The following is a 72,089-nucleotide window of genomic DNA, read 5'->3' on the forward strand; positions in this document are numbered from 1 at the left end:
GAAAAACCATAGCCTTGACTAGATGGACCTTTGTAGGCCAAGTAATGTCTTTGCTTCTGAATATGCTATCTAGGTTGGTCATAACTTATGAGTATCACTTATTCAGTAGGAAATCCTTATACTACATATTCCGCATGTTAAGAACAAATGTACAATAAATCACCGTTTTTTATTAAAAAAAGGAAAAGATATAGCCTTATTGCTCCCTGATTGGGACTGTCCAGAGAAGGTGGAGGGGGGCCTCCCAGAGCCCCCCAACACAGGGGCTTGCCTGTTGGGGCTGAGTAAATGGTGGGTCCTGAACACTACCCTCCCCTACCCAAAGTACACCCTGGGGGGCTGGGCTCTGGGAGAGGTGGGAAGGGGGCAGGTCTGTTGGAAAGAGCACTAGGCCAGGCGGGAGTCAGGAGCCGGATTTCATGACTGGCTCCCTGTGCAAACCCCCAGCACACAGAACAAGGCCCTCCAAGTAACGGGTGCTCAATCCTGTATTTGTTGAACGAACAGATGAATGAACCCATGGCTGCGTGACATGGTCCCCGCTCTCAGGGGGTTTCCAACCTGAAGGACAGACCCATGAATGTTACTGCAGAGCAGGGTGTGCTCTGTCCAATCTAGGGGCAGTGCTCAGGGGCTGCAGGAGTCAGTCAAGGAAAGCGCCCCGTGAGCTGGGATACATTCCAAGAAGGGAGCTTGATGGTTCTAAAGGATAAAGGCGATTCCGGGAGGCAGAGAAGAGGGCTGAGCGCAGAGCACTAGGAGGCCTGCACACCCAGAGTCTCAGAGGCACCACCAGTAAAGCATTGGAATGGCACATGAGAAGGAGGTTTGACACTGCACAGATCTCCGCATTTTGGAACGTACTCTGCTCCAGTAAGGCTCTGCCCACCATTCTCCCAAAGGGCAAGGTTATCTGTAAAGTGGGCAGGAGCCCAGCTCTGCAGCCCTGGTTTTCTCAACTCCAGCCCCATACAATGAGCTGGCTGAGTAGAGAGAACTGTAGGTTCAGGGCCCACAGATGTCCTCCATCCAACAATCCCACCCCTCAGGGAGCTGCAGGCTGAAGCTGAACCCAGGCCTGGCCTGCACCTTGCCCTCCTCCTCCTCCTTGACTGGCTGCCCAAACTGTTACCACGGGGTTCACACACACCCTACCCACCCTACCCTGGACAAATCCCACTGTGAACCTCTCCCTGCCCTGCCCTGGCCAAGCACTGGCAGAGGAAAGCCAGAGAAAACCAGACTGGCAGGCAGCCAGGCCTCAACAGCAATTCGGGGAGGAGAGGGTGACCAGGGAGTCATTTGGGTTCTCTGGAGCTAGAAAGTGGGCGCGGCGGCTGCGACGGCGCAGAAGCGCGGCGGCTGCGACGGCGCAGAAGCGCGGCGGCTGCGACGGCGCAGAAGCGCGGCGGCTGCGACGGCGCAGAAGCGCGGCGGCTGCGACGGCGCAGAAGCGCGGCGGCTGCGACGGCGCAGAAGCGCGGCGGCTGCGACGGCGCAGAAGCGCGGCGGCTGCGACGGCGCAGAAGCGCGGCGGCTGCGACGGCGCAGAAGCGCGGCGGCTGCGACGGCGCAGAAGCGCGGCGGCTGCGACGGCGCAGAAGCGCGGCGGCTGCGACGGCGCAGAAGCGCGGCGGCTGCGACGGCGCAGAAGCGCGGCGGCTGCGACGGCGCAGAAGCGCGGCGGCTGCGACGGCGCAGAAGCGCGGCGGCTGCGACGGCGCAGAAGCGCGGCGGCTGCGACGGCGCAGAAGCGCGGCCGGGGAGCCCAAGGTCAGAGACGTCGGCAGAGAGGAGCCCGAGAGGAGCTACCCCAGGTCCAAAGTCAGAGGCAGCGGTCAAGAGGAGCTACCCCACGTCCAAGGTAAGGAGCAGCGGCTGCGCTTTGCTGGAGCAGCCGTGAAGAGATACCCCACGTCCAAGGTAAGAGAAACCCAAGTAAGATGGTGGGTGTTGCCAGACAGCATCAGAGGGCAAACACACTGAAACCACAATCACAGACAACTGGCCAATCTGATCACACGGACCACAGCCTTGTCTAACTCAATGAAACTAAGCCATGCCCTGTGGGGCCACCCGAGACTAAAGGGTCATGGTGGAGAGGTCTGACAGAATGTGGTCCACTGGAGAAGGGAATGGCAAACCACTTCAGTATTCTTGCCTTGAGAACCCCATGAACAGTATGAAAAGGCAAAATGATAGGATACTGAAAAAGGAACTCCTCAGGTCGGTAGGTGCCCGATATGCTACTGGAGATCAGTGGAGAAATAACTCCAGAAAGAATGAAGGGATGGAACCAAAGCAAAAACAACACTCAGTTGTGGATGTGACTGGTGATAGAGCAAGGTCTGATGCTGTAAAGAGCAATATTGCATAGGAACCTGGAATGTCAGGTCCATGAATCAAGGCAAATTGGAAGTGGTCAAACAGGAGATGGCAAGAGTGAATGGCAACATTCTAGGAATCAGCGAACTGAAATGGACTGGAATGGGTGAATTTAACTCAGATGATCATTATATCTAATATTGTGGGCAGGAATCCCTTAGAAGAAATGGAATAGCCCTCACAGTCAACAAAAGAGTCCGAAATGCAGTACTTGGATGCTATCTCAAAAATGACAGAATGATCTCTGTTCGTTTCCAAGGCAAACCATTCAATATCACGGTAATCCAAGTCTATGCCCCGACCAGTAACACTGAAGAAGCTGAAGTTGAACAGTTCTATGAAGACCTACAAGACCATCTAGAACAACACCCAAAAAAGATGTCCTTTTCATTATAGGGGACTGGAATGCAAAAGTAGGAAGTCAAGAAACACCTGGAGTAATAGGCAAATTTGGCTTTGGAATACAGAATGAAGCAGGGCAAAGGCTAGTAGATGTCTGCCAAGAGAACGCACTGGTCATAGCAAACACCCTCTTCCAACAACACAAGACTCTACACATGGGCATCACCAGATGGTCAACATTGAAATCAAATTGATTATATTCTTTATAGCCGAAAATGGAGAAGCTCTATAGAGTCAGCAAAAACAAGACCCGGAGCTGACTGTGGCTCAGATCATGAACTCCTTATGGCCAAAATCTGAGTGAAATTGAAGAAAGTGGAGAAACCCACTAGACCATTCAGGTATGACCTAAATCAAATCCCTTATGACTATATAGTGGAAGTAAGAAATAGATTTAAGGGACTAGATCTGGTAGACAGTGCCTGATGAACTATGGACAGAGGTTTGTGACATTGTACAGGAGACAGGAATCAAGACCATCCTCAAGGAAAAGAAATGCAAAAAAGCAAAATGGCTGTCTGAGGAGGCCTTACAAATAGCTGTGAAAAGAAGTGAAAAGCAAAGTAGAAAAGGAGAGATATACCCATTTGAATGCAGAGTTCCAAAGAATAGCAAGGAGAGATAAGAAAGCCTTCCTCAGTGATCAATGCAAAAAAATAGAGGAAAACAACAGAATGGGAAAGACTAGAGATCTCTTCAAGAAAATTAGAGATACCAAGGGAACATTTCATGCAAACATTTCATGCAAAGGACAGAAATGGTAGGGACCTAGCAGAAGAGAAGATATTAAGAAGAGATGGCAAGAATACACAGAAGAACTGTACAAAAAAGATCTTCATGACCCATACAATCACGATGGTGTGATCACTCACCTAGAGCCAGACATCCTGGGATGTGAATTCAAGTGGGCCTTAGGAAGCATCACTATGAACAAAGCCAGTGGAGGTGATGGAATTCCAGTTGAGCTATTTCAAATCCTGAAAGATGATGCTGTGAAAGTGCTGCACTCAATATGCCAGCAAATTTGGAAAACTCAGCAGTGGCCACAGGACTGGTAAAAATCAGTTTTCATTCTATTCCCAAAGAAAGTGAAAAGTGAAGTTGCTCAGTCATGTCCGACTCTTTGCGACCTCATGGACTTAGCCTACCAGGCTCCTCTGTCCATGGGGTTTTCCAGGCAAGAGTTCTGGAGTGGTTTTCCATTTCCTTCTCCAAGGGATCTTCCCACCCCAGGGATTGATCCCAAGTCTCCTGCACTGTAGGCAGATGCTTTACCATCTGAGCCACCAGGGAAGAGCCCAAGATTCCCAAAGAAAGGCAATGCCAAAGAATGCTCAAACTGCTGCACAGTTGCACTCATCTCACACGCTACTAAAGTAATGCTTAAAATTCTCCAAGCCAGGCTTCAGCAATACGTGAACAGTGAACTTCCAGATGTTCAAGTTGGTTTTAGAAAAGGCAGAGGAACAAAAGATCAAATTGCCAACATCTGATAGATCATCGAAAAGGCAAAAGAGTTCCAGAAAAACATCTATTTCTGCTTTATTGACTGTACCAAAGCCTTTGACTGTGTGGATCACAAAAAACTGTGGAAAATTCTGAAAGAGATGGGAATACCAGACCACCTGACCTGCCTCTTGAGAAACCTGTATGCAAGTCAGTAAGCAACAGTTAGAACTGGACATGGAACAACAGACTGGTTCCAAATAGGTAAAGGAGTACATCAGGGCTATATATTGTCACCCTGCTTATTTAACTTATATGCAGAATACATCATGAGAAATGCTGGGCTGGAGGAAGCACAAGCTGGAATCAAGATCGCTGGAAGAAATATCAATAACCTCCGATATGCAGATGACACCACCCTTATGGCAGAAAGTGAAGAACTAAAGGTCCTTTTGATGAAAGTGAAAGAGGAGAGTGAAAAAGTTGGCTTAAAGCTCAACATTCAGAAAACTAAGATCATGGCATCCGGTCCCATCACTTCATGGAAAATAGATGGGGAAACAGTGTAAACACTGCCTGACTTTATTTTTCTGGGCTCCAAAATCACTGAAGATGGTGATTGCAGCCATGAAATTAAAAGACACTTTCTCCTTGGAAGGAAAGTTATGACCAACGTACACAGCATATTGAAAAGCAGAGACATTACTTTGTCAACAAAGGTCCATCTAGTCAAGGCTATGGTTTTTCCTGTGGTCATGTATGGATGTGAGACTTGAACTATAAAGAAAGCTGAGTGCTGAAGAATTGATGCTTTGGAACTGTGGTGTTGGAGAAGACTCTTGAGAGTCCCTTGGACTGCAAGGAGATCCAACCAGTCCATCATAAAGGAAATCAGTCCTGGGTTTTCTTTTGAAGGACTGGTGTTGAAACTGAAACTCCAATACTTTGGCCACCTGATGGGAAGAGCTGACTCATTTGAAAAGATCCTGATGCTGGGAAAGATTGAGAGCAGGAGGAGAAGGGGATGACAGAGGCTGGATTGCATCACTGATTCAATGGACATGGGTTTGGGTGAACTCCGGGAGTTGGTGATGGACATGGAGGCCTGGCATGCTGCGTTTCATGGGGTTGCAAAGAGTCAGACATGACTGAGCCACTGAAGTGAGTGAATGAGTGGAGCTAGAAAGCCGTGGAAGGGAGCTGGTCTCTGTGGGGACCCCAGGGCCATGTGCCTCATCCAATGACCCTGTGAGAGCTAAGAGAATTTCATCAGCTATAACAGTCCTTTTGGGGGATTCCCTGGTGGCTCAGATGGTAAAGAATCTGCCTGCAATGCAGGAGACCTGGGTTGGATCCCTAGGTAGGGAAGATCCCCTGGAAGAGGGCATGGCAACACACTCCTGTATTCTTGCTGGAGAATCGCTATGGACAGAGGAGCCCTGCAGTCTACAGTCCGTGGGATCGCAAAGAGTCAGACATGACTGAGAGACTAAGCTCAGTACAGCACATAATAATCCTTTACCTCTTTACAGCCCATGTTTACACAATGTATCTACTCTAACAGAGGCAGCAACAGCAGTGGAAACTCACTCTGCCTGAGGAGCCGGGTCTGGCCCGCTGCTCTGCCCCAAAGACTCACAGGGGCAGACATGGCCTGAGCAGCTCCAGACTCTGTTGCCCTTGGGGGATTGGATTTCAGGCCAAGCTTCAGAGGCTCTGAAGTTGTGGGAAAGGAATGCGATAATAATGATGATGATGGAGACCAAGATAAGTACGTTCCTGACATTCCTAGGGCTTTTCTCCTGTGCTGAGCACTAACCTGTGTTTGAGGACCTTGCAACAACCCTATAAGGAGACACAACCATCTCACATGTGAGGAAACTGAGGGTCAGTGAGGTTAAGCAACTTCAGTTCAGTTCAGTTGCTCAGTCGTGTCCGACTCTTTGTGACCCCATGAATCGCAGCATGCCAGGCCTCCCTGTCTATCACCAACTCCCGGAGTTCACTCAAACTCACGTCCATTGAGTCGGTGATGCCATCCAGCCATCTCATCCTCTGTCGTCCCCTTTTCCTCCTGCCCCCAGTCCCTCCCAGTATCAGAGTCTTTTCCAATGAGTCAAATCTTCGCATGAGGTGGCCAAAGTACTGGAGTTTCAGCTTTAGCATCATTGCTTCCAAAGAAATCCCAGGGCTGATCTCCTTTAGAATGGACTGGTTGGATCTCCTTGTAGTCAACTAGTAGCAAATTTAAGTTAGTAATCCTTAGATCCAGGATTGGAGACCGGGAATAACCATTCCAGAGGTTGATTTCATAGACACTGCCCTAAACTGGCAGGAATAGCTCACTGCCATCCATGAATAACCATCCAGAAGCAACATGAGCCCCTTTGCCATCCTATTTAATCTGGACCTCTTTCCAGACTTCATGAACGTGAGCCCCCTGCTGGCCGGTCAAGGGTAACACGAGCCCCACAATAATCATCGACTGCCACCTAGTGGCGCCGTGAGGAATGTCACATTTCTTTTCTTTGATTTCATCAGATGTGATGCTTCAAAAACCAAAATGTTAAAAACTTGCTTTTTGCTTCTCCCTGCTTCAACATCTCTAAGAATAACTGCAGGCAGATGTTATTCCTATTTTATGAATGATAAGATGCAGACCCAAGGGAGTTAAGTAGCTTCTTGAAGATCACATGATGAGGATTCAGTTCAGTTCAATACAGTCGCTCAGTCGTGTCCGACTCTTTGCGACCCCATGAATTGCAGCACGCCAGGCCTCTCTGTCCATCACCAACTCCCCGAGTTCACTCAAACTCACGTCCATCGAGTCAGTGATGCCATCCAGCTATCTAATCTGTCGTCCCCTTTTCCTCCTGCCCCCAATCCCTCCCAGCATCAGAGTCTTTTCCAATGAGTCAGCTCTTCACATGAGGTGGCCAAAGTACTGGAGTTTCAGCTTTAGCATCATTCCTTCTAAAGAACACCCAGGACTAGTCTCCTTTAGAATGGACTGGTTGGACCTCCTTGTAGTCAACTAGTAGCAAATTTAAGTTAGTAATCCTTAGATCCAGGATTGGAGACCGGGAATAACCATTCCAGAGGTTGATTTCATAGACACTGCCCTAAACTGGCAGGAATAGCTCACTGCCATCCATGAATAACCATCCAGAAGCAACATGAGCCCCTTTGCCATCCTATTTAATCTGGACCTCTTTCCAGACTTCATGGATGTGAGCCCTCTGCTGGCCGGTCAAGGGTAACACGAGCCTCACAATAATTATCGACTGCCACCTAGTGGCGCCATGAGGAATGTCACATTTCTTTTCTTTGACTTCATCAGATGTGATACTTCAAAAACCAAAATGTTAAAAACTTGCTTTTTGCTTCTCCCTGCTTCGACATCCCTAAGAATAACAGCAGGCAGATGTTGTTCCTATTTTATGAATGATAAGGTACAGACCCAAGGGAGTTAAGTAGCTTCTTGAAGATCACATGATGAGGATTCAGTTCAGTTCAATACAGTCGCTCAGTCGTGTCTGACTCTTTGCGACCCCATGAATTGCAGCACGCCAGGCCTCCCTGTCCATCACCAACTCCCAGAGTTCACTCAGACTCACTTCAATGGAGTCAGGGATGCCATCCAGCCATCTCATCCTCTGTCGTCCCCTTTTCCTCCTGCCCCTAATCCCTCCCAGCATCAGAGTCTTTTCCAATGAGTCAACTCTTCGCATGAGATGGCCAAAATACTAGAGTTTTAGCTTTAGCATCATTCCTTCCAAATACAGAAGTAGAGGGTCAGAATCATTTATCTAAAGTGTGACCTTGAGTAAGACATTTTATTATTTATTTTGGTGGACACCAAAAAACCCCCTCTGCTACAATAACAGTTTTTCTTGGCTTTATTTAATAAAAAGTTCCTCCTTTACCCATTAAGTTCCCATGCTAGTTCTACTATATTTCAGTTTGGTATTTGAGTGAATCTTTCTGGGCTGTCCTTTGCAATCCACTGATCAATCTGTCTCTCTCTAGGTCTGTACCATATAGTCTTAACTGCTACAGCTTTATACTTAAGTACAGGTCCCCCACCTTAAGCTTCTTTTTCCTAAGCATATTATCTATTTTTTATGTTTCTTTTTAAATTTAAAAATCAGTTTATCAAGCTTCACATAATTCTATTGAGATTTTTATTGGAGTTGCATTGAATATGTAGTAGAGAAAATAAAGAGAATTCATATCTTTATAATATTAGATTTTCCTGTGCATGAACATGAACAGTATTTACTTGGATAATCTTTAATGTCATTCAAAATTGGTTTTTTTTTGTTTGTTTCTACATAGAGGGTTGTATATGCTTTGCTTTAGATTTATTCCTAATAAAATTTTTGATGTTATAAATGGTTCTTTTTAAAAGTTATGTTTTTTCCATTTAATTAATTTATTATTAGTTTTTAATTTATTTATTTTAGTTGGAGGCTAATTACAATATTGTAGTGGTTTTTGCCATACATTGATATGAATCAGCCATGGGTTTACATGTGTTCCCCATCCTGAACCCCACTCCCACCTCCCTCCCCATCCCATAAAAGTTATGTTTTAAATATTTTTCTACTAATATAAAAATAATCATTTTATAATAAAAGGCTCCTTATAACCATAAAGACTAATATAACTACATTATCTTTTGTTATTGTTTACCTGGTGAATCTTTTTCCATTTCTTTTAATCTCTTTATATCCTTAGGTTTTAAATTAATATCTCATAAACAGCATATTATTGGATCTCATAGATTGCATTGATGACGTAAGACAGCATGTGAAGAAGTAGGGGGCGCTGCTGTTTACTCAGGACCGAAGATCCCAAGACAAGATAGATTCTGCTCTCACCACAGTACATATCCATCCACCATACAAGGAACATAGCCATGCTTAGGGGTGGGCCACAGAGGTAAGATGGGGACAGAGCCACATGGCCACAGAGAGCTTGCCAGGCTGAGGCTGGATGCGCACACATGCGTGTGCACGCACACACACACACACACAAGCTCTGGCTCTGGGCACCCAGAAGCGAGGGAGCTGTGCAGATTACAGCTGCCCCGCTCTGAAAACAGCCACCAGCAGAAACAGACACTCAGGACACACGACAGTAATGAGTCCCGGGCTTGAGTGACAGGGTAGCCAGAAGAGGAGGACCTCAGAGAGGCAGCACTTGAGGCTGACAGGGGCCAGAGTGCAGAAGAAGGTGGCCCAGATGACAAGGTGGAGCTCTAGGAGCACAATTTTCATCCAAGACTTCATGGGTAAAGGCTCGGAGAGGTTATGGGAAAGGAGGAGGCCATTGGGAGAGGACAGTGCAGGAGAAGCCCACTGCATCTGACCCTCGACCACTATGACGATGAGCTAGTCAGCAGAGCCCAGGCCCAGGCCCCCTGGAAAGCCATCAGAAGGGGTCCTCGTTTTAGAGATCCCCTGGGGCTAGAGTGGAAGCCATCAGAGAACTCCTCTAGGGCCAGAGTACTCAGGCAGCCCAGAGTGGTTGGATTCACAGTCAGGGACCTTTTTTAGAACACACACAAAAATGAGCAAATGCATTGGAATCTTCTTGTCACTGATTGAAAACGATCAGATCAAACAGGAAAAATCAACCAGAGTAGCACTGAGTTAATCCAGGCCTACTAACTACACACACACGTGTCTCCATAATATAACAAACACTAGGACAACAGAATGGGAAAGACTAGAGATCTCATCAAGAAAATCAGGGATACCAAGGGAACATTTCATGAAAAGATGGGCACAATAAAGGACAGAAAGGGTATGGACCTAACAGAAGCAGAAGATATTAAGAAGAGGTGTCAAGAATACACAGAAGAAAAAAAAAAAAAAAGAAGAATACACAGAAGAACTTCTGTGAGAAGTTCAAAAAAGATCTTCACGACCCAGATAATCACGATGGTGTGATCACTCACCTAGAGCCAGACATCCTGGAATGTGAAGTCAAGTGGGCCTTAGGAGGCATCACTATGAACAAAGCTAGTGGAGGTGATGGAACTCCAGTTGAGCTATTTCAAACCCTAAAAGATGATGCTATGAAAGTGCTGTACTCAATATGCCAGCAAATTTGGAAAACTCAGCAGTGGCCACTGCACTGGTAAAGGTCAGTTTTCATTCCAATCCCCAAGAAAGACAATGCCAAAGAATGTTCAAACTACTGCAAAACTGCCCTCACCTCACACACTAGAAAAGTAATGCTCAAAATTCTCCAAGCCAGGCTTCAACAGTATGTGAACCACAAAATTCCAGATGTTCAAGCTGGATTTAGAAAAGGCAGAGGAACCAGAGATCAAATTGCCAACATCTGCTGCATCATAGAAAAAGCAAGAGAGTCCCAGAAAAACATCTACTTCTGCTTTGTTGACCATGCCAAAGCCTTTGACTGTGCGGACCACAACAAACTGGAAAATTCTGAAAGAGATGGGAATACCAGACCACTGACCTGCCTCCTGAGAAATCTGTATGCAGGTCAGGAATTAGAACTGGACATGGAACAACAGACTGGTTCCAAATCGTGAAAGGAGTACATCAAGGCTATATATTGTCACCCTTGCTATTTAACTTATATGCAGAGAACATCATGAGAAACGCTGGGCTGGATGAAGCACAAGCTGGAATCAAGATTGCCGGGAGAAATATCAATAACCTCAAATATGCTGATGATACCACCCTTATGGCAGAAGGTGAAGAACTAGAGTCTCTTGATGAAAGAGGAGAGTGAAAATGTTGGCTGCTGCTGCTGTTGCTAAGTCACTTCAGTCATGTCTGACTCTGTGCGACCCCAGAGATGGCAGCCAACCAGGCTCCCCCATCCCTGGGATTCTCCAGGCAAGAATACTGGAGTGGGTTGCCATTTCCTTCTCCGATGCAGGAAAGTGAAAAGTGAAAGTGAAGTCGCTCAGTCGTGTCCGACTCCTAGCAACCCCATGGACTGCAGCCTACCAGGCTCCTCCATCCATGGGATTTTCCAGGCAAGAGTACTGGAGTGGGGTGCCATTGCAATATTCAGAAAACTAAGATCATGGCATCTGGTCCCATCAGTTCATGGCAAATAGACAGGGAAACAATGGAACCCATGATAGACTTTATTTTGGGGGGCTCCAAAATCACTGCAGATGGTTATTGCAGCCATGAAATTAAAAGACACTTGCTTCTTGGAAGGAAAGCAATGACCAACCTAGACAGCATATTAAAAAGCAGAGACATTACTTTGCCAACAAAGGTTTGTCTAGTCAAAGCTATGGTTTTTCCAGTAGTCATATATGGATGTGAGAGTTGGACTATAAAGAAAGCTGAGTGCCAAAGAATTGATGCTATTGAATTGTGGTGTTGGAGAAGACTCTTGAGGTCCCTTGAACCGCAAGGCGATCAAACCAGCCCATCCTAAAGGAAATCAGTCCTGAATATTCACTGGAAGGACTGATGCTGAAGCTGAAAGTCCAATACTTTGGCCACCTGATGCGAAGAATTGACTCACTGGAGAAGACCCTGATGGGAAAGACTGACAGCAGGAAGAGAAGGGGACGACAGAGGATGAGATGGTTGGATAGCATCACCGACTTGATGGACATGAGTTTGAGCAAGCTCCAGGAGTTGGTGATGGACAGGGAAGTCTGGCATGGGGTCACAAAGAGTTGGATATGGCTGAGCCATTGAACTGGACTCAACTGAGGACTTTACTATGTGATGTTCACTCCTTATAAGCAGGGTCCACGAGAGTGCCCTGCACAAAGCAGCCATTCAATAAATATCTGTGGATGAATTTACATGATGCTCGGAGGAAAAAGAAATTCCAAATGAGGAAAATTAGAGCACTGATTGTCCCGACTTTTTCATTTCTAGAATCCCCAGGCAGTGTTACCTGACAGCAGATCTGAATCACTGACGGCTGGAAGGACATGGAATGAAGGACCAGACAGGAGCTGGCTCTCCCCACTGAGATGATTTTGGCCATAGGCTTCCCCAACCACACCGCTGCTCAGGAGCCCTAGGGCTCCTGTCTCCATGATTCGCTGACTTTCGGAGGAGCCTAACCCTTGAATGAGCAAGCACAGATGGACGTAAAAGACAAAGGAATGGGAAGAAAAGAATTCAATAAGCCTTCTTTCTCCTCTACTTCAGTAGAAAGTCAGCTCATAGCTGCCTTGAAGCAGGAGGCCCTTCCTGCAGCCCCTGACTCTGTAGGAGACTTCGGGTCCTCTGGCTCGGATCACCCAGGAGAAGGGCTCTTCACACCTGCTGCCTTACCTGGTGTTACCAAGAGTCTGAGAAGCTGTGTGATTCCCTATGCAAGGATCACGTCAGTTCTCACAAGGGAGTCCCAGACCTCCTGCCCTCCTCAAGCTCTCCCCAGCTTACTGAAGCCTCTTTCCTTCCTGAAGCCTTGCAACTGTTTCTCCCTCCATCCTACCAGTTCAGACTAACCTTGATCCAGCATCCCAAGGCAGGGCCACCAAGGGTCATTCTGATTATGCACTCATGGTCCTCCATCCCTGGTCAAGAACAGCCAAGATTGGCAAAGCCCACCCTCCAAAAAGGTTTTTATAGAAAGGATCTTGCAACCCAGAAACTGTCCCCACCCCCAAGTCCAGCACATTCTGTTTCCACTTTCTTGGACACCCCTGGGATTCTCTGCATTCACAGTGGCCTGGTCCTCACTCTCGCAATACATTGCTTCCCAAATAGTACAGGACTTGGAAACTAATGTAAGTCAACTCCAGGTACATTCTACTTCCCACAGGGCTGGGCTTCTTACCTGTTGGGTACATTTTATTATTTTTAATATATTTATTTATTTGGCTGCACTGGGTCTTAGTTGTAGCATATGAGATCTAGTTCCCTGATCAGGGATCAAACCCTGGCCCCCTGTATTGGGAATGGAAGTCTTAGCCACTGGACCACCAGGGAAGTCTCATGTTGGGTGCATTTTAAAGTAGTGGCTCAGATGGTAAAGCATCTGCCTGCAATGCAGGAGACCCAGGTTCGACTCCTGGGTCAGGAAGATCCCCTGGAGAAGGAAATGACAATCCACTCCAACATTCTTGCCTGGAAAATACCATGGAGAGAGGAGCCTGATAGGCCACAGTCCATGAGGTCGCAAAGAGTACGACTGAGCGACTTCACTTAACCTGTCAAATATTCTTTGCCTTCATTTTGGCTTGCTTCTCCACTGTCAGATGTTCCTCACAGTGAAGCCTTTAAAGTTCTCTGCCCAGAATCACTTCCCAATTCTCATCTCTCCAACTTGTCTATTCAATCACTAATTCACTCATGCTTTCAGGCACAAATGCATGCATTTCTAGAAAAAAAAAAAATGCTGAGCATTGGGTCAGGCACTACTGCAGGCCCTGGGACTCAAAGATGTGTTCATTCTTCTCAAAGACCTCGTAGTACAACAGGAGAGAATCGTGTCCTCAGATGCTTAAAGTACAGTGTGATAAAAGCTTTGATATGGACATATCTGTGGCTGTGTGAGCAGAGGGCAGACAGAAATAAAATTCATTATGGGACATTATTGGTTCAAATAACTATTCCTGGAGCTGGCAAGAGAGGCTGGCTCCAGAAACAGTGGGATCCAGAGTCCAAATGACATCATCAGGATATTTCCCCTCTCCTGGTTTCATTGTATCTGCTTGGCTTTCAGTGGCTGGTAATAACTGCATGGCATGGAATGAGACCAGGGATGAGCCCCCCTCTTCCAAAATATATATCTGTGCAAGTTCAAGTAGTAAAATCAGCTACACATGCACACACACCCTCCCCCCAACACATACTCCCCAACAAAACTGTCCTTTATAGGGACTCTGTAAATGACACTCGCCTGCATTCTCAATTCTAATGGAAAGAATTCTAACATAAACTTTAGGGCTGTGGATAGGGGCCTAGATTGCTGAGCGTATCACAGTTACGGAAAGGGGAGCCTCTGGGAACCATTAAGGCCCTAATGGATGTGAGTCATCCCGGGATGAAGCTTGGCCTGTCAGAGATTCCCATCTGAGGTCTCCACTCTCTTTGGTACAAAACAAATCCAAGGAGAGAGGAGGGTACATGAAGAAACCTCCACAGGTACCAAAGATTTTCATTTTAGATTCATCACAGCTAGAAAGCACCTCATTTTAAAGATAAGGGATTAGGACAAAACAGATTCCACAATTAAAAGGATCTAACTGGAAATACATTACATGTTACGAAACAGCATAAATAGTTGGATACTTTGTGTGCATGAATCTGAGTATTCATGCAGTTGTTTCCATATAGAAGTCTAACTAGAGATTTGTATTTTCATCTATATTCTCTATATTCTCCTCTCAGTAGTCTGAGAGGATTTTCTGAAACACAGAGCTGATCAAGTTACTTCCTCCCTTAAATTCTTTAAGTCAACCCCCTTGGCTCTCAAAAGGAAACTGATATTTCCTATTATGGCTACTTTAAGCTCTGCATGATGTAGCAGGGCTAGAAAATAGAGTTTTTAGACAACCCAAAGTTGGGAAGTTAAACAAGGATGCCCTATGAAAAACTGGGACCTCAAAAGACTAAACCTAAGTGTATTTCTCATTAGTAAAAAATAAAACCACCAAGAAATTGTTTGACCAAGCTTGGATCTAGGCAAACCAAAATTTTCTCTGGAGAATTTGTAGTCACAAGAAAGACTGTGGCCCAAACTCATATGACCTATGGTCTCACTAGAGCTACAAATGCCAGGTGAGGTTTCTGGGGACATCCTGAGAGATGAGAGCCATGCTGGGAAGTTCCCCCAGTCCATCAGCAAAAGAAAACACAAGTTCTTTTCTGGAGGAACTCAACTATAATTCAGACCTGAAAGAATTCCCACAGATAAAGTCCCAAGGAAAGTGAGCAGCTAACAGTCTAAAATTACAAATACACAAAGAAGCAAATCACCATCACAAAGTGACAGAGGAAACACAGTAAGGTCAGGCACACAGACTCCAGCACTGGGGTTTTCAGATAGAGAGTTTTAAGACTGCTAGGCTTCATAGGGTTACAGACATAAAAGAGAATTGACAAGGTGAATCAGCATCAAGACCAGGCCAGAAACTGACCAAACAAATATCGAAATAGAGTCTCAAGCAGATTATCTAGAAACTAATAATATAAAAATTGAATTTAAAATTCAGTGGATGGATTTAAAATCTGTGTCTAATCTTCTGTAAACAGAAGATTAGACACAGAGGAAAAGAGACTAGAAACCTAGAAGATCCACCTGTAGAAATTATCAAGAAGGCAGAAGAAAAGTTATGACCAACCTAGATAGCATATTCAAAAGCAGAGACATTACTTTGCCAACAAAGGTCCATCTAGTCAAGGCTATGGTTTTTCCAGTGGTCATGTATGGATGTGAGAGTTGGACTGTGAAGAAAGCTGAGCGCCAAAGAATTGATGCTTTTGAACTGTGGTGTTGGAGAGGACTCTTGAGAGTTCCTTGGACTGCAAGGAGATCCAACCAGTCCATTCTGAAGGAGATCAGCCCTGGGTGTTCATTGGAAGCAATGATGCTAAAGCTGAAACTCCAGTACTTTGGCCACCTCATGCAAAGAGTTGACTCATTGGAAAAGACTCTGATGCTGGGAGGGATTGGGGGCAGGAGGGAAAGGGGACGATGGACGATGAGATGGCTGGATGGCATCACCGACTCAATGGATGTGAGTTTGAGTGAACTCCGGGAGATGGTGATGGACAGGGAGGCCTGGTGTGCTGGGATTCATGGGGTTCGCAAAGAGTTGGACACGACTGAGCGACTGAACTGAACTGAACTGAACTGAACCTAGGAGCCAAACAGACAGAAAACAAGAAAGAGATGTTAAGGGATATGGAGAATAGAAAGAGAAACACTAAAATGTGTTGGATGAAACTTCTAGAAAGAGGTAATAATAAAAATGATTATAAGAGCTAGCAAGTATATAGTATTTACCATGTGTCCCTGTTCTAAAGGAAAGTGAAAGTGAAGTCGCTCAGTCTTGTCCGACTTTGTGACCCCATAGACTGTAGCGTATCAGGCTCCTCTGTCCATGGAATTTTCCAGGCAATAGTACTGGAGTGGATTGCCATTTCCTTCTCCAGCAGCTCTTCTCAACTCAGGGATGGAACCCAGGTCTCCCGCATTGTAGACAGACGCTTTACCATCTGAGCCACCAGACTGTTATGCAATTAACTCACTAATGTTCACGAGAAAACCTTTCTTTTTTACCTTTTCTACCTACTTTTATTTCATTACTAACTCTTTCTTTCTTTCCTATTTTGCATCTCTTATCCTCCATTCCTTGAAATACATTCTTCAGAAGTTCCTTTTGTGAGAGTCTTTGTGGGGTTAATGCCTAGTTAAAAAGAAAGGTAGGTAATAATGTCATCCGCACTTTATAGATGAGGAATAATATCATCCCCACTTCACACATGAGGAAACCGAAACAGAGAAGTTACAACATTTGTCCAAGGTCTCATAGAGACGCCAAGTAGCTTGGCTCCAGAGTTTGTGGTCTCAACCACTATGTAATCTATGAAGAAATAATAGCAGAAAACCATCCAGAAATACTAAATGACAGTAATCTTAAAGTCCAGGAAACATCATAAACCCAAAATGTGATATAAAGAGAAAGCCACTAGACACATTTTGATGACAGTGTACCACATGAGAGAAAAAAGAAAAGCCCTTAGGAAGGAAGAAGGCAGATCACTGAAAGTGATTGGCAACTTGATTGATAGCCAATCTCACAAGAATAACATTGGCAGCCAAAGACAGTGGATCTCCAATGTGCTGGAGGGCAGTGACTGTCACCCTGTGATGCCAGCCTGAAAAAAACCACGTCCAGAAAATAAGGGTGAAACAATGACATTTGCAGACAGAAAAAAACTAGGGCATTAACCCCACAAAAACTCTCATGAAAGGAACTTCTGAAGAATGTATTTCAAGGAATGGAAGATGAGATGCAAAACAGGAAAGAAAGAGTCAGTCACTCAGTCATGTCCAACTCTTTGCATCCTCATGGTCTGTAGCCCATCAAGCTAATCTGTCCATGGGATTCTCCAGGCAAGCATACTGGAGTAAGTAGCCATTCCGTTCCACTGGGGATCTTCCTGACCCAGGGATCAAAGCCGGGTCTCCTGCATTGCAGACAGATTCTTCACTGCTGAGCCACCAGGGGTGAAATGAGAAGTTGAACAAAAACACACTAGTTTTATGGGGATACATTTGAAGAAACACTCACTATTTAAAACTTTTAATAAATATTTAATGTCTTGGAGGGGAGGAATACTGGAGCACAGTTGACTGGGAGGAAGGGGATAGAGGTTAAAGCTTTTAAGGTCCTGGTGTTGTTCATGAGGAAAGATGGTTGAACAGTTTGTCCACTGCACCAAACAAAGAACAGGGCAAAGCAGGGAATGAGGACTAAGACAGAACCCGCTGGTCAACCCTTGTGTCCAGGTGCAGGGCTCTGACTACAGAGATAGCAGCCTACTTCCAGACAAATTAGAAAAAAACATCTTCTGTAAAGCCAGTGACATTCTAGGTAGTACCAAAGAACTTCATCTTCTGCTCCCATCTTTTGAGAAATCTTTTTCAATGGGAAGGTTTAGAGACCTGTTCCTACAAAGCTGGTGACTGTGATGACTGTTGGCCAGGCTCCCAGGGTTTCAGCCACGTCTCTAGCCAGCATAGATTTGTAAAGTCTGATAAGCAGCTTCCCTTGGGGGGCCAAGTTTTGCCTGGGAGTGCCAAGCACACAAGAGTGCCACTTTCCTTGCTCACTCTCGAAGTGTCAAACTTTAGGATACTTGAAAACGTGAAGGTGAAGATATCTTGGTAGAGTTTCCGTGAACCTTCACCATCATGTGTATGACGTTTTTTCTCATGCTTGATTAAGAAACATGGGTTTTGTAGGAACTGAGTTGGTCATTTTCTTACTAGGCTGTGAAAATTCTCTCTTAGTAATGTGTCAGAAATACAGACATACACAATAGATAATTTTGCCCAAAATATGCATTATAAATACTTTTCCCCAGTTTGCTGTTTGACTTGCTTACAGTGACCTTTTCCATGAAGAAAAATTATTTTTAATTTTCAATTATTTTTATTATTTCTGAGTTTTGTGTCATGTTTAGGAAAATCTCCCCCAATCCAGAGTTATAAAAGAATTTCCCTGTGGTCACCAAGGGGGAGAGGAGAAGGGAAAGTGAGACTGGGAATTTGGGATTGATAGATGCAAACTATTACATTTAAAATGGATAAATAACAAGGTCCTAATGTACAGCACAGGGAACTATATTCAATACCTTGTTTAAAACCATAATGGAAAAGAAAACAAAGAAACCGAGTCACTTTGCTGTACAGAAGAGATTGGCACAACATTGTAAACCAACTATAATTCACTTTTTTTTAAAAAAGGACTATTCCTCCCCTACCAATCAGAGAATACCAAAGTATTTATAGTTAAAACAAAATTCTTTGAACACACACACAAAAATAATTTTCCCATGTCTTCTTCTGACTCTTTTTGCTTCTCTTATTTATATTTAAATACACAATCCATTTTAAAGTTAACTCAGGGAACTCAAACAGGGGCTCCGTATCAACCTAGAGGGGTGGGATGGGGAGGGAGATGAGAGGGAGGCTCAAAAGGGAGGGGATATATGTATACCTACGGCTGATTCATGTTGAGGTTTGATAGAAAACAGCAAAATTCTTTAAAGCAATTATCCATCAATTTAAAAAAAGTTAACAAGGTGTGAATATGAGCTATGGTCCCTAAGGCATTTCACTCTAGATGGCTTCTCAGTTGCCCAGTAACCTTTACTGATTTATTATTTTTATTATTTTATCTCTACCTGCTCCCATTCTAAATGGCCCCTTTATCATATCCTGGATTCCACATGCATGTGTGTTTGATTCCTGAGACTCTAGGTCCTGCTGCCTCAATCTCTCTGCCTATTTTCATGTTAGCACCTCACTGTATTCACCAAGGCTTTCGGGTATGTTCTAATCTGGTAGGGCTGACCAGTCCTCATTTCTTTCTTTTTCTCTCCAGAAGTAATTGAGGTTTCCTTTGCCTTTTTTCTCACTTTTTTCATACCTAGGAAAGCTAGTGTTTTCTGTGCAGAAATTTTGTCCCCACTCATCTTTCTGAGCAATCTGTCTTTGTGGTAGCATCTCAAGATGACTCTCTGAGGTTGTCCAGGTCTCCTATCACACCATTCTCTCCAAAACTCACGTTCTTCCAATTATCCAGCCTCAACATCCACAGGAACCATGCCTGTCGGGATCAGCCAGGACTCCCTATGTCAGTTCTTAGTCTTCATCTTAGTCAATCTCTTGGGGAGGATTGATGCTGTGGCTCACTCGCATGTTCTAGAATAGCCTCTCTGTTCTGTCTCTGGGATACTTTCCTAGCTTACTACTCCTTCAGCAGCTGCTTTTCACTACTGTGTTGGCCGAGTCCTCCTCTTCTTCTGGGTCTCTGGAGGTTGGAGGCCCCAGTGTTGAGTCTCAAACCTCTTCTCCATGAATACTCACTCCCAAGGAGGAGCTCCCCAGCTCCTCTGGAATGTAAGGGGCACAGTCTCGTGCATCACCATCATCACATCTTCAGGCCTGAAACAGTGCCCTGGCACAGCATATGCACACAACAGTGCTGGGTAAATGAATGAATGAGTGAGTACACTTCTCTGGTTGCTTTAAATGCTTCATAGTTAAGTTTCCAAAGGAAACCACAAGTAACTCAATGTGGAGGCAGGATGGGCACATGAAAGGAAGTCACAGGAGCTAAGACTGAAAATACTGGCTGGGCTCTGCTGCTGCTAAGTCGCTTCAGTCATGTCCGACTCTGTGCAACCCCATAGACGGTAGCCCACCAGGCTCTGCCGTCCCTGGGATTCTCCAGGCAAGAACACTGGAGTGGGTTGCCATTTCCTCCTCCAATGCATGAAAGTGAAAAGTGAAACTGAAGTTGTTCAGTCGTGCCTGACTCCTAGCGACCCCATGGCAGTCTAAAAAAAATCTAGCTGGACTTCCTTGGTGGTGCAGTAGATAAGAATTTGCCTGCCAACCCGGGGACATGAGTTCGATCCCTGGTCAGGGAAGATCTTGCATGCTGTGGAGCAGCTAAGCCCATATGCCACAACTATTGAGTCTGTGCTCTAGAGCCTGGAAGCTGCAACTGCTGATGCTCACATGCCCTAGAGCCCATGCTCTGCAACAGAAGAAACTACCACGATGAGAAGCCTCCACACTGCACCTAGAGAGAAGCCTGCACAGCAACGAAGACCTAGCACAGCCAAAACTAAATACATTATTTCTTTTAAATAAATAAACTATATAGAACTAAAAAGATAAAAGCTTTTTTTTTTAAACCTTTAATAAAAAAAGAAATACAATCTAGCTAACAAATATCACTATGTAGAGGGAGAAAGGTGACAGAGTACAGGCGGTATGCTAAATTCCTTATCTTTTATAAGGGAACTCAATATACCCTGTTGTTGATATTCATAAATCAAAAATATAAATGTATTTTTTTTTACTATATAAAGCTATAACATTTAATATCTAAAAGAATTAAGAATGGAAACTGGACCTTGTTTGCTACTGGGAAATGAGATTAGGAGAGATGTTACTTTTCATTTTTGCACCTTAGTCTATGGCCACACAATACTAAATGCACCCAATCTAGTAATTTTATGCACCTTGGTATCATTTGAAATAAAATTAATGTGCATTCACTACTTCTGTGATTAAGTTTTAAAAGATCAAGTGAGCCAGGCCACGCAGGGCCTTAAATGCCAAGCAAACCGTTCTTTAGCTACAGACGCTCATGTTACTTGGTAGGTCGGCGTCTTGCGCAGGCTCACAGCAAGCAGCAAAAGGCTTTAGGACAGCGCTTCCTCACAGGGAGGGGGACCAAAGAGGGCAGGATGGGTACAGAGGCAGAGGTCAGTGATTGGAGTCAGGGCAAGTAAAAACATCTCGTGAGCTTTCTTGTCTCTCTCATCTCCAGGACCTCTCATTTGCCAGTTCCCCTCCGGCAGGAAATCGCAGGGCCTTTCGGCATCTTGCTGAGCCTCCCTGGGCCACCAGGCTTCTCTCCTGCTCCTGCAGGCAGCCACACATCCAGAGGGTGGAAAAGCATTGTCTGCCGTTTGTCAATCCCAGCAAAGCTATTTCTTTTCTACTCACTACCTCCAGCAAGAAGAATGGCGTCAAGGTAAGAATTTGCTCAAGAACTATCTCCCATCAAAGGCAGATTTGTCTCCTCTTGAGTCCACACTCTCATGAGTTCATGTTGGGGTAGGGCAGGCAGGGGGCACAGGCATCCATCAGCAACAGTCAGGAGACAGGAAGCTCCCAGTGGAAGCTTTGGCTGCTGGTAGCTTGAACTATGGGAGAGCCCAACAGGGTCAAGCAGGTTCTTCCTGCTTCTGTTCCACTTCCCTATACACTGGTCTTCTCTCCAAACATTCAAATCTGTTTATGAAGAGAACTATTTTGTGAATTCTAATTTAGGGAGGGAGGTGGCACGTGGGCATTGAAAAGTTAAATTGCGGCTGATAACCTCAGGCATCACTGATTTGCTTGCTGCTGCTGCTGCTAAGTCAGTTTAGTCGTGTCCGACTCTGCGAGCCCAGAGACGGCAGCCCACCAGGCTCCCCCGTCCCTGGGATTCTCCAGGCAAGAACACTGGAGTAGGTTGCCATTTCCTTCTCCAATGCATGAAAGTGAAAAGTGAAAGTGAAGTCGCTCAGTTCTGTCCGACTCCTAGTGACCCCATGGACTGCAGCCTACCAGGCTCCTCTGCCCATGGGATTTGCCAGGCAAGAGTACTGGAGTGGGTGCCATTGCCTTCTCCGGATTTGCTTGCTAGTCAATGTTATTTTATTTTGTTTGTTTTGTTTCTTGTATCCTGGTATCTGGCCTTATCCCAGCAGAAAATACAGGGCATAATCTATGATGGTAATTTAGGAGAATTTAACACAAGTGGGCACAGCTAAGGGATCTGAACCCCACCCCCCACCCCCAACCAAGACCAAGTCTTCATAGGGAGCTGTTACTCTTGCTGGGCCTGATGGGGAAAAGGAAGAAGCTACCAGAACCCAGGGGGGGCTCTGGCTGGAGCTGTAGTTGTCACTCTGGTTTTAGGAAAGGGCCACCAGACAGGGGCTATGTCCTCAAGTAGCATAACACTGCCAACTTCCATCTCACAGCCTGGCGGGGAGGCAGCCAGGGAGCTCAAAACCCCAATCACTCTCTTCTGCCTCCTCACTCTCCAGCCTCCTGTCAGCATGGCCCTTTCACTGGAAGCAAACGGGAGGCAGAGAGAGGGAGGCCATCAGCTAGGCACTGATACATCTCCTCCCGGAATGCAGAGATGGGTACAGAGGAAGGAAGGGGGACGATGGCCAAGGGTGAAAACCTGTCTCTCCCAAGGCCTCCTCACGGTCCCGGGACTGGGTCAGTTTCTCATTGTATCTCCTCAGTTTGTTTCTTTGACCGTTGGCTTGCACCTCTATTTACTGTCACTTCTTTGGAATAATCTCTCACCATCATCAGAGATCGGCTTCCCGGGTGGTGCTCCCTATCTGTCAGTAAGGAATTCACCTGCCAGTGCAGGAGACACAAGAGACACGGGTTCAATCCCTGGGTCAGGAAGGAGGGCACAGCAACCCACTCCAGTATTCTTGCCTGGAAAATTCCATGGACAGAGGAGCCTGGCAGGTTACAGTCCATGGGGTCACAAACAGTCAGACACGACTGAAGTGACTTAGCATGCACATATCATCAGAAATGCCTTGAGAATGTATTCATTGGGTTTTTATTTTGAGGTAGGGGTACACAGGCACTTATAAGTATTGAGTTGGCCAAAACATTCGTTCAGGTTTTCCATACCATCTTATGGAAAAACTCTAATGAACCTTTTGGCCAACCCAGTATTTTCAGTTTGCAATTTCAGTTTCTCTAGAGAAAAATCCATAATAAGAGTGACTTAACCTGTGTCCACCACAGAGAGCTAGGCACTGGGCACACACCAATGCATGGAGAAAAGCATTGTCTGTCCTTACAAAGCTCACACATGGGGCCCTTTCTAGCTCAAGAGGCCTCCTGACCCACTCACACCTGTCATAGCAAGAGCTCTTCATGACCCTAAATCATGACCTCCTTTCTTCCTAGGGGGTGCATTCCTCTTAGTCACAACGATGGCCCCCACAGCATGACTTCCTGGCCCTAGAAGGTTATTTCAGTCCCAGACAGAAGGAACGCTGAGCTCAGAGTCCTTTGGTCACCCTCACATAATTTGTCCATACTTTTCTCTTCCTGCCTCTCTGCGGACATGACATGGCCTGGGAAGCTGACTGGAGGGGACATTCTCATGTCATTAGAGGGTCGTGTTGCAGTAGACAGAGCCCAGGCAATAGAGTCAGAGAGTTGCTGTTGTTGTTCAGTCGCTAAGTTGTGTCCGACTCTTTCCGACCCCATGGACTGCAGCACATCAGGCTTCCCTGCCCTTCGCTATCTCCCTGAGTTTGCTCAAACTCATGTCCATTGAGTTGGTGATTGCTAACTAGCCAGCTCATCCTCTGCCACCCCTTTGTCTTTTTGCCTTCAGCCTTCCCCAGCATCAGGGTCTTTGCAGTGAGGCAGTTCTTCGCATCCGGGGGCCAAAGTATTGGAGTTTCAGCTTCAACATCAGTCCTTCCAGTGAATATACAGCGTTGATTTCCTTTAGGATTGACTGGTTTGATCTCCTTGCTGTCTGAGAGACTCTCAAGAGTCTTCTCCAACACCACAGTTCAAAAGCATCAATTTTTTGGCACTCAGCCTTCTTTATGGTCCAACTCTCACATCCATATGTGACTACTGGAAAGACCATAGCTTTGAGTATATGGACCTCTGTCAGCAAATTGATGTCTCTGTTTTTTAATATGATGTCTAGGTTGGTCATAGCTTTTTTCCAAGGAGCAAATGTCTTTTAGTTTCCTGGCTGAAGTCACCATCTGCAGTGATTTTGGAGCCCAAGAAAAGAAAAATCTGTCACTGCTTCCACTTTTTCCCCTTCTGTTTGCCATGAAGTGATAGGGTCAGATGCTATTATCTTAGTTTTTTGAATGCTGAGTTTTAAGTCAGCTTTTTCACTCTCCTTCTTTACCCTCGTCAAGAGGTTCTTTAGTTCCTCTTCACTTTCTGCCATTAGAGTGGTATCATTTGCATATTTGAGGTTGTTGATATTTCTCCTGACAATCTTGATTCCAGCTTGTGCTTCATCCAGCCCAGCGTTTCACATGATGTACTTTGCTTAAGTTAAATAAGCAAGGTGACAATATACAGCTCTGTTGTACTCCTTTCTCAATTTTAAACCAATCACCTGTTCCATGTCTGGTTCTAACTATTGCTTCTTGACCTGCATACAGGTTTCTCAGGAGGCAGGTAAGGTGGTCTGGTATTCCCATCGCTAAGAATTTTCCACAGTTTGTTGTGATCCACACAGTCAAAGGCTTTCATGTAATCAACGAAGCACAAGTAGATGTTTTTCTCAAATTCCCTTGCTTTCTCTATGATCCAGCGAATGTTGGTAATTGGTCTCTGGTTCCTCTGTGTTTTCTAAACCTTGTACATCTGGAAGTTCTCGGTTGTGTACTGTGGAAGCCTAGCTTGAAGGATTTTAAGCATAACCTTACTAGCATGTGAAATGAGCACAATTGTGCGGTAGTTTGAGCATTCTTTGGCACTGTCCTTCTTTGGGATTGGAATGAAAACTGACCTTTTCCAGTCCTGTGGCCACTGCTGAGTTTTCCAAATTTGCTGGCATATTAAGTGCAGCACTTTAACAGCATCATCTTTTAGGATTTGAAATAGCTCAGCTGGAATTCCATCACCTCCACTAGCTTTGTTCATAGTAATGCTTCCTGAGCCCCACTTGACTTCACACTCCAGGATGTCTGGCTCTAGGTGAGTGACCACACCAGCATGGGTATCTGGGTCATTAAGCCGTTTTTTGTACAGTTCTTTTGTGTATTCCTGCCATGTCTTCTTAGTCTCTTCTGCTTCTGTTAGGTCCTTACTGTTTCTGTTCTTTATCATGCCCATCACTGCATGAAATGTTCCCTTGATGTCTCTAATTTTCTTGAAGAGATCTGTAATCTTTTCCATTCTATTGTTTTTCTCTATTTCTTTGAATTTTTCATTTAAGGCCTCCTTTCTATTCTCTGGAATTCTGCATTCAGTTGGGTATATCTCTCCCTTTCTCTCTTGCCTTTCACTTCTCTCCTTTCCTCAGATACTTGTAAGGCCTCCTCAGACAACCATTCTGCCTTCTTGCATTTCTTTTTCTTTGGGATGGTTTTGGTCACTGATTCCTGTTCAGTTCAGTTCAGTCGCTCAGTTGTGTCCGACTCTTCGCGACCCCATGAATCGCAGCACACCAGGCCTCCCTGTCCCTCACCAACTCCCGGAGTTCACTCAGACTCATGTCCATTGAGTCAGTGATGCCATCCAGCCATCTCATCCTCTGTCGTCCCCTTCTCCTCCTGCCCCCAATCCCTCCCAGCATCAGAGTCTTTTCTAATAAGTCAACTCTTCGCATGAGGTGGCCAGAGTACTGGAGTTTCAGCTTTAGCATCATTCTTTCCAAAGAAATCCCAGGGCTGATCTCCTTCAGAATGGACTGGTTGGATCTCCTTGCAGGCCAAGGGACTCTCAAGAGTCTTCTCCAACACCACAATTCAAAAGCATCAATTCTTCGGCACTCAGCTTTCTTCACAGTCCAACTCTCACATCCATACATGACCACAGGAAAAACCATAGCCTTGACTAGATGGACCTTTGTTGGCAAAGTAGTGTCTCTGATTTTTAATATGCTATCTAGGTTGGTCATAACTTTCCTTCCAAGGAGTAAGCGTCTTTTAATTTCATGGCTGCAGTCACCATCTGCAGTGATTTTGGAGCCCAGACAAATAAAGTCTGACACTGTTTCCACTGTTTCCCCATCTATTTCCCATGAAGTGATGGGACCAGATGCCATGATCTTCGTTTTCTGAATGTTGAGTCTTAAGCCAACTTTTTCACTCTCCACTTTCACTTTCATCAAGAGGCTTTTTAGTTCCTCTTCACTTTCTGCCATAAGGGTGGTGTCATCTGCATATCTGAGGTGATTGATGTTTCTCCCGGCAATCTTGATTCCAGCTTCTGCTTCTTCCAGCCCAGCGTTTCTTATGATGTACTCTGCATAGAACTTAAATAAGCAGGGTGACAATATACAGCCTTGATGTACTCCTTTTCCTATTTGGAACCAGTCTGTTGTTCCATGTCCAGTTCTAACTGTTGCTTCCTGACCTGCATACAAATTTCTCAAGAGGCAGGTCAGGTGGTCTGGTATTCCCATCTCTTTCAGAATTTTCCACAGTTTATTGTGATCCACACAGTCAAAGGCTTTGGCATAGTCAATAAAGCAGAAATAGATGTTTTTCTGGAACTCTCTTGCTTTTTTGATGATCCAGCAGATGTTGGCAATTTGGTCTCTGGCTCCTCTGCCTTTTCTAAAACCAGCTTGAACATCAGGAAGTTCACCATTCACGTATTGCTGAAGCCTGGCTTGGAGAATTTTGAGCATTACTTTACTAGCATGTGAGATGAGTGCAATTTGTGCGGTAGTTTGAGCATTCTTTGGCATTGCTTTTCTTTGGGATTGGAATGAAAACTGACCTTTTCCAGTCCTATGGCCACTGCTGAGTTTTCCAAATGTGCTGGCAATTTGAGTGCAGCACTTGCACAGCATCATCTGTCAGGATTTGAAATAGCTCAGCTGGAATTCCATCACCTCCACTAGCTTTGTTTGTAGTGATGCTTCCTAAGGCCCACTTGACTTCACATTCCAGAATGTCTGGCTTTAGGTGAGTGATCACACCATCATGATTATCTGGGTCATGAAGCTTTTTTTGTACAGTTCTTCTGTGTATTCTTGCCACCTCTTCTTAATATCTTCTGCTTCTGTTAGGTCCATATCATTTCTGTCCTTTATCCAGCCCATCTTTGCATGAAATGTTCCCTTGGTATCTCTAATTTTCTTAAAGAGATCTCTGGTCTTTCCCATTCTGTTGTTTTCCTCTATTTCTTTGCATTGATCCCTGTACATTGTTACAAACCTCCGTCCATAGTTCTTCACACACTCTATCAGATCTGATCCCTTGAATCTGTTCATGACCTCCACTGTATAATCATAAGAGATTTGATTTAGGTCATACCTGAATGGTCTAGTGGTTTGCCTTACTTTCTTTAGCTTAAGCCTGAATTTTGCAATGAAGAGCTCATGATCTAAGCCATAGTCAGCTCCAGGTATTGTTTCTGAGTCAGAGAGAACTGGGTTTAAATATTCCAGGTCTCCAGGGCTCTGTGGACTGCAGTAAGTATCTGAATCTCTGCAAGCCTCCAGTTCCTTCCTCTGTGACACAGGGACAGTAACTCCCACCTAGCAGGGTGGCTGTGAGAATGGATGATCACACGGCAGGTGCTTTCACATGTTTGTGTTCCCAGGAACACCAGCGGAGGGTTTCTGAGCTTGGATCCAACCATCACAGCCTGGGAGACAGAATTCACACTCATGAATCACACTGATGAGGACCATCCTCAAACTTTCAGCACGGTGACCATGACCCTGTTCGTCCTGACGGCCATCATTGCCCTGGGAGGACTGGCAGGAAACGCGGTTGTGCTCTGGCTCCTGGGCTTTCACTTGCGCAGGAATGCCTTCACCGTCTACATCCTCAACCTGGCGGCAGCCGACTTCCTGTGCCTCTGCTGCCAAGTTATAGATTCCCTGGAGGCCCTCATCGCCTGCTGCAGCGCCAGCTCCATCCCCAGCTTTTTCACCTCTGTGATGACCTTCGCCTACCTGGCGGGCCTGAGCTTGCTCAGCGCCATTAGCACCGAGCGCTGTGTGTCCGTCCTGTGCCCCGTCTGGTACCGCTGCCACCGCCCCACACACTTATCAGCCATCGTGTGCACCGTGCTCTGGGCCCTGGCCCTGCTGCTGAGTATCCTGGAGGGGAAGTACTGTGGCTTCCTCTTAACGGATTTTAGCCATCTTTGGTGTCAGGTGTTTGATTTCATCGCTGCCGGGTGGATGATGTTCTTATTTGGGCTCCTCGCTGGGTCCAGCCTGGCCCTGCTGCTCAGGATCCTGTTTAAGTCCCAGTACATACAGCTGACCAGGCTCTATGTGACCGTTGGGCTCACAGTGCTGGCCTTCCTGCTCTGTGGCCTGCCCTACGGCATCCTCTGGTTCCTCTTAATCTGGATTCAGGATGATTTGTTTGCCATCCCCTGTCACAACTGCCTGGTTGTCTTTGGTTTGTCCTGCATCAACAGCTCCATCAATCCCATCATTTACTTCTTCGTGGGCTCCTTCAGGCAAAGGCAGACAAAGAAGCGAGGGCAGCAGACCCTCAAGGTGGTGCTCCAGCGGGCCTTGGAGGACATATCAGAAGTGGGTGAAAGCGAAGGCTCCCTTCCTCAGGCAACCCTGGAGCTGAGAAACAGTCTGGTGTCCTGATTCAGAGTCTCTGCCTTGGTCAGACACACTATGGCTTTGAGCGACAACTTTCTCTCTATTACTTCGGGAGGATCTCTTAGGTTCTCTCAGCCTCTGGACCCACCCTGACTGTAAAACGGTTTAACAAATCATCTGGGTGGTGAGGATTAAGGGAGATGGTGCCTGTCGCCCAAGCACTGCGTGCAGTGTCTTCCGGACTGTCTTACCCAGGGGTCTTCACCCCACCCCACGGGAGCTTCGCCAGCTCTGGGTTCCAGGACTGTTTCCACTTATGAAGAATCCCACCTTCATCAGAAGTTGAACGCAGTGCATGAAAGGTCTTAAATTTCTTTGGTCACTGCACTTGGTAGGGATTAAATATGACATTTTTGACCAGTTTCTTACAATCTGTTACTTTCTTACAATCAGTTTTTATACAATGAAAAGAATTCAATTTCCATCCAGCCCCAAAGAGTAGTCTTTGATTTTGCCAGGCCTCAGAATGACTCCCAAACTGAATAAATGTTTAATGAATAAATGACTTAATGAATGAAAAAAAATGATGAATTTTTAAGTCCAGCCTGTGCTAAATCTCCATTTACCAGATTTGAATCCCATCTTTAAGTTTGTTGCTTTCAGCATTTTCAACTTTTTCAAGCATGAAGTTTTATAACCAGATAAATCAATAATAAAGCATATCTGAGGTTTGAGGTGGGTCATCTTCCTGTGGTTTCCTTCTACTTACCATCCAGCAAAATCCGACACGCACACCTTCTCACTCCTATTCCTTCATCTTTGCCCTGGAGCTCACTAATCCTTCCTGCACGTTTCCAATGTGTCTTAACTAGACTCTGTTCTCCGAGAACAGGATCTGTGTCAGATTTACCTCCTATTTCAAAGAGCTCACAGCACTGATTTTAGGAATCTAGTTACACACAAAATATTTTTGTTACCTGTTCTATAAAAATAAACTATTAAGCTTAAACGTTGCATCTTTCAATAATTATTAACTGAAGTATAATTAAGACAGAGTGATTGCACAGATCATTAGTGGATACAGTTCAATGAGTTTGGCAATAATACACACCCATGTGATTGACATAGATACACTTCAATATATATAAAGTAGATAACTAATAAGTATAGGGAACTCAATACTCTGCAATGATCTATATGGGAAAAGAATCTAAAAAAGAGGGGCTATACACACATGCATAACTGATTCACTTTTCTGTACAGCAGGAACTAACACAATATTGTAAATCAACTATACTCCAATAAAAAAAATTTTAATAAATAAATATGCACCAGGTAACAAAAAGCTCCCATCAAAACATAACACATTTCCATCACCTCTGAAAGATCCCTCGTGTCCCTGCCCCAGAGGCAACCATCGTGTCTACTTCTGTCGCCAAATATTACTTTTGCCTGAACTTTGACTCATACAATGCACTTTCTTGTTCCTGCCTTCCTTCACTCAGCGTAACATACGGGGGATTTACTTATGACATTGCATTGCACATACCCGTAGTTTGTCTCCTTCGGATTGGATGGGTGTCTACAGTTTATTTTCATATTGATAGATCTTTATGAAGTATTACACTTTTGACTATTGTGAATAAAGCTGCTGTCAATGTCCTTATTCAAATCCTTTCTGGGACAGAAGTTTTCATTTCTCTCGGGCAAATAACCTGAACTGAAATTGCTGGGTCTCATGCAGCAACTTTATGAGAAACTGTTGAACTCTTCTTAAGTGGTTGCGCTATTTCCCCTCCCCACCAGAGATGTGTGGAAGTTCCCGTTCTTGTGCACGCTTCCTGATAAGCATGGTGCTACCAGTCTTTGGAGTTTCAGCCATTCAGATGAGTATGACATGGTATCTCATTATGTTTTAATTTGCAGTTCCAAAATGACTTAAGAAATTGAACATCTTTTCATGTGCTTATTGACTACTTGTTTTGAAGTGTCTGTTTACCTTTTGCCCATTTTCAATAAGTGTTTCCCTTTTTCAATATTTGTAGGAGTTTCTATGTGCTGAATATGAGTCCTTTGTGAGTTATGCATATTATAAATATTTATCCAGTTGGTTTTGCCTATAATAGATTTTATATTTCAAAGCACATTTAAATTTATAGAAGAATTTTGCAGAAAGTAAAGGGGGTTCCCACATCCTCCCTCTCCCCATCCCACTCCCCCACAGAGTTTCTCCTTTTACCAACATTTTCCGTTAATGAGGCACATTTACTGAAACTTATGAGCTAATAGTATTAACTGAATTCCATAGTTTATATTCAGTTCAGTCCAGTTCAGTGGCTTAGTCGTGTCCAACTCTTTGCAACCCCGTGAATCACAGCACGCCAGGCCTCCCTGTCCATCACGTACTCCTGGAGTTCACCCAAACTCACGTGCATTGAGTTGATGATGCCATCCAGCCATCTCATCCTCTGTCATCCCCTTCTCCTCCTGCCCCCAATTGCTCCCAGCATCAGGGTCTTCTCCAATGAGTCAACTCTTAGCATGAGGTGGCCAAAGTATTAGGGTTCAATCTTTGTGTTATAAAGGTCAATGGGTTTTACAAATGCAGAATATCGTGCATCTACCATTTGAGTATCATACAGAATACCTTCTCGGTCTCCAAAATGAATACATAGAACATTTATCACAGTTATTTTAAATTCTCACTCTGACAATTCCTCACATCTCAGTCAGATTCTAAATTCTTATATAGAGAATCTTACATGGAGTATCATATGTGGAATCAACTGAGTCTATTATTAATACTGATAAATTAAAAATTAGAAATATATGTTTACTCTTCAAATGTATAACCATTACTAAGAGACAGGAGAAGGATTGAACCAAATGGTGAGTAACATCTCATGGGAGGTCATGACTCAGAAAACTCCACACTCTCATTTGCCAGCAGGTCCCTATACAGGAAATCACGGGATAGTACAGCATCCTTGGTAAGTCTCATTCGGGGACCAGGCTTCACCCTTCCTCCTGCTGGCACCTCTCCAAGGCAGAGAAGTATCCTCTAGAGACTGTCAATCCCATGAGACTTTTCCCTTCAGCATGGGCCAGCTTGGCAATTCCAGCAAGAAGAAAGGAGGAAAGGTACCTTTATCGAGTATTTATTTCCAAAGCCACTGCTGGGTTTTTCCTCTTAGTGCCTAATCACTAACTCTACCTGGGGTGGAATATTCAGGAAGCCATGGTGGCAGGGGTGGGGGGTGGGGGTGGGGTTAACAGAAAAGGGCAGGAGACAGGAAGCCTCCTCCTGGCAACTTTGGAGACTGTCAGCCTTGACCTTGAAGATCTGAACTGATGAATCAATATGGTCCCCCTGGATGAATCAAGACCTTATCCCCATTCTCCTATCCTTCTCAACCACTCAAATGTCCTATCACCATGAGAAATCTGCTTCTGTCCTTAATTCAGAGAGCAAGATAGAGCACATGCATGATCCCAAAACTCAATTTATGAGAAAAACCTGGGCATTTGTTTTACTTCCTTTTCAAATGTGCTTTTCCTTTCTGTAGCTCCCAAGCTTCCAGCAGACAACAGATGGCCTAATATGTGATGGTTAAAAAGAGTTTAATTAAGGGACAGTTTACTAATCTGAGCAGGTTAGGGAAAGTTACATGGGACGATGACCTCTTTCCACTGGGGAAAGTAAAAGAAGGGAGACTTAACATCACTAGGCTAGATAGACAAGGGAAGAAGACGTTACCAGAACTCAGGAAGGGCTCTAGCTATAGCTGTCATTGTGACTCTCTGAAAGGGCCACCAGACAGGGGCTCCATCCCTGAAAGTAGAGTTAGATCACCACTGCTGATGCTACCTGGCAGGAAAAAGCCAGGATGCTTAAAAAAAAAAAAAAAAAAATCCCCCGATTTCTTTCCTCCTTCCCTCCAATCACCTGTCAACGTCTCCCTTTCACTGAGAGCATCCAGGAGCCAGAAGGAGAGGGAGGCCATCATGATACACAGAGATGTCTTCTCCCAGGACAGAGAGAAGGGAAAAGATGGAAAAGAGATTTGATGACAAGTCTTACAGCCTCCTCACAGTTGCTATTTCCTGGAACCTTCTCTATCTCAGCATGATTAGATCAATCTCACATTGTATCTCACATTGTATTTTGTTTCTTTGCTTCATTGTACTTTGTTTCTTTGACTGCCTGCCTGTTTGCATCCCTATCTGGTATCACTTCTTTAGATTAATCTCTCACTATCATCATGAACTCCTTAAGCATGAAATGCAGACTTTTTTAAAGGATTTTTAAAGTATTTTAAGTTTGTGATTTGGGCTTCTCTAGAAAGAAATTCATTATAAAAGTGACTCAGGGACTTCCCTGGTGGTCCAGTGGTTAAGACTCTGAGCTTCCAATACAGGGACATGGGTTCAATCCCTGGTCTGGAAATTAAGATACTGCATGCCACACATAGCAGCAAAAAAAAAAAAAAAGAGTGACTCAAACAAGAAAGAAGTTACTATTAATGGGACTGGACTGATGCCTTCAAGGCCTTCAGTTCAGTTCAGTTCAGTTCAGTCACTCAGTGGTGTCCGACTCTTTGCGACCCCATGAATCACAGTATGCCAGGCCTCCCTGTCCATCACCAACTCCCGGAGTTCACTCAAACTCATGTCCATCGAGTCGGTGATGCCATCCAGTCATCTCATCCTCTGTCATCCCCTTCTCCTCCTGCCCCCAATCCCTCCCAGCATCAGGGTCTTTTCCAATGAGTCAACTCTTCGCATGAGGTGGCCAAAATACTGGAGTTTCACTTCAACATCAGTCCTTCCAATGAACACCTAGGACTGATCTCCTTTAGAATGGACTGGTTGGATCTCCTTGCAGTCCAAGCCACTCTCAAGAGTCTTCTCCAACACCACAGTTCAAAGGCATCAATTCTTCGGTGCACAGCTTTCTTCACAGTCCAACTCTCACATCCATACATGACCACTGGAAAAACCATAGCCTTGACTAGATGGACCTTTGTTGGCAAAGTAATATATCGGCTTTTCAGTATGCCATCTAGGTTGGTCATAACTTTCCTTCCAAGGAGTAAGCGTCTTCCAACTTCATGGCTGCAATCACCATCTGCAGTGATTTTGGAGCCCCAAAAAAATAAAGTCTGACACTGTTTCCACTGTTTCCCCATCTATTTCCCATGAAGTGATGGGACCAGATGCCATGATCTTCGTTTTCTGAATGTAGAGCTTTAAGCCAACTTTTTCACTCTCCTCTTTCACCTTCATCAAGAGGCTCTTTAGTTCCTCTTCACTTTCTACCATAAGGGTGGTGTCATCTGCATATCTGAGGTTATTGATATTTCTCCCGGCAATCTTGATTCCAGCTTGTGCTTCTTCCAGCCCAGCGTTTCTCATGATGTACTCTGCATATAAGTTAAATAAGCAGGGTGACAATATACAGCCTTGATGTACTCCTTTTCCTATTTGGAACCAGTCTGTTGTTCCATGTCCAGTTCTAACTGTTGCTTCCTGACCTGCATATAGGTTTCTCAAGAGGCAGGTCAGGTGGTCTGGTATTCCCATCTCTTTCAGAATTTTCCACAGTTTACTGTGATCCACACAATCAAAGGCTTTGGCATAGTCAATAAAGCAGAAATAGATGTTTTTCTGGAACTCTCTTGCTTTTTCGATGATCCAGCGGATGTTGGCAATTTGATCTCTGGCTCCTCTGCCTTTTCTAAAACCAGCTTGAACATCAGGAAGTACACGGTTCACGTATTGCTGAAGCCTGTCTTGGAGAATTTTGAGCATTACTTTACTAGCGTGTGAGATGAGTGCAATTGTGCGGTAGTTTGAGCATTCTTTGGCATTGCTTTTCTTTGGGATTGGAATGAAAACTGACCTTTTCCAGCCCTGTGGCCACTGCTGAGTTTTCCAAGTTTGCTGGCATATTGAGTACAGCACTTTCACAGCATCATCTTTCAGGATTTGAAATAGCTCAACTGGAATTCCATTACCTCCATAGCTTTGTTCGTAGTGATACTTTCTAAGGCCCATTTGACTTCACATTCCAGGATGTCTGACTCTAGGTGAGTGATCACACCATCTTGATTACCTGGGTTGTGAAGCTCTGTTTTGTACAATTCTTCTGTGTATTCTTGCCACCTCTTCTTAATATCTTCTGCTTCTGTTAGGTCCATACCATTTCTGTCCTTTATCGAGCCCATCTTTGCATGAAATGTTCCCTTGGTATCTCTAATTTTCTTGAAGAGATCTCTAGTCTTTCCCATTCTATTATTTTCCTCTATTTCTTTGCATTGATCACTGAGGAAGGCTTTCTTATCTCTCCTGCTATTCTTTGGAACTCTGCATTCAAATGATTATATCTTTCCTTTTCTCTTTTGCTTTTCACTTCTCTTCTTTTCACAGCTATTTGTAAGGCCTCCCCAGACAGCCATTTTGCTTTTTTGCATTTCTTTTCCATGGGGATGGTCTTGATCTCTGTCTCCTGTACAATGTCATGAACCTCCATCCATAGTTCATCAGGCACTCTGTCTATCAGATCTATTCCCTTATATCTATTTTTCACTTCCACTGTATAATCATAAGGGATTTAATTTAGGTCATACCTGAATGGTCTAGTGGTTTTCCCCACTTTCTTCAATTTAAGTCTGAATTTGGCAATAAGGAGTTCAGGATCTGTGCCACGGTCAGCTCCCGGTCTTGTTTTTGCTGACTGTATACAGCTTCTCCATCTTTGGCTGCAAAGAATATAATCAACTGATTTCAGTGCTGACCATCTGGTGATGTCCGTGTGTAGAGTCTTCTCTTGTGTTGTTGGAAGAGAGTGTTTGTTATGACCAGTGGGTTGTCTTGGCAAAACTCTATTAGTCTTTGCCCTGCTTCATTCCGTACTCCGAGGCCAAATTTGCCTGTTACTCTAGGTGTTTCTTGACTTCCTACTTTTGCATTCCAGTCCCCTATAATGAAAAGGACATCTTTTTTGTGTGTTAGTTCTAAAAGGTCTTATAGGTCTTCATAGAACCATTCAACTTCAGCTTCTTCAGTGTTACTGGTTGGGGCATAGGCTTGGATTACCATGATATTGAATGGTTTGCCTTGGAAACAAACAGAGATCATTCTGTCGTTTTTGAGATTGCATCCAAGTACTGCATTTCAGACTCTTTTGTTGACCATGATGGCTACTCCATTTATTCTAAGGGATTCTTGCCCACAGTAGTAGATATAATGATCATCTGAGTTAAATTCACCCATTCAAGGCCTTAGATACCTTTTAAATTGCTGCTCCCCATCCCTAGAGAGACGACTTCATCCTTGAGGTTCTGAATGACTCCCGGACACATGAGCATTCCATCCAGAGAAGCGGAGGAGGAAATGCACAACCCAGGAGTTGGTTACATAAATTCTGCTCACCTCCCACTGGCCAGTGTCTAATCACATCCTGCCATACAGCATTAAGGGAGGCTGGGACAAGGATCCTTTTTCTTCCCTAAAACTCTCAGAATTATGTGATAGAAGTAATGGATATTTGGAGCAACTATCAGTGTCTGCACCTCTGAATCTCTCACATTGCAAGCTCACATGAAGATTTTTCTTGGGGGCTCCTCCCATAATAAATGATGTAGTGGAGAACAGTGGGAAAGCCTCACGCAGGGCTTGAGGAGCCCAGAACTGGTACTGAGCCTGCTATTCAGGATGTCATCTCAGGGAAACCCTTTGACTCTTTAAGCCTGGGCTTCATCCTGTGTTAAATGGGGGCATTACAATATGTAGTCTCTAAGGGACATGTGCTACATGCTGGGGATACAATAGTGTACAATAACAACCACAAAAGCCCAGGCATGTCTAAGCATTATTTAGTTTTGATAACAGGGAGACAAAAGAAACCAAAAGACATACACTTAAAAGTTAGAACTGCAACTTACCTGTTCAGTGCTGAATAAAAAGCACATGGTGAAGAGAGGACAAGATGGCAAAGTAGAAAGACCCTGAGTTCACTTCCTCTCACAAGTACACCAAAAGTACAACTGTCGGCAGAACAACCATCAAAGAAAACGACTGGAACCAACCGAAAGGATCTACCACTAAAGACCTAAAGAAGAGACCACAATGAGATGGGTAGGATGGGTAGACTCATGATCTAACCTAATCCCATGGTGACTGACCCGCAAACTGAAGAATAATTATATTGCAGAAGTTCTCGCACAGGAGTGAGAGTTCTGAGCCCATGTCAGGCTCCCCAGTCTGACAGTCTGGCATTGGGAAGACAGGTCTTCAGAGTCTTTGGCTTTCACGGCCAGCAGGGCTTAATTGCAGGCTTAACTGTTTTCAATAATCAAGACATGGAAGCAACCTAAATGTCCATTGATAGATGAGTGGATAAAGAAGATAAAGTACATATATACAATAGAATATTACTTGCCCATTAAAAAGAATGAAATAATGCCATCTACAGCAACATGGAGGGACTTAGAGATTATCGTACTAAGGGAAGTAAGTCAGACAAAGACAAATATCATATAATATCACTTATATACTGAATCTAAAAAATGATACAAATTGAACAATAAAAATCATATGATCATCTCAATAGATACAGAAAAAAGCTTTTAATAAAGTTCAACATCCATTTACAAGAAATAACTCTCCAGAAAGTTGGATGGAAGGAATCTACCTCAAAATAATAAAGGCCATATATATAATAAATCCACTGCTAACATCATACTCACTGTTGAAAAGCTGAAAGCATTTCCTCTAAGATCAGGAACAAAACAGGGATTTCCACTCTCACTGCTTTTATTCAACATAGTTTTAGAAGTCCTAGCCACAGCAATCAGAGAAGAAAAATAAAAGAAATCCAATTTGGAAATGAAAAAATAAAACTGCAGAAAACCCTAAAGATTCCATCAGAAAACAATTAGAGTTGGTCAATTAATTTGGTAACACTGTATGATACAAAATTAATATATAGAAATCTGTTGCATTTATATACATTAATAACAAATCATTAGAGAAACTTAGGAGCAATCCCATTTACCATCATATCAAAAAGAAGAAAAAAATACCTAGGAATAAACTTACCCAAGGAGGCAAAACACATGTATTCTGAAATCACTGATGAAAGAAATTGAAGATGACACAAATAGATGGAAAGATATATCATGATCTTGAATTAAAATAATCAATATTGTTAAAATTACCATACTACCCAAGGCAATCTATAGAGTCAATGCAATTCCTATCAAAATACCAATGGCATTTTTCACAGAACTAGAACAAAAAGTTTTAAATTTGTATGGAAATACAAGAGACCCTGAATAGCCAAAATAATCTTGAAAAAAAAAAAAGAACAGAGCCGGAGGAATCAGACTCCCTGACTTTAGACTACACTACAAGGCTACAGTCATCAAAACAGATGGTAATGACATAAAAACTGACATACAGATCAGTGGGACAGGACAGAAAGCCCAGAAATAAACCCATGCATTTATGATCAATTAATCTACAACAAAAAAACTGCCTCTTTAACAAGTGGTGCTGGCAAAACTGTACAGCTACAGATAAAAAAATAAAATTAGTATATTCTCTAATACCATATACAAAAATAAACTCAAAACACACTAAAAGACCTAAGACCTAAAGTAAGTAAAACTGGACACTATCAAACTTCTAGAGGAAAACACAGGCAGAACACTCTTTGACATAAATATGTAATATAAAAGTAATATTTTTGACCCACCTCCTAAAGCAAAGAAAATAAAATCAAATATAAGCAAATTGGACTTAATTAAGCTTAAAAGCTTCTGCATACCAAAGGAAAATGTTGAAAAAAATGAAAATACAACCTATTGAATAGGAGAAATACTTATAAATGTTATGACCAAAAAGGGGTTAATATCCAACATGCATGAACATCTCATACAATTCAACATTAAAAAAAAACTTGATTTTTAAAACTGGCACAAGAACTGAATAGATATTTTTCCAAGAGAAAATGCAGACAGCCAACAGACACATGAAAAGATGCCCAGTATCACTAATCATCAGGGCAATGCAAATCAAAACCACAATGAGATATCACCTCACACCTGTCAGGATGACTGTCAATCAAAAAGCCTACAAATAACAAATGTTGGCAAAGATGTGGAGAAGAGAGAACCCTCAAATGTTGTTGGTGGGGATATAAATTGGTGCAGCCACTGTGAAAAACAGTATGGAGGTTTCTCAAAAACTAAAACTAGAATTACCATATGACCCACTCCTGGATATATATCCAAAAAATTTCACCCCTGGGTATATATCTGAAAAAACAAAACAAAAACAAAACCAAAAGCACTGCCACGGTCCAGCCCCAGCTGATCCAGGGTATTCGAAGGGGAGACAGCGTCGGCAACTATTTACATATTTATCAAAGATATAAAGAGTAATAGAATGAGGATAGCTCAGTAGGAAAATTCAGTGGAGAAAAGAGGCTGAGTAGCTTGGTTTACGCGGAAAATCAATATAACCCGTGATACCAGGTTAGCTCTGACCACAGAGGCCGCAGGCACCCTCTTGAATAGCGGAAGGTGCCCCACCTTAGACACCTTCTCAAGTGGGTCTTAGAAGCCCAGGCAAATAAATGGTCGCAGAGGACCTCCGCGCTCCAGATGGAGACTTCAGCCAGAATGTGAAAAGAAAGAATGACATGGGGAGACCAAGCTCTGGTGAGCAAGGCCCGTAGCTTTATTTTCAACAGGGGCTTTTATACCCTAAGTTACACATAGAGGATAATAGGGGATGCAAAGTCAGCAGTTTTTGATCCTTATCAAAAACCAGGGTTTCTTTCCTGCAAATTTATCGTATACAAATGGTTTAGGTGATTTACATCATCTTCTGGCCAGAAGGCCTATTAATATTTTATGACTCTTGACAAAGACTTATCAACAAAGACTTATTTTCTCTAAAAGTAATTATTTTAAGGTTCGGCACCATCTTCCGAAGATAAAATTGCATTCCTATAGGGCAGATGTGTAATGGGTTTACAACAAAGGAAAGAATTTATTACCTTAAGGGTCTAAAGTTACTAACACCAAGGCCACTACTTATTTTTTCTACATACCAACTATATTAATTAATACACATTCAAGGATACAATTCAGAGGATGTGAAAACTTGGCAGCAAGCATTGGCTCATCAATGAAATCTTTTACTAGTTTTATTCTGACAAACTATTAGAAAACTCTCTGAGAGGCTCTAAGCTATTTGAATATCTTAGGCTTCCCGTGCCTCTCGAGGCTGGGAGACTGTAAACAATCGTATGCATAGCTGTAGGAGTCCGGGTAAATTTGTCAGGCGAGTTAGAGAGCCATCTGAGGGGTTTGGATTTAAACACTCCTAATTGCCCAGGAACTGTATTAATTGGAGCTGTAAGTTAACTCTTTGACAGAGAGAGCGAGATGGTGGTGGGGGACAGCCCCCAGTAAAGTCAGAGGTGAGAGCACAAAGCAATAAAGTAGGCAGACTCTGGTTTTTTGGGGGGTAGATGCTGGAGAATATCCGGGGGGACTCCTGAGGCTCGATCTCGCCTTTGCGTATGCCGAGGCTCCTTCCTCATGACCTTTGTCACGAGTGGAATGTCTCTCGCCAGCTCCCGGCAAAGCACTAAGTCAAAAAGATATATGCAACTCAGTATTCGTTGTGTTATTTATAATTGCCAAGATATGGAAACAGTGTATGTGTCCATCAGCAGATGAACTGATAAAGAAGATGTGGTGTGTGTATATGCATATGTCTATTGGAATACTACTCAGCCCATAAAAAAGAATGAAAATTTTGCCATTTTCACCAACATGGATAGGCTTGGAGAGCGTTATGCTGGGAGAAAGAAGTCAGACAGAGAAAGAGAAATACTATATGATATCGCTTAGATGTGGAATCTAAAAAGTACAACAAACCAGTAAATATAAAAGAACCAGAACCAGCTAGTGGTTCCTGGCAGGGAGGTTGGGAGAAGCAGTATAGGCATGGGGGAGTGGGAGGTACAAAGTGATGGGTCTAAGACAGGCTCAAGGATGAATTGTAAACATGAGGACTATAGCAAATATTTTGTAGAAACTGTAAATGGAAAGTAACCTTTAAATTTTTTTTTTAATTCTTCCAATTTTATTTTTAAACTTTACATAATTGTATTAGTTTTGCCAAATATCAAAATGAATCCGCCACAGGTATACATGTGTTCCCCATCCCGAACCCTCCTCCCTCCTCCCTCCCCATACCATCCCACTGGGCCGTCCCAGTGCACCAGCCCCAAGCATCCAGCATCATGCATCGAACCTGGACTGGCAACTCGTTTCCTACATGATATTTTACATGTTTCATTGCCATTCTCCCAAATCTTCCCACCCTCTCCCTCTCCCACAGAGTCCATAAGCCTGTTCTATACATCAGTGTCTCTTTTGCTGTCTCTTACACCGGGTTATTGTTACCATCTTCTAAAAATAAAAAAAAATTTAAGAAGAAAAGATGCTTCCATTAAACATGATGCACCATCCACTGTAAAGTGAACAGTAGGTTGACAGAGATAAAAATGGTAAAGACTTAAGAAAAGAGAGAGAGGCACATAGAGACACACCTCTGCCAACAAGTGCTGACATCACTTGATATCTGTGGCTCTCTCCAGGGCCAGCCTGACCCTGCTAATCATATTCCTGTGTGGCTCCCACTGGATGCAGAGATGATAGGCTGTATGTGACCATCCTGAGCACAGTGGTCGCCACCTTTTGGTGGCCTGCTTGCTGGCATGCACTCATTCCTTGGGTGGGGGATTGAAACCAGTTAGAATTCCTTCTCTTGCTGCCTCCATGGCATCATGCTGCCCTGTGCTAATGGCTGTGCCAGTCTCATTGTCTACTTCCTCACTGGCTTCTTTAGGTAGAATGGGAAACCCTCAAGTTGGTTCTACCAAGGGCTCTCCAGGATATTTCTGAGATGGATGAACACAGAGGAAGCTTTCCCCGGGAAACCCCGGAGAGGTCCGGAAGCAGACTGGGGCAGTGAGCAAGAACCTCTTACCTGTCAGTCAGAAGCGAATTTGAGAAGCGGTGCTGCCCTGCCAGACCTGGCAATCACCCACTCTTCTCTCAGCCTCGTGTCTCTGAAATGTCTCAGTGACTCCTCAGTGTTTCCAAATGGCGTTTTTTTTAATCTGGCTTTTCTGTTTTTCTCAGCTGAAAGCAGAGTATCTGTATCTCTCTGTACATTATAAATGAATTTCTCATGTTATCTTCTTTGAATCATCTCTATGCTTTGTACTTCTAGTTTCTTTTCAATAGGAAAAATATTTGCCTAAAATCATAAAACCCTGTTCATAATCATTTTCTATCTGATGATATAGAAAAAGAAGAATCCTTATTTTTCCCTGAGACTCTGTTCCCCTAAGATTCATGTTTAGGCCTGCGTTTGGAAGCCTTCTGCACATAAAATGATTTAGTGAAGATGGTGAAGTATCTGCCTGCAATGCAGGAGACCCAGGTTCGATCCCTGGGTCAGGGAGATCCCCTGGAGAAGGGAATGGCTACCCACTCCAGTATTCTTGCCTAGAGAATTCCAAGGACAGACCACGGGGTTGCAAAGAGTTGGACATGACTGAGTGGCTAAAACACAAATGAGTGTCTAGAGCTCCCTGGGTTCTTTGGTCTTTGGGAAAATAATATCCTTAGAGTTAAACTCTGCATGCATAAGAACAGTCCAGGAAATCAGGTTTAGGAAAGGCCCTCTGGAGGAATTTGTCCCTAACATGGTGCCAAGTTTGCCATGGTTTCTAGGAATGAAAAACACGACCTTCACTTTTGAGAACTTATGAGTAGTTATTTAACTTTTGTTCCAATCAATGTAGAGTCAAAAAAATATGCCCACCAGTTCCAATTTGGCCACTGCAACTTCAGTATCAACTTCAAAATAGAAATTACCTTGGAAACCATTTACTGTTAGCTTACAGATATTCATTTTTGGAACACTCTGTAGCCTCAAGATTTGGTACCGATTGTTCTGGCTGTGACTTTTAGTCAGTTTCATGGTCAGTCCCCAGGAAGAGCAGGATTGAAAACATCTGAGCCTTCTATATTCATGTCAGTCATACTAATAAAAACTTTAGGTTCGATACAGAATTCTCAACTATTCTGTCAGGGGTTACTCATTCCCCATGGCACTCAGACAGACAGGAAGCGGCTGCCAACAGATGGCGTGACAACACCACAGGCTCCCCCTCAGACTGACTTGTCCCCTGAGAGGACGGTTGACAAACTCTTGATACTCAGGAGACAATACAAAGTAACTATGAAAATAATACCGTTCATAGTTTTCAGATTTTCCAGTCAAATATATTGATCATTCCTAGAATACAGTTCAATACTAGGAACTCAGATCCAAATGATTCTATATTCTACATGCAATCCCTGATTCCCAAGTGCCATATTAAGGTTTGGCTGTAGGTGAGGGCTTCCTGGGCTGGAGCACAGGGTGGTGGGAAGAGATAGGGAGACCACACTGGCAGCCTATGCACCAGGCAGGGTGCCTTGATGCCATGTCAGCAACTTAGACTGGGGCTCTTATGAGAGTCAGCTCTGTGAGTCCTGAGATTTTATCAACTGTACAGCCTTGGCTAAGGATTCCATACATCACGAAGAGCCCTGTGGAGAGTGCCAAAGACGGGAGAGGGAAAGATGGCTCACCTCTAAATTCCACATTTTAAGCCTTACATAAAATGTCAGTATTTTATGGATGACAGCTTAAGAGCTGTGTAACCAGCTATCAGAATTTGAAAGTAACCACTTTCAAATTCTATAAATCATGCTGCATCCCTTTTAAAATGTATTTTGTGCAGTATCTGAATATTTAGATATAACCTTCTATTTTGACATCCTATTATGCATATGAGAGAATAATACACATCAGTTTCAGAAGACCTGAAGAGTGAGAGATCAAAGTGAGCTGCAGGGTTGAGCCACAGCCATATCTTTAGTTTTATTTATTCATTTTTAAAGAGTTTGGCAAGTATAATAAAATTTCAAGAAATGCCTGATTGTTGAGGCGGGTATATGACTGTTTATTATTTTCTGGTTTAAGTGCCTGGTTTATAGTCACTCCAGTACCACTTCATCCTCACTCCTGGAGACTTGAATATGGTCAATCCAACATTATAACCTCTCAGTTTTCTAAACACATCCTTCATTTAACTTTGTCTCCCATGCTTTTTAATCATCCAGTCCTGGATCTTGCCATCACCCACGATAGCATCACCTCCAAAATACGTCTCAAGTTTGCACTGCTTACCCCTCACTTCTGATCTGCCGTGTTTATTTTCCCTAATACCCCAAATCCAATGACTGGCAAATACTACCCTGACCTTCCATCGGTTGACTCAACACACATCATTGCCCACCATTTCCTCATGCCCTCACTTCCATTCTTGCCGTGTTTAGATTCCATGATCTGTTGCTGTAATCACTACTTTGCACACACCCTCCTGGTCCTTGTCACACTTCCCTCGGCCACACTTGTCAGACAAAACCCGATTCTGGTTAAATCCATCTCTCACTCACTCCATAGAGATCTTCTCCTAGAGACCTAAGTATGGTTGGTATATGTGCTAACTTCCTTACTTTTGAAAGGGAATTAAATTTATCCAGCTTAGCACAGATCAATCTCAAAGAAAGACAATGCCAAAGAATGTTCGCACTACTGTACAACTGCACTCATCTCACACACGAGCAAAGTAATGCTCAAAATTCTTCAAGCCAAGCTTCAACAGCACATGAACTAAGAACTTCCATATGTTTAAGCTGGATTTAGAAAAGGCAGAGGAACCAAAGATCAAATTGCCAACATCTGTTGGATCATCGAAAAAGCAAGAAAGTTAAAAAAAAAAAAACCTACTTCTGCTTTATTGACTACACCAAAGCCTTTGACTATGTGGATCACAACAAACTGGATTATTCTTAGAGAGATGGGAATACCAGACCACCTGACCTGCCTCCTGAGAAATATGCATGTATGTCAAGAAGCAACACTTAGAACCACACATGGAACAATGTACTGGTTCCAAATTGGGAAAGGAGTACGTCAAGGCTATATATTGTCACCCTGCTTATTTAACTTATATGCAGAGTACATCATGTGAAATCCCAGGCTGGATGAAGCACAAGCTGGAATCAAGATTGCCAGGAGAAATATCAATTACCTCAGATATGCAGATGACACCACCCTTATGGTAGAAAGAGAAGAAGTAAAGAGCCTCTTGACGAAAGTGAAAGAGGAGTGAAAAATCTGGCTTAAAACTCAACATTCAAAAAACGAAAATCATGGAATCCGGTCCCATCACTTCATGGCAAATAGATGGGGAAACAATGGAAACAGTGAGAGATTTTATTTTCTTGGGCTCCAAAATCACTGCAGATGGTGACAGCAGCCTTGAAATTAAAAGATGCTTACTCCTTGGAAGAAAATCTATGACAAACCCAGACTGCATATTAAAAATCAGAGACATTACTTTGCCAAAAAAGGTCCATCTAGTCAAAGCTATGGTTTTTCCAGTAGTATTGTATGGATATAAGAGTTGGATCTTAAAGAAAACTGAGCACCAAAGAATTGATGCTTTTGAACTGTGGTGTTGGAAAAGACTCTTGGACAGGAAGGAGATCAAACCAGTCAATCCAAAAGGAAATCAATCCTGAATATTCATTGGAAGGACTGATGCTGAAGCTGAAGCTCCAACACTCTGGCCACCTGATGTGAAGAACTGACTCACTGGAAAAGACTGATCCTGGGAAAGATTGAAGGCGGTAGGAGAAGGGGACGACAGAGGACGAGATGGTTGGATAGCATCACCAACTCAAGGGACATGAGTTTGAGCAAGCTCCAGGAGCTGGTGATGGACAGGGAAGCCTGGCATGCTGCGGTCCATGGGGTCGCAAAGAGTCGGACACGACTGAGTGACTGAACTGAACTGACTGAGCACAGATCAATTTTAAAAATACAAACCAAAGTTTATCATTCAAAGCTATCATCCTAACTAAAGAAAGATTAAAGAACAAAAGGTCTAACAAAGTACTGTTTTTGGAGAAATGGATGCAGAAAGACTTTCATTTTTTATTTGATACACTTCTGCGCTGTTTGGAAAGAAATTGTAAATGTGCACGCATTACAACTATAATAAAGAAAAACGGGAGGACAGGCCATGGAGGGCCTTGAATAAGTAAGGAGGGTGTGCTTTATTCTTAGTTATAAAGCCTTCCCGTGCAGGCTCATTTTGCTTGGCTTTGCTGCCCAGGCAGGCAGCATAAGGCTCCACAAGAACAATCCTTTGCAGGGACCGGCTCTGAATGGGGTGGGGGTGGACAGAGATTGAGACACAGGAGAAGAGCTGGATCAAACGTTGAGGAACATCTCAGGAGGGGTCATGCCTCAGAGAACTCCACACACTCGTTTGGCAGCAGGTTGCTGTACAAGAAATCACGGGGCCTGTGCAGCATCTCGGTAAGACTTGCTTGGGCACCAGGCTTTACCCCTCCTCCTGCTGGTACAGAGAAGTGCCCTCTAGTGACCATCAATCCCAGGAAGCTCTTCCCTTCATCACAGATCAGTTTGTCAATTCCAGCAAGAAGAATGGAGGAAATGTACATTTATCAAGTATTTATTTCCAAAGCCACTGTTGAGTTTTTCTCTTTGTATCCATTCATGCAATTCCACCTAGTGGTGGGGTATTCAGGGAACCATAAGGGCTCCAGCAAGAAGAAATGGGAAAAAGACATTAAGATCCCTCCTGGCAACTTTGAGTCCTGGCAGCCTCCACTGGGAAAGATCTGAATTGGGGAAACAAGGCTGCTCCCCCTTCTTGGGTCCTCTCCCTGTTCTCCTCTCCATCCCAACCATTCACGTTTGCTATCATAGTGAGGAATCTCCTGCTCTCCTTAATTTAAGGAGCAAGACAGGGAGTGCTTAAGCATCTCAATGCTAAAGTGCTGTTAACAACCCAGATTTCACTCATTTCTTTGCTTTTCAAAAGTTTGCCCCTTTGTGTATCTGGCAGTGTCCTCGCAGAAAATAAACGGCCCAACTAGATGGAAGAAATGAGGAGAGCTTAATTAAAGAACTATTTATGACGATGGGTAAGTTAAGGGAAGTTTAAAAGGAATGATGAGACCTCCAAAAATGATCAACTAAAAGGAGCTTTTACTAACCCTAGGCTGAAAGGACAAGGGGAAAGATGAGTTACCATAACTCAGAGAGGGCTGAAATTATATTAATAACTAGTTGTAGCTGTGACTGTAGGAATGGGCCTCCAAACGGACTATGTCCTTGAGTAGAATAACACTGCTATTGCCAACTCACAGCCTAGCAGGCAGAGAGCTGGGGTAGATTAAAAACCCCCTTATCCCTCAAAGGCTTTTCTCCAGTTTCTTGTCAATGTTTTGACAGATTTCTACAAGGAGCCACAGGAAAAGGCGCTCATTGTTAAGGAACAGAGATGTATCCTCCTGGAGTGCAAACTAGGGTAGAGAAGGATGGAAAGTAGGCCTTGATGGCAAGTGGAGAACATCCATCACCTTCTTATACCCACCACACAGCCTGTATTTCCTGGGACTTTCTCTACCTCAGTGTTCAACCTCTAATTTTATCTCTTCAGTGTCTTATTTATATCTCTTTGCACCTTCTCTCTTTAGTGTAATTTTATTGGAATGATCATACTATCAACATACATACCTTTAAAAATGAGCCATTAAGAAGAGAGAAATATGTTCTTCTAGGTATTTTTTGGTTTATGAGCTAATTTTTTATTTTGGCTGCTCTAACAGAAACTCATTAAAACAGTGAAAAGAGAAAAGTTTATTTGCCCTGAAATAGTTTATAAATGGTGGTTTGGCGGTTTTAGACATGAGGGCTCCTTCCAATTTGTTGCTCCTCCATCCCTCAAGAGGTTCTCTCATCTTAATAGTCCTTAATGGCCTCAATCTTTATTGCCACATCTGCATTCCAGCTGGCATGAGATGCAAAATGACAGAAATAAGCCCTTCCTTATCAGTTACTATATTAAATTTAAATGAATTAAACTGTCCAATCAAAAGACAGAGATTGGCAGAGTGGATTTTTAAAAAGCTATTATTCAACTTTACACTTTCTATTAGAAACTCATTTTAGATCAAAAGACACAAATAGGTTGAAAGTAAAAGGATGAAAAAAGATACACTTTCCAGTTTTGGCTATAAGGAGCTTGGAAGTCACCACTCCATCCTAAAAACAAGTCAACATTGAACAAATTGAAGAATCAACAACCGTTTTGACCAGTAAGATGGAGGAAGACACAGGGCAAAGAGTCACTCCCAAGATTAAAGAGACAGACAAGCAAATACAGGAAGTCACGAATTACTGGAGCAGAGAATAATGGGTAAAAAACATCAGAAGATCCGGTGCCAAGGTAGAAAAACCTGAACTACAGCACGTGTGTGGCAACCAAAAAGTAAACGAGTTATAATACATACTAAAAGGAAACAACAACAACACAATTGAAAAGACAAAGCAAGCGTCAGAACCAGACATGGCAGGGATGTTGGCATTATCAAACTGGGCATTTAAAACAACAATGATTAATATGCTAAGGGCTCTAATGGATAAAGTAGACAGTATATCAGAACAGATGGACAATGTAAGCAGAGAGGTAGAAGTTCTAAGAAGGAACTAAAAAGAAATGCTGCTGCTGCTGCTGCTGCTGCTGCTGCTAAGTCGCTTCAGTCGTGTCCGACTCTGTACAACCCCAGAGACGGCAGCCCACCAGGCTCCCCCATCCCTGGGATTCTCCAGGCAAGAACACTGGAGTGGGTAGCCATTTCCTTCTCCAATGCATGAAAGTGAAAAGTGAAAGTGAAGTCACTCAGTCGTGTCTGACCCTCAGCAACCCCTTGGACTGCAGCCTTCCAGGCTCCTCCGTCCATGGGATTTTCCAGGCAAGAGTACTGGAGTGGGGTGCCATTGCCTTCTCCGAAAAAGAAATGCTAGAGATCAAAAACACTGTAACAGAAATGAAGAATGCCTCTGATAACTTTATTAGTACACTGAGCATGGTTAAGGGAAAAAAGTTATCTGATTCTTGAGAATATATCAATTTTTTCTTGTTGCTAAGTCACTAAGTCATGCCTGACTCTTTGCAACCTGATGGACTGCAACATACCAGGCTTCCCTGTCCTTCACTATCTCCTGAAGTTTGCTTGAATTCATGTTTACTGAGTCGGGGATGGTATCATATCTAACCATCTCATCCACACTCGCCCTCTTCTCCTTTTGCCTTCAATCTTTCCCAGCATCAGGGGCTTTTCCAATGAGTTGGCTCTTTGCATCAGGTGGCCAAAGTATTGGAGCTTCAGCATCAATCCCTCCAATGAATATTGAGGGTTTATTTCCTTTAGGGTTGACTGGTGTGATCTCCCCTCTTGCGGTCCAAAGGGCCTTCAAGAGTCTTCTCCAACACCACAATTTGAAAGCATCAACTCTGCAGCACTCAGTCTTCTTTATAGCCCGGTTATCACATACATACACAACTACTGGAGAAACCATAGCTTTGACCTTTGTCAGCAAAGTGATATCTCCGCTTTTTATTATGCTCTCTAGGTTTGTCATAGCTTTCCTTCCAATAAGCAAGCATCTTTTAATTTCATGGCTGCAGTCACCATCCACAGTGATTTTGGAAACTGAGAAAAGAAAATCTGGCACTGCTTCCACTTTTTCCCTTTCTGTTTGCCATGAAATGATGGGATCAGATGTCATGATCTTAGTTTTTCAAATGTTGAGTTTTAAGCCAACTTTCTCACTCTCCTCTTTCACCCTCATCAAGGGACTCTTTAGTTCCTCTTCATTTTTCACCATTAGAGTGGTATCATTTGCATATCTGAAATTGTTGATATTTCTCCCAGCAATCTTGATTCCAGCTTGTGCTTCATCCAGCTCAGCATTTCACATGATGTACTCTGCACAGAAGTTAAATAAGCAAGATGACAAGATGTCATGCTCCTTTCCCCATTTGGACCAGTCACCTGTTCCATGTCCAGTTCTAACTGTTGCTTCTTGACCTGCCTACAGGTTTTTCAGGAGACAGGTAATGTGGTCTGCTATTCCCATCTCTTTAACAATTTTCTGCAGTTTGTTCTGATCCTCACAGCCACAGGCTTTAGCATAGTCAATGAAGCAGAAGTAGGTGTTTTTCTGGAATTCCCTTGCTTTCTCTATGATCCAACAGATGTCTCTGCCTTTTCTAAACCCAGCTTGTACATTTGGAAGTTCTCAATTTACATACTGCTTAAACCTAGCTTGAAGGATTTTAAGCATAACCTTACTAACATGTGAAATGAGCACAAATGTATTGTAGTTTGAACATTCTTTGGCTTTGCCCTTCTTTGGGATTAGAATGAAAATGGACCTCTTCCAGTCCTATGGCCACTGCTGAGCTTTCCAAGTTTCCTGACATATTGAGTACATCACTTTAACAGCATCATCTTTTAGGATTTGAAATAACTCACCTGGAATTCCATCATCTCCACTAGCTTTGTTCATAGTGATGCTTCCTAAGGCCCCCTTGACTTTGCATTCCAGGATGTCTGGCTCTAGGTGAGTGACCACATCATCATGGTTATCCAGGTCATTAAGATCTTTTTTGTATAGTTCTTCTGTGTATACTTGCCACCTCTTCTTAATATCTTCTGGTTCTGTTAGGTGCTTACTATTTCTGTCCTTTATCATGCCTATCCCTGCATGAAGGGTTCCCTTGATATAGCAATAGAATTTCCAAAACTGAAAAGCAAAGAGAACTAAGACAAAACACAGAGAGAGACTATCCAAAGACTTCAGGACAACTACAAAAGTGCAACATACACATAATGGGAATACCAGAAGTTGAAGAAAGAATTGAACAGAAGAAATCATTGAAACAATAATGAAAATTTCCCCCAAATTAGTGTCAGACACCAAAACACAGATCCAGGAAGATCAGAGAGCACCAAGCAGGACAAATGTCTCAAAAACGTACATGTAGGAATATTATTTCCAAACTGTAGAAAAATCAAAGGCAAAGATAAATATCTTGACAGAAGCTAGAGGAATAAAGAACTTTACTGCAGAGGAACAAGGATAAGAATCACATCTGACTTCTCAAAAACCACTAGCTTTGAACTCTGCATCCTGTGAAATTATCTTTTTAAAGTGAAGGAGAAATAGACTCTCAGACAAACGAGACTGAGGAAATTTCTTACCCATAAACCTAACTTGTTAAAAGAAATTATTGGGAGAGAAGAAAAACAATATAGGTCAGAAACTTGGATCTTTATAGAAAAAGGGAGAGCATTTAAGAGGAGTAAGTGAAGGCAAAACAAAATCTTTTATTTTTTTTTCTGGCTTGCTCTAACACATCACAGTTTATTCAAAACAATAATACAACATTATGTTCAATTTTGTATGCATAAGTATATGTCATCATGCATACATGTTTATATATGCTTATAAATAAGTGAAGTGAATGGCAGCAATGATACAAGGGACAGGACTGAGAACTGGAATTATTTTGTTTTATAAGCTATTCAAACTAGCTGTGAAGTGGTATAGTGTTTTTATAAAGTGGACTTGGATTAGTGGGGGTGTGTATTGCAAATTCTGTAGCAACCGCTAAAAAGGTTTTTTAAAAAAGGAAAGAAAAAATGTATCACTGCTATGCTAAGAAAGGAGAGAAAATGCTAAGAAAGACATGCTAACTGACATGCTAAGAAAGCAGAATCACATAAATGCTCGACGGAAACCACAGAAGTTTGAAAAGGCAGTTAACAAAAATAGGAACGAAGAATAAGGGCAATAAATAGAAAATAGTAACAAATATGGTAGATATTAATCCAACTACATTGATAATCACCCTGAACGTCAATGATCCAAATGCACAATTAAAAGAGATTTTCATATTGTATCAAAAACAAGACCCAACTATCTGTTGTCTGTAAGAAATCTACTTTAAATATACAGACACATGCAGATTCAAAGTAAAGAAATAGAGAAAAATATACCATGCTAACACAAATGTTTAAAAGCAGGAGTAGTTATATAATTTCAGATCAAGCAGACTTTAAAGCAAAGAAAGTTTCAGAGATAAAGAAGGGCATTACATGATTATTATAAAGGGGTGAATTCTCCAAGAAGACACAAAAATTCTTAATATCTATATGCCTAAAAACAGCATCAAACTACATGGGGCAAAAACTGATAGAACTTCGAGGATAAATAGCAGAATCCATTATTACAGTTGGATACTTTCACACCCCTCTATCAGAAATGGAAAGATTCAGTGGGCAGAAAATCAGTAAAGACGTAGCTGAACTCAACAACATCATAAATCAACTTGTTATCATGGACATCTATAGACTACTTCATCCAACAATAACAGAATACACCTTCTTTTCATGCTCACATGGAATATTCGTCAAGACAGGTCACATACTGGGCCATGAAACACACCTTAACAAATGTAAAAGAAGAGAAATCTTTCAGTGTCTGTTCTCAGACCACAATGGAATTCAGCTAGAAATCAATTAACAGAAAGATAACTGGAAAATTCCAAAATATACAGAGATTAAATAATACACTTCTAAATAACACATGGGTCAAAGAAGAGAACTCAGGATAAAGTCTGAAATATTTTCAATTAAAATATGATTTATCAAAATTTGCAGGATTCAGTAAGAGCAGTGCTTAAAGGGAAACTTAAAATGCTGAATGCATATATTAGAAAAGGGGGGAAAAAGGCAAAATAAAGTAAGCAGAAGAAAAGGAGTAATAAAAATTAAAGCATATATCAATGAAATTGAAAATAAAGAATCAATAGAGAAAATCAATGAAGTCAAAAGCTGATTCTCAGACTCACAGACATAGGGAATAAACTTACAGTTGCCAGGTTTAGGGGGGAAGGGGGAGAGATGGATCAGGAGCATGGGATTAGCAGATGCAAATTATCATATAGAGAATGGATAAACAACAAGGTCCTACTGTGTAGCACAGGGAACTATGTTCAATACTGTGTGATAAACCAAAATGGAAAAGAATATGAAGATTAATATATATATATGTATAACTAAATCACTTTGCTGTACAGCAGAAAATAACAACATTGTAAATCAACTATATTTGAATAAAATAATTTTTAAAAAGATGCTTTTTTGAAAAGATTCATAAAATCAATGTCTCCAGTTAAGCTAACTAGAAACATAAGGAGGACACAAATTACTAATATCAAAAATAAAGCAAGGGACATCACTACAGACTCCATGGACATTAACAGAACAATAAAGGAATACTATACAACCCTATGCCCACAAATTTGATAGCCTACCTGAAATGGATGGATTCCTTGAAAAACACAATCTACCAAAACTCACAGAAGAAAGAGACAATATGAATATATATACTGAATATATATTTTTAACAAAATTATATCAGTAATAATAACCTTTCAAAACAGAAAGCACCAGGCTCCAATGAGTTAACTGGTGAATTCTACCCAACATTTAAGGAAGAAATTATACCAATTCTCTACAATCTTATTCAGAGGATAGAAGAGGGACTACTTTCTAACTCATTCTATGATGTCAGCATTGCTCTAATACTAAAACCAGACAAAGATGTTACAAGAAAAGGAAACTACAGACCAATATCTCTCGTGAACATAGTTGAAAAACCCTCAACAAAATGTTAGCAAATATAATCTTAAGAAGGCATTAAAAATTATGTTCCATGTCCATGTGGAATTTATTCCAGATATGCAAGGCTGGTTCCGCATTTGAAAATCAGTTAATGTAATTCATAACATGAACAGAGCAATAAAAGAAAAATCACAATCATTTCTGTAGATGCAGAAAAAGCATTTGATGAAACAGCCATTCATGATAAAAATTCAGTTAAATAGAAACAGAGAACTCTCTCAACTTGTTAAGATGTACTATAATTCTACAACTAACAGCATACTTGAAACTTTCCCACAAAGATACTTGAAGCTGTCCCACTAAAATCAGGTATGAGGCGAGAATGTCCCCTCTCACCATTTCTTTTCAACATTATACTTAAAGTTCTTGCTAATCCAGTAAGAAAAGTAAGTAAAATGTATATAGATCAGGAAGGAAGATATAAAACTGTCTTTGTTTGCAGATAGACATGTCTACACAGAAAATCTAAAAGAATAAAAAAAAAAATCCTCTGGAACTTAGAAGCAATTATAGCAAGGTTACAGGATACAAAGTTAATATACTAATGTCAATTGTTTTTTTATATACCAACAATGAACAAGCGGAACTTGAAATTAAAAACACATTATTTATTTATATTCCCTGGTGGCTCAGATAAGAGACCTGGGTTTGATCCCTGGATTGGGAAGATCCCCTGGAGGAGGGCATGGCAATCCACTCCAGTATTATTGCCTGGAGAATCCCCATGGACAGAGGATACTGGTGGGCTACAGTCCATGGGGTTGCAAAGAGTTGGACATGACTGAGCAACACACACATTTATATTAGCATCCCACAAAATGAAATATCTAAGTATAAACCTAATAAAATATGCTTTATTATTTTATCTGTAAAATCTATACAAGATTTTATAAAATCTATACAAGATCGCAAAGAGTCGGACACGACTGAGCGACTGATCTGATCTGATCTGATACAAGATCTATATAAGAAAAACTACAAAGCTCTGATGAAAGAAATCAAAGAACTAAATAAATGGAGAGATAGTCCCTGTTCATTTCTTAATATTAAGATGTCAGTTCTCCCCCAAGTTTACTTATAGATTCACCTTTCACAGTTCAGTACTCAGAACTCAGGTCCCCTAACTCCAGATCCAGTGGTCTCCAAATCCAGCACTCTGCTGATTCAATATCCTAGATGCGCCTCTTGATTTCCAAATGCTGTAGTAGGGTTAGGTTGTATGTGAGGTCTTAATCAAGCTAGGATGCAGGGCAATGAAAGCAGCAGAAAGACAGTGCTTGTAGCCTAAGCACCAAGCAGGATGCTTTGATATGATAGACAAATTTAGACAGAGGGTTCTTAGGAGAGTTAGATTTCCTAACTCTGAGCTGTGAGCTGTGATTTCATCAAATGTACAGTTTTGGCTGAAAATGTCCTTTATGAGGAATCCTGTAGAGAAATGTCATGTAGTGTTTAAACCAAAGACTGTTGGGTTTCATGTGGGCAACTGGTTATTTTGAAGTCATTGGCTTTCCTCTTCATGTTGGCTGCAAGATAACTTAGAGATGGATGCTTAAGCTCAGTCCCCGCAGCTCTAAACTCACAGAATTCACTCAGTTCCAACATTTCTCTATTACAGCACTTATAATACTATACTGTAATGATTCATTGACATGTGTCCCTTCTTCATCACACTGTAAGGTCTTCAAAGAATAAAAGTATGCCTTTGAATCCATAATGTATAGGATGGGACCAATGACTATTCTCGGTTATTAATAGCTCCCCTTCTGAAACTCATGGTTGCCTAGCATCTTGAAAAGACCGGCTCAGTCACCAGGGATCCTTCAGGCACCTCCCACTCCAGAGGACGGAGAGTGTCCCCCGGAGCTGGTCAATCTGAAGAAGGTGCTTCCCTTTCATTGCAGGTTTGCTTGCTGCCTCTGGGGAGGAGAAGAAAAAGAAAGGATTTGCTCATGAGTTGCCTTCTTTCCAAAACCAGCAATGGTTTTTCCACCTAGCTTCACCTTAGGGTGGCTCCTCATGCTTGATATTCAGGAGTTTTCTTCAGGAAGAGAAAAAAGATATGAAAGTCCCTCGTGGCACTTTTTGGGAGCTGTCACCTACAACCGTTTATTTATGCATGAATTTGACAAACGTTATCTAAACCTACTTGATAAAGCACTATGCTATTTCTTTATGGAGCAAACACTTTTTATGTAAATCTCTGGTTAACAGACTCTTATCTGTTTAACCAAGCCTGTCCATTCCACTAAGAAAATATATTGATTGACGTCCAGTAAACACTGAGTCCTCAGGACCATTCATTGACTGTCTAGTACACCTGGACACTACAGCCCTGAGTTAGCTGGTTCACAGGAAACAATTGGGTCTATTTCCAACCTTTCTTATGCCAGTTAGACTTTTTCATGTAATTACCTGATTTATCAAGTTTATCAAAACACATTATAAATCAATGAAATATGAATATAGAAAGAGAATTTTTGATCAGAATTAATGAGTGCTTAAAAGGGCAATAAAAGCCAGTCTCAAGATTATTGTAATTTAATTAGGAATGAGCCTGACAACTATACAAAACTGAAAAAAAATTAGCAATATTGAAAAACATCATCAAGAAGAATGCTATATACATGATGTTAAGATCTCTAATAAATACAACTGCAAATCATAGACAAGGCTGAATAGATGTGCTCTCTGCAAGAAAGACTAGAACTATATTTTATGACCATAGTCAAAGGAAAGTCCTTCTTGGTCCTTTATTTTGGTGAATGAATTCTGGGTTAAAATAAAATATTTCTATTACAAATGTGTCCTTTTTTATAATTGCCTTTTAACAGACTGTTGCAATTAACCTATCTACTTCTACTACTCTTAACGATATCACTAAACAGGCTTCTCATAGCAGAGTCACTCAATATTCTTCTGTTCTTTCCATAAATAATAACTGAACATCTTCAATGTTCCAGTGCCTGTGCCAGGCACTAGAGGTTCAAAGACAACATATTCATCTTCAAGGAACTCACAGTCTGTGGAAGGAAGGAGCCTAGTGTGGGACAGACTGCCACACAATGTGATCCCTGCGATCACAGAGTTGTTCGGGAGTCAAGGGTCCCCAGAGAAAGAATCATTTAAAAATTCCATTTTTTCTCATTTACAATTTATTATCAAAAATAATAAAATAGTTAGGAATGAACTTAATCAAGACAGTAAAAGATGTGTACACTTAAAACTACAAAGCATTGATGAAGAAATTTAAAAGTACCCAAACAAAAGGAAAGACATTTTATGCTCAGGAATTGGAAAAGTTAATATTGTTAAAATGTCCATGGTATTCAAGGAGAACTATAGATTTGATTCACTCTTCAGCAAAATACAAATAACATTTTTTTTGCAGAAATAGGAAAACAATCTTCTTAAATCCGTGTAGGTCCAAAAAGACTCTGAATAGTCAAAGCAATATTTAGAAAGTAGAACAAATCTGGAGGCAACACACTTCCTAACTTCAAAATATACTATGCAAATACAATGGCAAAACAGTGTAAATTGCTTCAATCCTGAAGAAGAATGTCATACCCAACCACCCAGGAAAAGCATGGCAATATGAATCCAGGTGGCTCCCATGATTGACAACATCCTCAGGAAAAGGTCTATAATTGATTAAATCACTAGACTCACTATGCTGAATCTTCTAGCAGTCTACACTGTGACATCACATCCAGGCAAAATTCAAGAAAGCGTTTCTAAGAAGGGTCCCTGCAGGTGCTAAGGCATAGGCATTGCACATCTACTTATTCTCATTACCCTGTATTCCAGCAGAGAAAGTCCTTGCCTCCAGCCAAGCCCACCTCAGCATCCAAATATCCTGGGATACGCAGGAATACGGGTTTCAGTAGTAAAAAATCCTCCTGCCAAGGGATTCCATCCCTGGATCGGGAAGATACCCTGGAGAAGGAAATGGCAACCCACTCCAGTACTCTTGCCTGGGATATCTATGGACAGAGAAGCCTGGCAGACTACAGTCCATGGGACTGCAAAAGAGTCAGACATGACTTAGTAACTAAACAACAAAGAAAATGCAGGAATACAGAACCTGCGAGTGCTAGGCTGGAAAGAGCACTGGACCTGGAGTCAGGGAATCCAGATTCTCATGAGCAACTTGGGTCACAAGGCAACTCAAGCAGATAGTGAGGTAACAGGATTGCACCATTCTGAGTTTTATGCCATTTGTTGTTGGACACCTGTTTTCAGAATAAGGCAGTATGGTTTGACTTCACCATAGACAGGAAGGTAACTTCGGTTACAAGTCAGGTGGCCTCAGAAGTTTATGTCTCTGTACTCTGACTATAATCATAAGCACATATATTCTCATCTGAAGCTGTATTTAGCAGCTACCTGGTGGGCTTCCTTGGTGGCCCAGACAGTAAAGCATCTGACTGCCTGCAATGAGGGAGACCTGGGTTCTATCCCTGAGTTGGGAAGATCCCCTGGAGAAGGAAATGCAACCCACTCCAGTACTCTTGCCTGGAAAATCCAATGGACAGAGGAGCCTGGTAGGCTACAGCCCATGGGGTCACAGAGTCAGAGACGACTGAGCGATTTCACTTTTTGGAATTCAGGAAGGTTGCTTGATGCTCTTTCTGTATGATGGTAGGGTATGTATTAGACACCAATATTGTCAATGTTTACCAATGCTAGCTATACAAATAGATGAGATTTGATTCTTGTTCTCCAGGAGCTTATAATAGAATGTGGAAGAAGGACTCTTATACATATTTAACATACTGTTATGACTGGCTCTGAATTCGTCCAGGATAACAAACACTGAGAGGGATATGACCTCATTAATAAGGATGTACATGGTGGTAAGTGGATCAGGGAAGGCTTCCTAAAATACTTGGAGTTACAGTTGATGATTCTACAATTTACCAAGCAAGTAACCTATGTCACTTTTGCCAACCACACCAATCTTTAAAGGTAGGGAAGGAAAGATCAATAGGATCTGGACACACGAAAATGGGAGAAAAAGCAGTTCATAGTGGCATTGCTAATAAAAGCACAGAGGTTGGTTTAGAGAATGGTGATCAGTATGCAAACAAGTTTTATTCCCTGTGACACCCCAAGTATTTGGTCTTGGTTGCTAGATCCCTCTGAGAGAGTCAGTTCCTCGGCAGGTTGATAAGGAGTCTAGGGGTCCCCAAGGAGAGAGGGGTTTGGAATTCTCAAGGAGGAAGAAAGGACAAACTTTTTTTTCTTTCTCTACATTCCTTAGGATTATATAACAATAATGTATCCTGCCTGAGGACAGTCTCTGGATTAAACCTTCTGGCTAATTCTGTTATCTTAAAATGTAAATTATGGAAGTAGGTCTGGTGAGGTCTTTACAACCTCCAGACATTCTTTGGATTCATTGGAGAGGATATAACTTCATTGCTAACACTAGCAAGGGGGTACTCTTTCTGCCCCCTTCTGATGCCTATGTCAGAAGCTTTCTCTATCTCCTTTATACTTTAATAAAACTTTATTACACAAAAGCTCTGAGCGATCAAGCCTTGTCTCTGGCCCCGGATTGAATTCTTCTCCTCTGGGGGCCAAGAATCCCGGTGTCTTCGCGTGATTCAACAACAACCTTTCATCTTGGGGGCTCGTCCGGGATCCTTCAGGACAAGGTAAGGATGCTTGGAGCTTTAGTTCTTTGTTCTCTTAGTGAACACTTTTTCTGCTGTGCTTTACTAACTCTACCGTGTGCTTGTGTGAATGAATGACATGCCCTGCGTGAAGCAAGTAAGGAGCCCTGCTCTGCGGTTCCACGGTGATCTCATACGGCTTATGGCAGAAACCTGTCGGGGGGTTATACCGACCTGCCAATGCCAAGAGGCACCCAGTGTCTCCTTTGGGAACTGACCAGAAATATGCAAAGCGTGTGGACCGAACTCTCCTTTCTCGGTCAAACTTTTCGGTCTCTTTGACCATTTCCTAACTCCTTGGGAATTAGAAGCACTAACCTAATCTATTGGATCATAGACTTTTAAGGGACTTGTGATCTATACTGTTACTGTGTACTGTGGCTTAGGTCCCAAACTTGGATTGGTATTCAAGAAAGCACCTAGCCTCGCTAGGAATCGAAAGTTCAGAAGCTAGATAGAGCTCTAGCTCCAAGAACATCTCTGAGGTTAAAGGTTACTCAGATTGGGACTGCAATGGGTTTTTTTTTCTTTGGTAACGCTGGCTCTTAGTGGATCAGAGGAGGCTATTATACTAGTGTGGTGATGCTTGGAAAGAACATCTCAGTTTTATGTTCGCGTCGGTCTTATTGTGGTCAGGAAATACTCAGGATTGTGCACAGGCACTCAGGTGACAAATGTTTCCCCTAGTAGTCTTAGCTTGGGAGGCATTCCTAAAGGTTAGTCTGATTCACCCCGGGTGACATCAGAGGCAAGCAAGGTTAAAGGTGAAGAGCTGGACGTCAAGTAGGGATGCTATCAGGTCTACCCCTGGTACATCTCCACCCCATCTCAGTGGTAGAACCGGGAGGGACACGGACTGCGCCTGTTGGTAAGGGACAGACTAAGTCCGACCAGGAAGGAAAAGCTTTTGGTGTAACGTCTGTCTACACCCCGATCTACAGCAGGGAGGGACGCCTCCAGTAGAAAAATGGCACTGGTTGCTTTTTTTCTCTCTTACAGATGGGAGCTAACAATTCCAGCCTCACTCCTTTGAACTGTACCCTGAAAAACTGGGATAGATTTGATCCCCAGGGCTTAAAGAAGACACACCTGGTCTTCCTATGTGATACTGCATGGCCACGGTATCCATTGGAGGACGGCGAACGGTGGCCAGTTGGAGGGTCTCTTAAGTATAATACTGTTCTACAATTAGACCGGTTCTGTAAGGAACAAGGGAAATGAGTAGAAGTAGCATATGTGTTGCCCTTTTTCTCTCTGTGAAATATGCCAGACTTGTGTCCTAAGGGTATAGATTTGGGCGTGAAACCTTCAGCTCCCTCCTATCCTCTTACTTTGCCCTCGTACCTGGAAATCCAAACTGAGATTCAAACTGCCCACATGGAGGTCCAAACAACTCCTGTCTCAGTACGACCTCAGACTACTCTGGTTTCAGTAGAAACTCAGACCATCGAAGTAAGAGATGAAATGGAGGACAGGAGACAAAGAGAAGAGGAAAAACAGGTTTCTCCAATCTATCCCTGGGATCATATGCTCAGAGCAGCCAAAGAGACTGAGGAACAGCCACACAAGCTGTTGCCTTTTTATGAAACACCCACTGGGAGAAATAATCAGTCTGTGAGAGTTAATAAGGCTTTTTCTTATCAAGAAATACAAAGAATCAAGGAGGATCTGGGAGATTATCTAGAGGACCCAGAAAAATATATTAGAGCTTTTAAAGGTGTTACTCTGCTTTATGACCTCATTTGGAAGGATGTGATGTATATCTTGGGACAAACGCTGACTCCTGAGTCAAAAACTCGAGTTTTGGGGAAAGCGGTTGCTTATGGAGATGAATGGCTTGGTAATGAATCAGTAGGGAAGAGGGAGAACGAGATAGCGGCCTTCCCCACTGGGAATCAGGCAGTCCCAACTATAGAACCAGACTGGGACTACAACACAGCTAAAGGAAGATGGGATCAGAGTCATTTTGTTAGATGTATTCTTGAAGGACTTAGGCTGGCGCGTTCTAAGCCTTTAAACTATGGCAAATTGGCAGACATAGAACAGGAGGAGAAGGAAGCTCCTGGAAAATTCCTAGATAGACTGAGAGAAGGCCTTCGCAGATTCACTGAGATTGATCCCGAAAGTGAAGAGGGAAAAGTGATCTTAAAGGATAGATTTCTCACTCAGTCGGCTCCAGATATCCGCCGTAAGCTATTAAAATGGGCATATGGACCAAATCAGTCTTTAGATACTCTGTTACAACTGGCTCAGACAGTCTATTATGGTAGGGAATATGAGGAAAAGAAAGAGGGAAAAAAAGACAAAGGAAAAGGCGGAAGCCTTCGCCATGGCTATGAAAAACGTTCTTAAACAGCCTGAGAAAAATGCCCAGAGGGGCCCAGGTGAAAAGGGATGGGCTTGCTATTACTGTGGAAAGGAGGGGCACCTCAAGCGGGATTGCCCTCAGGCATCTAAGCCGCCCCCGGCTCCATGCCCTGTCTGCAAAGGACCACACTGGAAGAGAGACTGCCCCCAGAGGTGTAGGTCTCCGGGGTTGGACTCTCAAGACAATCAGGACTGAAGGTGCCCGGGGGCCCCCACACAAGGTCCCGTCCTAATTACACCTGAGGAACCCCGGGTATTAAAAATTGTGGGGGGCCAATCCGTCGATTTCCTTTTAGATACTGGGGCAACTTATTCTGTGCTTACTGAAGCCCCTGGCCCACTTTCTTCCCAATCCCCTTCCGTAATGGGACTGTCTGGACGAGCCAAAAGGTATTATTTCAGTTATTCTTTATCTTGCAACTGGGATTCTGTGCTGTTTTCACACGAGTTTCTGATCGTGCCAGAATCTCCCTCACCCCTTTTGGGAAGGGATATACTGAGCAAGGCCCATGCCTCTGTTTTCATGAATATGGAGCCCTTCCTTTCTCTCCCTTTAGTTGAACAAAATGTAAATCCTAGAGTATGGGCTGATGGAAAATCTGTGGGTCGAGCACAAAATGCTATTCCTGTAGTTGTTAAGCTCAAAGACCCACACGTATTTCCACATAAGAAGCAGTATCCACTGAAACCTGAAGTTAAGGAAGGGTTAAAACCCATCATCGAAAATTTACAGGAGCAGGGACTATTAATTCCCTGTAACAGTCCTTGCAACACTCCTATTTTGGGTATAAAGATATCGAATGGTAAATGGAGACTAGTTCAAGATTTATGAATAATAAATGAGGCCGTAGTTCCTTTAAACCCCATGGTGCCTAATCCTTATACTCTATTGTCCGAAATTCCTGAACGAGCCAAATATTTCTCAGTAACTGATTTAAAGGATGCCTTCTACTCAGTGCCTTTGGCGGAAGAAAGTCAATTTCTAGACTTAAATTTAAGAAAGTAGGGAAAACCACTAGACCATTCAGGTATGACCTAAATCAAATCCCTTATGATTATACAGTGGAAGTGAGAAATAGATTTAAGGGCCTAGATCTGATAGATAGAGTGCCTGATGAACTATGGAATGAGGTTCGTGACATTGTACAGGAGACAGGGATCAAGACCATCCCCATGGAAAAGAAATGCAAAAAAGCAAAATGGCTGTTTGGGGAGGCCTTACAAATAGCTATGAAAAGAAGAGAAGTGAAAAGCAAAGGAGAAAAGGAAAGATATAAACATCTGATGCAGAGTTCCAAAGAATAGCAAGAAGAGATAAGAAAGCCTTCTTCAGCGATCAATGCAAAGAAACAGAGGAAAACAACAGAATGGGAAAGACTGGGGATCTCTTCAAGAAAATCAGAGATACCAAAGGAACATTTCATGCAAAGATGGGCTCGATAAAGGACAGAAATGGTATGGACCTAACAGAAGCAGAAGATATTAAGAAGAGATGGCAAGAATACACAGAACAACTGTACAAAAAAGACCTTCATGACCCAGATAATCACGATGGTGTGATCACTGACCTAGAGCCAGACATCCTGGAATGTGAAGTCAAGTGGGCCTTAGAAAGCATCACTACGAACAAAGCTAAGTGGAGGTGATGGAATTCCAGTTGAGCTATTTCAAATCCTGAAAGATGATGCTGTGAAAGTGCTGCACTCAATATGCCAGCAAATTTGGAAAACTCAGCAGTGGCCACAGGACTGGAAAAGGTCAGTTTTCATTCCAATCCCAAAGAAAGGCAATGCCAAAGAATGCTCAAACTACTGCACAATTGCACTCATCTCACACTCTAGTAAAGTAATGCTCAAAATTCTCCAAGCCAGGCTTCAGCAATATGTGAACCGTGAACTTCCAGATGTTCAGGCTGGTTTTAGAAAAGTCAGGAACCAGAGATCAAATTGCCAACATCCGCTGGATCATGGAAAAAGCAAGAGAATTCAAGAAAAGCATCTATTTCTGCTTTATTGACTATGCCAAAGCCTTTGACTGTGTGGATCACAACAAACTGTGGGAAATTCTTCAAGAGATGGAAATACCAGACCACCTGATCTGCCTCTTGAAAAATTTGTATACAGGTCAGGAAGCAACAGTTAGAACTGGACATGGAACAACAGACTGGTTCCAAATAGGAAAAGGAGTTCATCAAGGCTGTATATTGTCACCCTGTTTATTTAACTTATATGCAGAGTACATCATGAGAAACGCTGGACTGGAAGAAACACAAGCTGGAATCAAGATTGCCGGGAGAAATATCAATCACCTCAGATATGCAGATGACACCACCCTTATGGCAGAAAGTGAAGAGGAACTCAAAAGCCTCTTGATGAAGGTGAAAGTGGAGAGTGAAAAAGTTGGCTTAAAGCTCAACATTCAGAAAACGAAGATCATGGCATCCGGTCCCATCACTTCATGGGAAATAGATGGGGAAATAGTGTCAGACTTTATTTGTCTGGGCTCCAAAATCACTGCAGATGGTGACCGCAGCCATGAAATTAAAAGACGCTTACTCCTTGGAAGGAAAGTTATTACCAACCTAGATAGCATATTCAAAAGCAGAGACATTACTTTGCCAACAAAGGTCCGTCTAGTCAAAGCTATGGTTTATGCTGTGGTCATGTATAGATGTGAGAGTTGGACTGTGAAGAAGGCTGAGCGCCAAAGAATTGATGCTTTTGAACTGTGGTGTTGGAGAAGACTCTTGAGAGTCCCTTGGACTGCAAGGAGATCCAACCAATCCATTCTGAAGGAGATCAGCCCTGGGATTTCTTTGGAAGGAATGATGCTAAAGCTGAAACTCCAGTAATTTGGCCACCTCATGTGAAGAGTTGACTCATTGGAAAAGACTCTGATGCTGGGAGGGATTGGGGGCAAGAGGAGAAGGGGACGACAGAGGATGAGATGGCTGGATGGCATCACTGACTCGATGGACATGAGTCTGAGTGAACTCCGGGAGTTGGTGATGGACAGGGAGGCCTGGCGTGCTGCGACTCATGGGGTCGGAGAGAGTCGGACACGACTGAGCGACTGATCGGATCTGATCTGATGACTTTAAGACAACTGAGAGGATTTTGGGGAATCACAGGTTACTGTCGCATTTGGATTCCGGGTTACGGGGAACTTGCCCGGCCTTTACATAAACTTATAGCTGAAACTCAGCAGGCCCAAACCAACAAACTGGTTTGGTCTCCAGAAACTCAAAAGGTTTTTAAGGTTCTTCAGACTGCTCTCCTGCAAGCTCCAGCTCTGAGCTTGCCCACACGGTCAGAATTTAATTTGTCACTGAAAGAAAAGGTGTGGCACTGGGAATTTTGACACAACCCCAAGGGCCTCATCAGCAACTTATTGCTTATCTAAGCAGAGAATTAGATGTAGTTTCACGTGGGTGGCCCCACTGCCTAAGAGTAATTGGGGCAGCGGCTTTATTAGCACCTGAAGCTTTAAAAATAATTAATGGACGAAACCTTACTTTACTGACTTCTCGTGATGTGAGTGGAATCTTAAATTCTAAGGTTAATATTTGGATGACAGACAGTAGGCTTCTTAAATATCAGTCGTTGTTAGAAGGACCAGTAACTAAGCTTAAAGTTTGTGGAAATCTAAATCCTGCCACTTTCCTTCCTGAGGAGGAAAATGAAACACCTGATCACGATTATTCCCAATTCCAAACTTTTATCTATGCCACTCAGGAAGATCTAACTGATACCCCACTAGACAATCCTGACATGGAAATATTTACTGATGGCAGTTCTTTTGTTCGGGATGGAAAGCGTAAAGCAGGTTACACCGTGGTGACTGCTAAACAGGTTTTAGAAGCAAAATCTCTCCCCCAGGGAACCAGTGCTCAGTTAGCTGAGCTTGTGGCTCTGACCTGAGCTCTAGAGTTAAGCAAAGGGCAGCGGGTAAATATCTACACTAATTCTAAGTATGCTTATTTGATTTTACATGCTCATGCTGCAATATGGAGAGACAGTTTAAAACAGCAACAGGAGAACCTATTAAGCATTTCAGAGAGATCGAGAGACTTTTAACTGCTATATATTGTCCTAAAGAAGTAGCTATTGTGCACTGCAAAGGGCACACCAGGGATGGGAGTAAAATAGCCTAAGGTAATCAGCTGGCTGACTGTCAAGCCAGAAAAGCGGCACTTTACGAAACCCCTTCACTACCGATGCCTTTGATCTGGACAGGTCCTGTGGAACAGGAAAAACCACAATATACTGAGGAAGAATTAGAAAGATATGAGAAACGAGGAGCAAAGATTACTGATAAAGGATGGTTACAGTCCGAGGATGGACGATTAATAATTCCTGAAAATGCTCAGTGGAAAATTCTTAAGGGTTTACATCAGAGTTTTCATTTGGGTGCAGAGAGTACTTACCAAATGGCTTCTCGTTTGTTTGAAGGTAAAAATGTAATGAAAACTTTAAAGAATATTATCAAAAGGTGTGAGATTTGTCAAAAAAAAAAACAAAAAAAAAAAACCCGAAGACTGAAAAGCTAGCAAAATCTGGATTACAACGAAGTGGGAAGTATCCTGGAGAGGATTGGGAAATTGATTTTACTCATATGCCAAAAGCTAATGGATATTCTTGCCTACAAGTTTGGGTAGATACCTTTACTGGATGGATTGAGGCTTTTCCCTGTTGTAGTGAACAAGCTAAGGAGGTTATAAAGAGTTTAACCCATGAAATTATCCCCAGGTTTGGGCTGCCACGGAGCCTTCAGAGTGACAATGGCTCCGCCTTTAAAGCTGCTGTAACTCAGGGGGTATCTAAAGCTCTAGGAATAGAATATCACTTACACTGTTCCTGGAGACCCCAATCCTCTGGAAAAGTTGAAAAAGCTAATGACATTATCAAAAGACATCTGCGCAAATTAACTCAAGAGACGCAGGACAAATGGATCAAAGTCCTACCCATAGCTTTAATAAGGGCTCGAACTGCCCCAAAAAAGGACGGACTGTTCCCCTTTGAATGTATTTATGGAAGGCCTTTCTTATGCACAGACATTGTTATAGACCCTGAAGCCTTGGAATTAACTAATTATGTAACTCAGCTCTCAGCTTTTCAACAGGCATTAACAGAACTCCGGGAGACGACTCCTGACCCAGCCTCCGAGACAAGCAAGCCTCTATTTGAGCCAGGAACCGAGGTCCTCATAAAAACATTGGGATCTGGGGGCCCATCCCTCAAACCTCTCTGGGAAGGTCCTTACCAGGTTATTCTTTCTTCTCCCACAGCCGTCAAAGTGCCAGGAATTGATTCGTGGGTACATCACACTCGAGTTAAGAGGTGGCACCCTGACCAAAAATAAGTGACTTCATTTTATGTCTTTACTTTCTATGCTCTGACTTTGTACCTTTTAGATGGACCTGATAACCTATGTGAGCTTACTTCTGCTGACTCCAAATATCCTGAGTCTGCCGTTGGATCCTCAAGACAATGTCTTCCTGTCCTGGGCTCACTCCTATGCTGCATTCCACAATCGGTCTAACTGCTGGTTCTGCGGAGCGCTCCCCTCTTCATCAGTGGAAGGCTTCCCGTGGTGGACATCCCCACTTCAAGGAAAAGACTTTCTCCAAGTCTGTGAATACCTTCGACAACAATCACATGCGATGCCTCTTCTTCATCTGATGACATTTACCAATCCTAAAATGGACTGGTGCAAAACTTTGCACTTTAACTATGGACATAATGTGACTTTTAATTTTGATTCTGATTGTTTTGTTTTTGCTGTTTGCTCCCTGCATCTGTAACTGTATAACTGGATTTGTTTCTAGCCACATGAAAGCTTTTAAGTTACAAATGGTTGCTCAAACTCCTGCTACTGCTGCATCTTCCTCCAACTACTATTTGGGGCCCCTGGATCAGATATCCTCAATATGAGGATTAGGAGAATATGTTGCCTCACCAATTTAGGGACAACGCCCCTTGTCAGCTCAGAAGGAGTTATGGAACGAGAACGACGCCCCTTTTCCCTAGGGAACATAATTCTCCTAAAAGAAAAGGGGGGAATGAGAGAGTCAGTTCCTAGGCAGGTTGGTAAGGAGTCTAGGGGTCCCCAAGGAGAGAGGGGTCTGGAATTCTCAAGGAGGAAGAAAGGACAAACTTTTTTTTCTTTCTCTACATTCCTTAGGATTATAATAACAATAATGTATCCTGCCTGAGGACAGTCTCTGGATTAAACTTTCTGGTTAATTTTGTTATCTTAAAATGTAAATTATGGAAGTAGGTCTAGTGAGGTCTTTACAACCTCCGGACATTCTTTGGATTCATTGGAGAGGATATAGCTTCATTGCTAACACTAGCAAGGGGGTACTCTTTCTGCCCCCTTCTGATGCCTATGTCAGAAGCTTTCTCTATCTCCTTTATACTTTAATAAAACTTTATTACACAAAAGCTCTGAGCGATCAAGCCTTGTCTCTGGCCCCGGATTGAATTCTTCTCCTCTGGGGGCCAAGAATCCCGGTGTCTTCGCATGATTCAACAACAACCTTTCACCTCTTAAGACTGGAATGCCATGAGCAATGAGCAATGCTTCTCATGATCCTGAAGGGATAAAGGTTGGTGTAAGTTTTGCACAATCAGTTGGAATCAACTCTACAATATTGTTAAGTCCAGAGAGAGCCAACAAAGTTACCCCAACAGGATAAACCATAAAAAGCAAGTCCTCCTCTCCTGATCTTCCTCCCTGGAATATGCCCAACCCTCCAGGGTCAGAAATCACAACTACAAACAGTAGGAAGGCAGAACAAGGAGAAAGTGGGAGAGGGAAAGAGAGAAGCAACAGAGAGCACCCGTTTCCCTGCTGCAGTCTTCTCACCTGCAAGAGTAGAACTGGGAGCAGGGGAGATGGTTCATCTTTAAATTGAATTTGATGTTTTATTCCTTACATAAAAATTCAACTCTAAAAATTTTAACAACTTTGACATGGATGACGATGTAAGACTCAGTAAGCAATTATCAGAAATTTTCTACCTAAATTCTGCAAATCATCCTGTGCAGCCAAGTGAAGTTGCTTAGTCATGTCCAACTCTTTGCAACCCCATGGACTGTATCATACCAGGCTCCTCCATCCATGGAATTTTCCAGGCAAGAATACTGGAGTGGTATTTCCTTCTCCAGGGGATCTTCCCGACCCAGGGATCGAACCTGGGTCTCCCGTATTGCAGGCAGATGCTTTACCATCTGAGCCACAGGGAAGCCACATTTTCCAAAATGTAGTATCTATAGTATCTTGTCTTTTTATACAGTTCATAAGGTTCTCACAGCAAGTATACTGGGGTGGCTTGCCATTCCCTCCTCCAGTGGATCATGTTTTGCCAGAACTCTCCACTATGACTTGTCTCGTGTGGCCCTACATGGCATGGCTTATAGCTTCGTTAAGTTAAGCAGCCCCTTCACCATGACAAGGCAGTGATCTATGAAGGGACTTCCTCTTCTCGGGCTCTAAAATCACTGTGGATGGTGATTGCAACTATGAAATCAGAAGATGATTGCTTTTTGGCAGGAAAGCTATGACAAACTTAGGGTGTTGAAAAGCAGAGACATTACTCTGTCACCAAAGGTCTGTATACTCAACACTATGGTCTTCCCAGTGGTCATATATGGTTGTGAGAGCTGGACCATAAAGAAGGCAGAGCATCAAAGAATTGATTCCTTCTAACTGTGGTGTTGAAGAAGACTCCTGAGAGTCCCTTAGACTGCAAGGAGATCAAACCAGTCAATCTTATGGGAAATCAACCCTGAATACTCATTGGAAAGATTGATGCTGAATCTGAAGCTTCAGTATTTTGGCCACCTGATGTGAACAGCCAACTCATTGGAAAAGACCCTGATGACAGAAAAGATTGAGGGCAGAAGGAGAAAAGGGCATCAGAGGATGAGATGATTGGATGGCATCACCAATGCAATGGACATGAACTTGGGCAAACTCCAGGAGATGGTGAGGAACAGGGAGGCCTGGCGTGCTGCAGTCCATGGGGTCTCAAAGAGTGAGACATGACTGGGTGACTAAACAACATCATAGCATCTTGATATTTAGAGCAAAACTTCTGTTTTAATATCCCGTTACACAAATGAAAGAATAACATATGTCTTCTTCGGAAGTTCTGAAGAGATCAATGAAAGAAGACATACAGGTTTGAACCACTAGTTATATCTGTAACATTTTGTTCATTTTTAAGGAGAGATTGGAAAAAATATGACAAAATTTTAAATATATGCTTAATTTTAACAGTGGGTATGTGAATGCTTATTACATTATCTTCTAGCTGTACACTTGGCTTATAGACTTCTCCAGAGCATAACCCTGTCCTCACCGTGTCTTCAGTATCCACCTAGGGAGTCAATCCAACAAACTAACCTTTTAGCTTTTTCACTTTTCTGAATTAATTATCGACTAATGAGTTGCAAAAAATAGTACAAAGAGTCCTTTTCATCTGTCATCAAGCCTCAGCCAACAGTGACATCCTCATAAAGTACATTATCAAAACTAAGAAATTGATCATAGTAGGATACAACGATCAACATTACAGATCTCACTTAAATTTCACCATTTTTGCATGCACTCATTTTTCATGCCATTATATATAATTCTAGGGCATTTTATCACATCTTCTATTGTATAACCACCAACACTTTCATGATATGAAAGTCTTCACCACCAAAAAACTCCCTTCAGCTCTGTATTTATAGTCAAACCCACTCCATCCCCCTTCTCAAACCCCTAGCAACCAGCAACCACTGATCTGATCCCCATCTCGATAGTTCTGTCATTTCAGAAATGTTATATAAATGGAATTGTACAACATCAAACCATTTGATTTGGGGTTTTTTCACTGAGCATATGTCCTCAACCCAAGTGGTTGTATGTTTCAATACTGTGATGTTGTTTTTTTCATTTTTGAATAGTATTCCATGGTATGCATGTACCACATTTGGTTTCAATATTCACAAGTGGAAGGATATCTAGTTTGTTTTTGGTTTCCTATTATAAATAAACCTGTCATGAACATTTCTCTATAGGTTTCTATGTGAACATAAGTTTTCCATTTTCTAGGATAAATGCCAGGAATAGATTGCTGGGTTATATGGTTAAGTGTATGTGCAACTTTTAAGAAAACGCAAAAGAGTTTTCCAGCAAGGCTGTACCATTTTACGTTCCCATCAGCAACATAGGATATGAAAGATTCAGTTTCCCAAATCTTTATCAATATTTGAAACCATCAGTATTTTTTTTTATTTTAGCCATTCTGAGAAGTGTGTAGTGTGTGGTGGCATTATGGTTTTAATTTGCATTTCCTAATGGTGAGGAATGCTGAACATCTTTTCATGTGTTTACCTGCCTTCCATATGATGTGACAAGTCTTTTGCCCTGGTTGAATCTGACTCCCACTAACGCCATGCCTGTTGCCAGGGAGCTGAGTATGGGTTTGAAGAACAACATTCAACCACACCCAGAGGTTTCACTTTCAATGTAGGTCCCCACACCTCAGGTATCCATTTGGCTCTGCTGAGTGATTATGTAATGTTTCCATAATTACCCTTCTCCAAGGGAAACATTTCACACCATCTCTCCCCTGAAACCTCCTCTTCACTCTTCTAACACTCACAGATGATGCTCTGCTGAAAACTTCTCCATCTCCTCACACCCAATCTACCAGCCAGTCTGCCTCTGAGCTCATTTCTCTGCCTTTCCTGCCATGCCAGGGAATAGTTCTGCACACTCGTATCTGAAGCCGTCTTTTCTACCCGAGTGCCAGCTCCCACCCCTCTCCTACACAGAAACAGTGTAGACAGTGATTACCTCTCCACCTGCCTCTGCGATGATCCTTCTCTACTGGATCACCTCCGCAACCACAAACATGGTCTTCCATCTCCTAACTTAAAGACCATCAGGTCTCCATTCCCCTCCATCCACAGCCTGCTCTCTCTACTTGCCTTTATCGCGCATCTCTTTTCTCAATCTCTCTCCTCCTCTCTCTCCTCCTTCTCCTCCTCCATTTCCTCTTCTTCCCTCACCTCCCCCTTCACATCTCTGTCTCACCCTCTTGGCTACATCATTAAATTTATTTTCCTTGTTCTAGAATTTTATTTTTGAAATAGCAATACATTTGTAGCTTTAAAAAATTTTAAAGCATTCATTAAAAATGGTCATTCCATTCCAGGCCTTCAGGCATCTGTGCCTTATCCACAAAGACGAATACAGTTATTATGGTTATTAGTTTTTTAAATCTTTTCAGAGATACTTAATGTTAAAACAAGTGTATATAGATATATTTTGATGAGAAGGAATACTATATATAATACATGTATTATATGTACATATATGTATAATATATATATTCCTTTTCATACATATATTGTTCTGCACACTGTCTTTTTTTTTAACTTGATATATCTTGGAGGTCCTTCCATATCAGCTTTGTTG

General features: G+C 42.7%; 1 protein-coding gene across 1 annotated transcript; it reads left to right on the forward strand.

The window, feature by feature from the left end:
* Positions 1 to 1,727: 1,727 nt before the first annotated feature.
* On the forward strand, positions 1,728 to 29,934 carry MRGPRX2 (MAS related GPR family member X2). The gene is made up of 3 exons (XM_019954647.2): positions 1,728 to 1,864; positions 21,284 to 21,490; positions 27,808 to 29,934. Exons 2-3 carry the CDS (start codon positions 21,480 to 21,482, stop codon positions 28,823 to 28,825), a joined length of 1,029 nt encoding a protein of 342 aa, XP_019810206.1. The 5' UTR covers positions 1,728 to 1,864; positions 21,284 to 21,479; the 3' UTR covers positions 28,826 to 29,934.
* The last annotated feature ends 42,155 nt before the right edge of the window (positions 29,935 to 72,089 follow it).

The sequence above is a fragment of the Bos indicus genome, chromosome 29 (genome assembly GCF_029378745.1).
Source record: "Bos indicus isolate NIAB-ARS_2022 breed Sahiwal x Tharparkar chromosome 29, NIAB-ARS_B.indTharparkar_mat_pri_1.0, whole genome shotgun sequence".
Lineage (NCBI taxonomy): Eukaryota > Metazoa > Chordata > Mammalia > Artiodactyla > Bovidae > Bos > Bos indicus.